This window comes from Mangifera indica, chromosome 10 (assembly GCF_011075055.1).
Source record: "Mangifera indica cultivar Alphonso chromosome 10, CATAS_Mindica_2.1, whole genome shotgun sequence".
Taxonomy (NCBI): domain Eukaryota; kingdom Viridiplantae; phylum Streptophyta; class Magnoliopsida; order Sapindales; family Anacardiaceae; genus Mangifera; species Mangifera indica.
In genome coordinates this window covers 8,859,267-8,931,355 of record NC_058146.1, presented here as the reverse complement: position 1 = coordinate 8,931,355, position 72,089 = coordinate 8,859,267, and the positions used below count along the sequence as shown (strand labels likewise).

Genomic DNA, 72,089 nt, shown 5'->3' with positions numbered 1-72,089 from the left:
AGCAGAGTTGTAGGTATAAACAAACTATGAATAATCTGCCAAGTGAAGGAATCACTTACATTTATTCGTTCATCATTTGGATTGATATCCACAGGTTTGACAAAAGGAAAAACACATTAGGGTAATAAAATTTGAAAAAAATAAAATAGCTATTGGAAGCAATAAACAACATAAGCAAGTTGCCCAACTCAGGAGTTTAAGCACAATGACAGGCATATTAATTCGTAGAGCAGCACCATAGTATATGACAATGAGGTCTACAGTGCATTATCACCTGGAAATGACCAAGACAGAAAAAATAGAGTCCATTAATCTATGTCTACAACATCTGCGAGTGTAAGCAATGTACTTCCAAAAAGGCGAACCCGAAAAAGCATTCCAAATACCATGTTCACTATTAAAGGCTCTTGCCTCTTAGAGAGCACTTTATCACAAATGGGACATGCTGCGTCACAAATGAGTTTGAGTGATCAATAAAGACATGTCTAATACACTTAAAAGTTATTAGTCTGGGTAGACAGTTTAGTATAGGCCTTCAATTATTGGACCTTTGATGGGAGGGTCCAGATGATTTCTTATAAATATGCTAGGTCACTACTCCAAAACTTGATTTTGATACGTTTACCCATTCAAAGCCGTCATACAAAGGTTTCTGGAATGGAAGACCTATCATAACATATTTTCAAGTTTCAGGTGGTTTCTAAAGATCTTTGGTTTCAGAGATATGACTCAAACAGGTTTTTCTATATCCATAATTATTAATTTTATGTTCAATTTAATATAGGAATTTAGTATTCTCTATTCTATGCATGTTTATATTAAATTATATTCTCAATTAAAGTTTTAACATGTGGTATCAGAGTCAATCAACATAGATATAGAATTTGGATTTATGAGAATTGAAATTAGAGTTGTTTTTTTAAATTCAGTCTAGGGTTTATTATGACCATTATTATTTTGTTTAATTATTATCTTGATTAAAATATACTCGTTGTCGACGTAATAGTGCACGTCGGTGGCCGTACTACCACATTTTTTGTTGACATGAGTTGTGGCAACCACGACAAACTTTCTCATGATTGGAATGCTGTCGATGATCTCTTTTCACGTCGAATTGCCCAGTTTTTTTTTTTTTTTTGCATTTTGGTTACTGTCGTGTAGTCATGGCCAAATTTCATTGTCAGCGTCTTTCTTGATGCCTAAATCTTGACAGAAAATAGGTTTATAACAATTGGGGATCAATTCGATGGCCGATCATGGCAGAATCAGGCGGTAAAACCATGAAAATCGGTGTTAGGGTTTTTGCATATCGCAAGTCAGAATCAGGTTTTCCTAACCTGATTACCTGACCTGTAGGGTCAAACACCCATTTGACCAGTTTTGGTCAAATCAACCCGAATAGCTATTGGGCCAACCCGGATCGACCAAATTCGGGTACCTTACGCGTGCAATCACTCGCCATAAAGGTGTGCTAAGCGTGTGAACGTGTGCTTGGATGCATGACGGTGCATCTAAGCATGTGAAAGCAAGTGACAACAGGTTCAAGCGCGAGAAAATACGTGACGACATGTTTGAGTGAGTGCATTATTCTAGCGACGTGTGAAACATTTTCCCTATTGCATGGTGGCGTGTGTAACATTATTTGTTGTTGTGTAGGTGTGTTTTACTCTATTAGGGCTTGAAATTGTTAAAATTCAAATATTCTAGGTAAAAATTTTTAATTATTGTTCACAAAATTAGATGCAACAAAGTTAGAAAGAGATTGTCAAAGATCATACGGATTAGGTCTCATGAAATCTTAAAATTAGAGTAACATAATTTTGTATCAGGGAATAATTTGTGAGTAATTAAAATATTGATCACCAAAGTGACACATTTTGAGGCTTACAAAATGTTCCCATTAAGAATGATACATTCAGTAATTTTAATACATATAATTTCCTGCCCAAAGCTAGTTATTATATGTATAAAATATAAAGGAAACATAAGGTTAATTATAGAAATCAATCGATCTCATAAATTGAAGGATGAACTATGGTCTAAAAAATATATCTGCCTAAAGGTGATATTATTTTCGAACATCATATGTTCAAAAAGTCCTTATAAAGTTGTTATCTTATCTAGAAGAGGATAAACTGTGATATAGAAAATATATTTGTCCAAAAGTGATATTATTTTTTAACATCATATGTTCTAAAGGTCCTTATAAAGTTTTTTATATATATAACCTTGTGTTTGGGACCCTTATTGCATATTATTTTCTCTATCCATAGGTGAGTTGATGATGATGCCCCGAGGAATCCCTATAAAGTATAGCTTATCGAGTTTCACTGTGTATTTTAAAACTACTTTAATTAATTGTTGCTCATGATTTTAATTTGTTGCATTATCTTCTTTTAGTCTCCATTTCTGTGAACAATAGCAATCCTACTGTTAAGGTCCTAACTGGAAGCAAGATATTGAGTTTGCTATGGGTATGGGTGATTAGGATATGACACTTGTTCAAGATAAGTCAACTGATACTACTGATAAGAGTACCATTGAAGAGAAAGATTTGTTTGCTAAGTGGGAGAGGTCGAATCGTTTATGCATAATGGCAATGAAAAAGAATATAGTTGAACATCTTCTCAGTGGGCTACCAGTTGATGGGACTGCTAAGGAATTCTTCACTATTGTAGGGAAACTTTTTCAGATCTCTAACAATGTTAAAGCTTCATCTCTTGTTATTAAGTTGATTAGTATGAGATACATAGAATCTAGAGGTGTTAGGGACTATATATTGAAGCTTATTCACATCTAGGATAAACTCAAGAATTATAAGATTTTCTTTCTTGATGAGTTTGTTGTTCATCATGCCCTAGCTACCCTACCTCAAACCTTTTCCCAACTCAAGACAGCGTATAACACCACAGAAGGAACCTGAAGCTTGGATAGTCTAATTACTAAATGTGTTGTTGAGGAGTGTAAAATATATAGGGAAAAGAGTGATGTGGTTCTTTTTGTCTCTCATTCTAAAAATGATCATAGAAAGAAAAAGTATAAGTAAGGCAAGTTTAATCCTACTGCTCCTAAAAATGATTGGAATAAAAGGCATGGTTAAGGTTAGAAAAATTCAAATGCAACAGAGGAGAAAGATTCGGGTAAGTGTTTTTTTGGCAAGAAGAAAGGTTATATGAAGAAGAATTGCATGAAATATAAGTCTTAGTTAGAAAAGAGAGATAACCCACTAAGTCTTGTGTGTTTTAAATATAATTTTGTTGATGTATTCCCAAATTCTTGGTGGCTTGTGGAGCAACTTACAGGGGTTCAAAAGCAAAAGGAGACCAAGTGAGGTTAAAAGGACACTTAGAGTTGGAAACCATGCAGAAGTTGAAGTTGAAGTTGAATATATAGGAGTTGTTAGCCTTGGGTTGAAAAGTGGTTTTAAGTTAGTTTTTAAATAATACATTCTATGTACCTTCATCTAAAAGGAATTTGATTTCAGTTTCGACTTTAGATAAGTGTGAATTTTGTTTTAAGTTCGAAAAATCTTTAGTTACATTATCTGTAAATTCTAAAGTTATTAGTGAATGTGTTATGGATAATGGATTATATTGTGTGTGTCTAGCTTCAACCAATACTCCTACTTCCATGAATGTTGAAAATAATATGGGAAAAAGATCTTTGATTGATGAAAAATCCTTTTTATTGTGGCATAAAAGGTTTGGGCATACCTCTAAAGAAAGATTGAAAGATTGATAAGAGATAATATTCTTCCTTCATTAAATTCTAAGAATCTAAAGGCTTGTGTTGATTGCATTAGGGAAAAATTAGCCAAGACTAAAAAGAAATGGGCAACTCGTAGTTCAGATTTATTGGAAGTGATTCACATTGATATTAGTGAACCCTACTCAACTACAATTTGTGGTTATCAATGTTATCACTTTTATTGATGACTTCTCTCGTTATGGTTTTCTTTATTTGATTAAAGAAAAATTTGATGCCTTGGAGAAATTTAAGGTCTTTAAAATTGAAGTGAAAAAATAATTGGAGAAAGTCATTAAGGTAGTAAAATCTGATCAAGGGGTTGAGTACTATGAAAGATATAGAGATTTGGGTCAACATATGGGTCCATTTGTCAAGTACTTACAAGAATATGGTATAGTTACTCAATACACCATGTTTGGGAGTCCTTATCAAAATGGTGTGACTGAAAGGTGTAACTATACACTTATGGATATGGTAAAGAGCATGATAAGTGGGACTAACTTGTCTAAATATCTTTAGAGAGAGTCAATCAAAATAGCCTTATACATTTTGAATAAAGTTCCCAGTAAATCAGTTACTAAAACACCTTTTGAGTTATGGGTTGGTAGAAAACCCAACTTTAACCACTTTCGAGTTTGGGGTTGCTCTGTTGAAGTTAGGATTTATAATCCTAATGAGAAAAAGCTTGAGTCTTACTCCATCAGGTGTTATTTTGTTGGATACCCATCTCATTCTAAGGGATACAAGTTCTACTGTCCTTCTCATGGCACAACGATAATTGAGTCTCAAACTGCTAAGTTTTTGAACTTGATGTTCATGATGCTTCAGTATCCATTGAGATTCCTATTATTGTTAATTCCCTTGTCAATGATCATGGAGAAGTTATCACATTCCCTTTGCCTCCTCCCTCTAGGATAAATGATTCTGTGTGAAGACAAACAACTAAAGCGTAAGAAACCTCTACACGACAAACTGAAATTCCTGAAAATATAACTCAAGATTTTACAGTTAAAATACCCCTTAAAAGATCAACAGGATAAAAGAGGGTTGTCATTTCAGATATATATGTTTATTTGACTAAAAATGATTATAATATTGGAGATATGATTGATCCGGTTTTATTTTTTGAAACAATTAAAAGCTCAAGTACAAATATGTGGATGAAAGCTATGAAAGATAAGATGCAGTCCATGAAAGAAAATAAGGTTTGAGATCTTGTGGAGCTACCTGAAGGTTTCAAGCCTATTAGTTGTAAATAGATCTTCAAACTAAAAGAGATCTTAAGGGAAAGATAGACAGATTTAAAGCAAGATTGATTGCAAAAAGGTTTACTCAGAGAAAAGGGATTGACTTCAATGAGACATTTTCACCTGTATCCTCAAAAGATTCATTCAGAATTATAATGGCTTTAGTAGCACATTTTGATTTGGAGCTTCATTAGATGGATGTAAAAACAATCTTTCTTAATGGCAATCTTGATGAAAAGGTGTATATAAGACAACCAGATGGTTTTGTGGTTGATGGGTAACAATATATGGTATGTAAACTTAAAAAGTCTATCTATGGTTTAAAACATGCCTCTCGACAATGGTACCTTAGGTTTGATTAGGTTGTAACCTCATATGGCTTCACTGAAAATAAATTTGATCAGTATATGTATATGAAGATCAATAGGAGCAGGTTTATTTTCTTGGTATTCTATGTTGATGACATTTTGCCTACAAGTAGTGATCGCAGTATGTTTTTTAAGAGTAAGTAGTTTTTGTCTAGAGCCTTTGACATAAAGATCTTATAGAAGCTTATTTTGTTCTTGGCATTAAAATCCATTGAGATAGAAATCGTGGTTTGCTCAGCTTATCTCAAAAGGCATATATTGAGCGTGTTCTTAAAAGATTTCAGATGCAAGATTATAGAGTTGGCGATGTACCTGTTATAAAAAGAGATAGGTTTAGTAATAAGCAATGTCCTCAAAATGACATTGAAATGGCATTTATGAAAGATAAACCATATGTGAGTATGATTGGGAGCTTGATATATGCCCAAGTGTGCACGAGACTTGACATCGCCTTTGCTATGAATGTTCTTGGTTGATATGTTGTTGATCTTGGTTTTGATCATTAGGTAGCAGCAAAGAAATTATGAGATATTTGTAGAGGACTAAAGATTTCATGCTTGTGTACAAAAGAATGAAACTCTTGAGGTGGTGGGATATTTTGATTCAAACTTTAGTGGATGTCCTGATGACTTTAAATCCACTTCAGAGTACATCTTTATGCTTACAGATGTGGTCATATCTTGGAAAAGTGTCAAGTAGAGATTAGTAGCATTTTCAATCATGTATGTAGAGTTTATTGCTTGCTATGGGGTATCTACCCATGCCATATGGTTGAAGAATTATATTTCTGAGCTTCGAGTGGTTGACTCCATTTCTAGACTGCTTATGATCTACTGTGATAATTATGTAGTTGTGTTCTTTTGCAATAATAATAAAGTCAGTAACAAGTCAAAGCATATAGAGTTAAAATATCTTACAATCAATGACCTCGTAAAGAAATGAGACATCATGATTGAGCATATTAGTACAGATGCAATGTTCTCTGATCCTCTAACCAAAGGACTTAGACCCATTGTTTTTAAAAGTCATATGATGAATATGGGTGTGTTAGAATTTTTTTATTCTTAGGTTAGGTGATTTATTAGGTGTCTTAAAGTAATTTTTGGTTGTTTTCTGCTTGATTTTATGACATTATTCTATTAGGTGATTTATTATAATTATGAGTTTTGCAAAACTTATCATATGAATGCTTGGTTATATATTTATCTATGTATGGAAATATGTCCATGTATAAGGTTAAGGTATAACATGTGTTTCAAGATAAAGTTTCCTTTGAGAATGACAGTTGTATGATTATGTTTCATTAGTCTCGAGCAAAATTGAAACATACATGCGTTATTGGAAGCAAAAAGATTTCTTTTATTTCTTTTGAAACATAAAGGTTATAGAGAAATCATAAACAGGACTGACAGAGATATAACATTGATTATGATCACCTTTTTGGGTGCTATTCTGCCACACTCCCAGACTTGATCTGTGTTGATTTAGTTATTAGTAATTGTAATCGAGGATGATCTTGTATCGATATAGTACATAAGTAATGTTTTGGTTCGTTATTGATGATCATAACAACTAGATTGTTTATTAGAGTGTAATTTATCTTTAGACTATTTTGTTTTATAAAATAATGGTCACTTAAAGTTAAAATTGTTAATTACCCGGGAGTCAAAATTGTTTTCTTTTCTTAAAAAAAATAAAATAAAATAATTAATGTCGTCTAAATGGAAAAATGTTTGAAATTTCCTGATATGGGCTAAGATTAATTATAATTTTGGTTTTATAAAACCGAGTAATTAGATAGTCCAATGTTAATTTACAAATAGGCTAAAGTGATCAATAAAGATATGCGCAATACACTTAAAAGTTATTGGTCTGGGTAGACGGTTTAGTGTGAACTTTCAGTTATTAGACCTTTAATAAGAAGGTTCAAATGATTTCTTATAAATAGGCTATGACCCAACTCCAAAATCTGATTTTAATACGTTTACCCATTTAAAACCCTCATAGGGAGATTGTTGAAATGAATGACTTGTCATAACATATTTTCAAGTTTCAGGTGGTTTCTGAAGATGTTTGGTTTTAGAGATATGACTCAAATAAATTTTTCTATATCTATAATTATTAATTTTATGTTCAATTTAATATAAAAAATCAATATTTTATATTCTATGAATGTTTATATTAAATTATATTCCCAATTAAAGTTTTAACGGCAACAACAGTATAAAATGCATCAGGATACACTACAGGTGTCCGCAAGTAGTGGAAATGGCTCGCCCTTCTAGTTCTCGCCAGCACGCATTGCATCTCATAACACCCTCTCGTATTAGCCGTTAGTTTCAAATAAAGCACAGGCAATAAAAAATATTACATTAAATAAATAATATTGGTAATAAAGACAAGGTGTTTTTTCTTTTTTCATCATCGTAACCTTTTTATAAGTTGATAACTGTTCAAATACCCAAATAATAAAAATTTTCTCTCCCTTTTCAATGTCAATTACTTATATTTATAATTCTAATATTTTAAACTATAAATTCTAATATTATCTAAATCAAATTAAATACTTATCTTAAATAAATCCAATATTTAGTTTAATCAAATTAAATATCCTATAATTAAATCAAAAATACTATTCTAATTTGAATATATATAATTAATTAATTTATTATTATTATTATTATTAATAATTTAATCTTAACATTGTCTTTCTGTTTGAAAACCACCATTTCCTCAACGTAAGGATCATTTTGTAAATGCTTTTTTTTTAACATTTCTGTCTAGCCAATTTGAAAAAACTAATTAAATTTTGTCATTGATTAGAAATATCAACATCAACTCTGATTATCATTATCAAAAACATTGTTTTGATATCGTTCGTCTTAAGTACAGTTACATATGTTTCAAATCCCAACCTTAGAGTTTTTCTCTTGCTAAATCCAATATCATCCATTACAAGAACTCCTAGTCAATCCTTGATTTCGTTGTCAATCACAAGTTTTTTATTTTTATGACTTCTTCTTCAGATAAGGACGATGATGGTTGAATAGATTTTTTTTATGACTTGCTCACGTTCCTCCTAGACCGTGACAATAGTGGTTGAGCTTCAATTTCATTGTCTTCCTCAATTTCCTTCTTCTTGTTTTTTATCAAATACAATTACGATGTCATCATAATCCATTTCATCCTATTCCACTAGAGGAACCACCCACGAGTCACATTCACAGTTGTGATTAGATTTTTTATTCTTTCACAACGAAAACAAATTTCATTTGCCCACATTGTTCATATCTCCAATTGCATCAATTATTATTATTATTATTTATTTGATCTTAACAAGGACTAATAAAATCAATGTAACTATCCACTTCATGCTATACAAAGAAACATGCAAATTTACCCACTTCAATTATTAATAAAATGTAATCAAATATATTTAAAAGACGAGTTCAACGGATTTTTCCAATTAATCGTCTTTAAATAATTATGTAACAAATAGTCCTTTACAATGTTTGTCCCAACTATATCACTTAGTTCACCGTATAAGAGGAAGACATCGAACAAAACACCCTGTTAAGATATTATATTTACTTGACCTACTTAGCTTAAAACTGAAAATTACTCCGATGCCACAGTTTTCTTCAGTTTTCTCCTGCAATTCAAAACTCAACCTAATATATTTCACCTTTGTTGAAGCTACCATAGTGACATACGAAACCTGTAATTTATCCTAAAAGCAAAGATCTAACTTTAAAAATTAACTTAAAACAACTATTCACCTCTTATGTATCCTAAAATTTTCTCGGCAACTGAACACAATATAAATCAGTCAAACTAGAACTTAACCAATCACTAAGTCTGACTTTCACTAAAATTATCAAGAACAAGTTTACTTTCTCTAAACACTTTAGTTTTAATAACAGAATCTACTAAAACAAAGTAAAAGAACAAAATAAAACTCACCTCAAATCCAAATCCAAGTGTTTGACGAAGGAAAATCAACTCGAGATCTCAACGACGACGAAGGTGTGAAGAAAAACGACGTGGCTTTAGAAGGAAAAATTGAATGCTTCGGGAGATTCTATAGCCTATGGAGAAAGCACTTGAATTTTTGTTTAAATTTTTTAAAATTATATATATATATATATTATTATAGATAAATAAAAAGAGAGTCACGTGGTCAGGAGATTACAACAAGGCAACTAAGCAAGTGATACTCACGTAATTGATTTTAAGATTTCGTCCTCTAAAGTGGTAATATAGGACGAAATTAAATTCGTTTTTAAAAAATTAATCCAATAATTTTTGGGATAAAATAAAGATTTTATTTACTAAAATGATCATTTCGAGACAAAAACGAAATATTTTCTAAAATTATTATTTTGGGACAATACTAAAAAATGTCCTTAAAAATAAATTTTAATTTATTGAGAACAAAATTAATATTTCATCTCTAAAGGGATCATTCTGGGATTAAATTAAAATAGTCCATAAAAATAAATTTTATGTTTTTTGTGATCAAATTAAGATTTTGTTCCTAAAATTAACATTCCAAGATGAAATTAAAATTGCCCCTAAAAATAAATCTTATGTTTTTTTTTTGGGACAAAATCCCAAAAATTATCATTCTAGGACTACAATAAAATCGTCTCTAAAAATGACATTCTAAGACAAAATTAAAATAGTCTGTAAAAATAAATCATTTGTTTTTTAGGACAAAATTAAAATTTTGTCATTAAAAGTAACATTCTAGGATAAAATTAAAATCATCTCTAAAAATAAAACCTACATTTTTGGAGACAAAATTAAAATTTCATCTCCTAAAATTATCATTCTACAACAAAAATAAAATCATCCATAAGGGTAATATTCTAGAACAAAATTAAAATCATCCTTAAAAATAAATCCTATGTTTTTTGGGACAAAATTAAAATTTCATCCCTTTAAAATTAACATTTTGGTGATAAAAATAAAATCGTTCTTAAAAGTGACATTCTAAAACGAAATTCAAATCATCCCAAAAAATAAATCTTACATTCATTATGGGACAAAAATAAAATTGCCCCCATAAAAATAAATCCTACATTTTTTGGGACAAAATTAAGATTTCATCCTCTGAAATTATCGTTCTAGGACAGAAACAAAATTGGCCCCATAAAAATAAATCCCACATTTTTTGGAACAAAATTAAGATTTCGGCCTCTAAAATTATCATTCTGTGACAACAATTAAATTATCCGTAACATTATCATTTTTGAGATGACACTGAAAATGTCCTTAAAAAAAATGCTTAACTTATTGGGTGCGAAAGTAAGATTTTGACTCTAAAAGTAACATTCAGAGATGAAATTAAAATTCTCTCTAAAAATAAATTCTATATTTTTGGGGACAAAAATAAAATTTTATCCCCTAAAATAATCATTTTGGGACAAAAATAAAATTGTCCATAAAAGTGACATTCTAGTATAAAATTCCACTCATCTCTAAAAATAAATTTTACGTTTTTTGAGACAAAATTAAGATTTCATCTTATAAAATTATCATTATAGGACAACAACTAAATTATCCCAAAAATTATCATTTTGGGATGACATTGAAAGTGTCTTTAAAAATAAATCTTAACTTACCAAGGACAAAATTTTGGCCCCTAAAATAATCATTTAAGGACAAAATTATAATTTCACCTCTAAAAGTAATATTTTAGGACGAAATTAAAATCGTTCCTAAATTTAATATTTGTTTTAGTGTACTTCAACATACATCTATCAATACTACTCATCTGAATAACAATCCAACAAACTTATGTAACTCAACTTCATTACACAATATCATACTTAAGTTATTCAACTATTTCCTCATATCATTCAATGAATCACTTAGTCACTATAACAAAATCATCAAAGGGTCTTCATGGTATGAACATATACACATACAACAAGATCACAAATGCTCATTAAATTTGTATTGGAATCAACACAACTTTTGGTCATCTCATTAACACATCATACCAACCATCAATACTCAAACATTAACAACTTGACAGAGGGTAAAATCTCTTCATCCAACATGAAATCATCACTTAAACAGAATAAGAATAGCCCTATTTAGCTCAAATATGTAGAAATCAAAGCACACAAGCAAACCCTCTTCTCTCTAGATTTCTTTTCTATCCTTGTATCGGAAACGCCACCAAAAGCTACCACCACAAAGTTAGAATAACAAGCTCTCGCTCGCTCTCTTTTTCTAGAAAATTCATGCGTTTAGGGATAAATCCTAAAAATCCCTAAATCATAGCAAATGTGTCTTTTAAAAACTAAAACAACATTAAACACATATGGGCGTGTACCTAGAGCACAAAGCTATGTGCCACTAAATTTGAAAATTAGGTAGAATCATTTTATCTGAGTGATGTGGCAATGACAAATAGGCATGACCTCACTATACATGGTTGTGTGTAACAAAAAACTCATACTTTAACTTTCAAATCACAATAAATCATTCATAAAATCAATTAAACTCATGCGTAAAGACTATTTTGCCCTCAAGATGCACCTGTGGTTGTTATAGGTAGAATTTAGGCCATGTCATATGAATACTTTGGATGTTGTTGTCTTGTTTGGGAGATCGAAAAAATGTAGAAAATGTAAATTCGTAACTTTTGAAAAAGACTCTACAGGCCCATGTATAGTGAATACATGACCGTGTACTTTTAGGAAAAAATAGATCTTGTGTAGGAGGAACATACAAGCATGTTAATTTGGGAACATACACCTATGTGGTATGGGCACATGGTTATGTATCTTGTCGCATATTACATGCTCATGTGTGTTAAATTCATGCCCTTGTATGATAAGCATTACACCCCTAAGTACAATTGGGGAAAATTATGGCGAAACAAATAATAAGGCCTTAACAAAGTCAATAGAAAACGAGTATTAGATAAATGTGTTGGACTATATGGAGGACAACATAAAGGGTAATTTGTATGCACTTGATTATGTGGATGACGACACGAACCTTAACCGAAGTAGTTTTTAATCAAAAATTAGAAATGATGTATTATATTATTTGAGCCATTGAGTCATGTGTAGTGTGGTCGTTAAAGCATTAGGGCAACTCTATGTGACTTTGATATCTTTTGATGATTATACACCAATGTTGGGTGCCTTAACATCTAAGATATTTTTGCATGTATTGACGTTGAGTGTCTTAGTATCTAGGATGCTTGTACAATTTTGGGGGAGGTCTAGGATCTCACTCCCCTTGTCGTATGGTACCTATGGCCCGAAACCCGATCAACATGTGTATTGGGTATACTTTATGAATGAACTTTTGGATACCTCACACTTTCACCAGGTGTTCGAGATGCCAACCTACATCATTTGGTAATAGTTATCCAAAATGACACCACTATTGGGGATTAGGTGCTAAGCACCAAGATGATTCGAATGAGTATTTAGGATGCTGAAAAATCATCTATGTGACCATAAAGAGATTAAAAAAGGACACATGATGTTACAAATAATTGTATTGTTTAAGTATATTTATTAGGTGTTGTGAGGTAACCTACTTACTGAGTATGTTTCACTCACATGTTCCTTTTATGATTATACAAATAGGATTGTAGAGCAATGAAGTGGCAACTAGGGAGCCAACAAGCAAGGGTGGAGGGAAGGGGGTCAAAGGGGGTTAGTTGAGCCCTCTTAAATTTGAAAAAAAAATCCTTAACTATATATATGTGTGTGTGTGTGTGTGTGTGTGTGTGTGTGTGTGTGTGTATACACATATGCAATTATGCCATTAATTATGTATACATATATTTATAATCTTGCCATCATATAAACAGTTAATTACAATCTTGCCATTAACTAAAATAAATTCTTAAGTATCCATGTATATACTTATCATATATATATATATACACACACACACATGCATGCATTTACAATTTAAAACCAGATAACCTACGTTTGCTTCTCTTTTTGTCTCAACTCATTCATTTTTTCACAAGATTATCAACAATCTTCCTCTTTATTTCATATTGTTATTTGGATATTCTTTTAGGTATCAATTTCATTCTCTCTTTTTATTTTGATTATATGATTGAATTGAATTAAAGTTTAGGTTATAATGGATTGTTGAAGTTTTATTTGAATTTAATTTTTGGACTATTTATAAAGTTTACTTAACTATTTGATTTATTTTTGAAGCAATTATTTCAAAAAAGACTTGTCTGTTATGAGTTATTTCTTAGTTGTTTGGATACAATTAGTTTTTCTTAAGATAAAATTAGCATTAGTTTTACTAGTTGCCATTGTTAGTGTAGAGAGAGCATTTTCAATAATAAAATTTGTAAAGAATCATTTACGAAATAGAATGAGTGATCAATGATTGAATGATAGTTTAGTTGTGTATACAAAGAAATATGTATTTGATAATATTGATAATGAAGTCATTATATAATACTTTCAGAAAATAAAATTAGATTGAGCACAATTGTAAATATATTAGTTAATGAATATTTTATCAGTACAAATATTTGTGCTTATTTTAATTTTATAAATATATATATATATATGTGTGTGTGTGTGTGTGTGTGTGTGTGTGTGTGTGTGTGTGTGTGTTATTACAACATTGATCCTTCTAAGTTTTATGTCTAGATCTGCCACTGCCAATAGGTCAACTTAAGGCAGCGTATGAGGGCATGGGCATTTCGATCATTTTATTTATTGGACTATTATTATTTGTTTTTTAGACTCTTGTATTTTGTTTTATGAAATAATAAATACACTTTTGAGGATTGTGAAATATTATTTATAATACATGTACTTGTTGTAAAACCTATGTGAGAAATTGCAAGTAAAGACGTCTTTTTTGACGCATATTCTAGATAGGGATATATATATATATATCTAAAGAGGGGTGTTAGTTATGCGCCATGTACAACTGCACATAGACAATGTACGAGCGCATATCACCGTATCCAATTTCATACAATTCATGATTTATCTAGATTTTTAGGGCAAATGAGGATTGTTATATTATCCTTATCCAAATAACATGTATGCCTATGTGTGGACTATACACATCCATACATAAGAAAAAAAAAATTGTATTCATGTTATTCTTATCCTATTCAATAAACCAAATCCTTAACAATTTCAAGCATATTCAAACAATTTAGGATTATTACACTTTGGCCCCTAGGCATAAAATGTTGCACTTTAAGCCCAAAGACCTTTCAAGACTCAAATTTCTCCATCCAAGTTAGCAACTTGATTTAGCTTAGGTAATCTTATGATTCTAGAATTCAATTAACTCCTTTCATATCTGACCCATAGGCTCTCTGTTAGGTCAATAATGATTAGGTTTGTATCAAGCTTTCAACTTGGTATCCATTTGGATATAGAACAAGACTAGTCTCTAGCAAGACAACATGGCCACCTGACTAATAAAGTGTCAGTGATTGCCTTCTTAACATGTTAGTGATATTGTTACTCATTCATTTTGATCCTTTCATCATACAATATCTTTTGAGGTTAAGGTATAAATTAAGTATCTTCCTTAGGAACTTTCGACACACATGGAATGACTTCTGCCAATCATCAAATGATATTAGACTAAACAAAAGCTCAATCCCACTATGGCCACAAATTTAAGTGGTCATTGACATCCGTTAATGGGCCTACATCAGATATTAGCTTCCATACTTGAAAGTAATAAATCCTTTGTTGATCGACCATATCCTTTTGTACATATCTTGTTATGGCCAATCATCACCTTTCTTACAACCGTCTTTATGGACTATGTTACGCTAATGTCTAACTATACCAATCCTTGCACAAGATGATTTGATGACCTAAATCTAAGAATTACATGTACCTTCATTCACTAAGAGAATATGCTCTATAAATACTAGAGCTACCATCCATATGAAATTCTCTTATCAGGTATGTTTGGCACCCATATGTTGCACTAAGCCTTCAATGAACAACTTTTACACGTGAGATTTGTTACCATCTTTTGATAAAATCGTTCAATACTATGGTAATTTTATTACTATTACTCATGTCTTTAGTCATGGTGATATTAGAACTATAAATATTTTAAGAACGACCACCTAATGTGAATATAGGGTTATCATGTACTAAACCCCTCATCATAGTTCTATCATTCTAAGCACATTACTCTAATTGAACAAATAATGTACGTAGGATAAACAAAGTCATATTTTATTAATTAAGAATAATGATTACAAAATAACACTAAAGTTCATCAGTGATGATGGACTTTAAGGTACTACCCTAACAACTAGCTCCAATACAATGACATAGATAATGTGCCAATCTTTAGTCGAGCTCAAGGTAAAATTTATTTGGGTCGAATGAATCCGTTCTAGCTCAAATCCAGTCCATCCCTAAAATTCAATCTTCACACTTTATTAAGATAATGAAAATGTATGCGTTCAATTTTATATCATTCATATGCAATTAAATCATGTTCTTCGTTACATGTTTATTAATAAATCCTCAATCAATTGTCCATATGCACCAAATGAACATCCGCCCTCTATCACTGCTAATTTGCTCTTTTCACTCTTCTCCTTCACCTTCTTCCACACATCATTATCACTATCCATCACACATTTTATAGCCCTTTCTTTCTCATCCCTTAACACAACTTCTCTAGTGTTTGCATAATCCAATTTCAACTCCACGGCCAGTCCCAAATCTTTCATCATATGGAATGCATTAATCTGTTGCTCAGCATACATTGGCCATGTCACAATTGGAACACCAAACCACAAGCTCTCCAAGATTGAATTCCAACCGCAATGTGACACAAACCCTCCAACTGATTTATGAGCCAAAACCGCCTTTTGCGGCACCCATCCGCATATCATTCCCCTCTCCTTCGTTCTCTCCAAAAACCCGTTTGGCAACACCTCCTGGAGATCACGACTACTGTAATCACTAGGCTCACCAAATTTATCCTTTGGTGGTGGCTTTCGTAAAGACCACAAGAATCTTATCTCACTTTTTTCCAAACCACATGCGATTTCCTTCACTTGTTCTTCACCAAAACTCCCCATGCTTCCGAAGCACAAAAACACAATCGATGAATCAGGTTGATCATCAAGCCACTTCATTATCTCATTACCCTTTTGAGCCTCATACCAAAATAACAAATTACTCTCGCCCTTGAGATCAATCAACGGCCCAACTACATAAAGCGGTGGCGCATGATCAAAATCATTCATCAAACTCTTAATCGCATGAGATTCCAGCTGCTCAAATGTGTTAACAATAATACCTTTAGTCTGCATAAATATTCTTCCAAGGTTCACCATTACAGCATTGAATCCGCCGTTTTTATAATCGAACGTTGATAAAGGCAAAACTCTCCTCGGTAATGGATTGACAAAAGTATGGAACACAAATTCATCATCAGATTCATCAAATTCTTTGCCGATCCTATCATTTCTACCCGGAAGGCTTAAAATAAGGCCAAGATGAGCTGCACTACAAGTGAAGAACAAATAAGAAGGAACACCAAGTTCATTTCCCGTATCGATCATTGATGTACAAAACAAATCAACAACCCGGCAAGTGGAGCTGCGTTTGAATTTGAAAGAACATTCTTCACAATGTCTTCTTTAACAGAATCTTTATGAGCATCTACAAAATCTTTTACAAACTGTTCGACAAATTTGTGAACCTCGGGTTGAAAAGAAGAGAGGCCTTGAGGAGGAGGAAGATTGATGAAGCTTATAGGAGTATTGGATTCTGCAAGTGATTCGGTGTATGCAACGGAAAGAGAGCCGCCAAACGGAGAATCCATGAGAAGCACAGTGACGGAGAAACGATCATCACGAAGTAACAGGCGCTTTGCGAACTCCATAAGGGGAGGAAGGTGGCCTATTCCTGGTGCAGGGATGAAAACAAGCTGAGCTTTCTTCATTGTTGTTGTTGGTGGTGGTGCTGGTGTGATAAGAAGAAGAAGTATTTTACTTCAAAATTATATGACAAAATTCATGTTATACATGAACATGGAAATACAATCAATATATATAGAGTTTCTTTGTTTTTAAGAATTTTTTATATCACAATATACAGTGTTATACGAAAGAGTAAAGTTATTCGCATAAATAATAGACACAAATATTATTATTTGCATAAATAATGAATACAAATTTATACAAAAATAATGATATATTACTATATAATTGGGTGTTGATTTATTTTTAATTTAAATTAATCAATCAAATAATTAGATGTTAATGTATTTACTGTTTATATACATAATTTTATTTTATTTTTGTATACAATGAAATAATGTTATCTATAATAGGAAAAAAATCCAATATTTTGGGTAATATATTCAACAACATTTACAAAAAAAAAAAATCGTAGAAATTCTTAAGTACTTTAAATACTAGAAGCCCAAAATTTATTTGACATGTATCTCTAGGAAATTATTATTCAAAATTTAAATACAATTATAATCATAAATCCACTGTTATGTTCGTCGATGTTCCTGAGGATCATGATATTGTTCAATATAACTTACAGATGCATTTAGATTATCATGTGCATTAAAATTTTGTTTAAGGGAAACATAGAAAACTTTCCCCGAACTAAAGAAATTTTATGTGTTGGCATGATATTGACAGCTCTGGTATTGATGATAGGTTCTTAACTTTTGAAAAGACATTTCTGACCTTCCACCGAAAATTGATAATCTAATATTATCCTAAGCTATTCAAGCTTTCTCAAACTATCATTATTTCACAGAAGAATTTAACAATCCAATTAAAATGACGGAATTTACCAAGTTCTCACACCATGGAAGCCCTCTACAAAGCCACCTTAACAAAACATTTCGTCGTCCACCAATAAATCTAATAAGAGATCTCCTTCTTTTAGAAGTGCTCCACAAACAAAAAGTTCTAATTTTCCACTGCAATAAATTTACCAACTATTGAAATAGATTGTATTATAATTTTATTGGATAGTTTTACATGTGACATATAACCCTACCCCACCCAAAATCGTTTTTCAAATGATTATAAGTTACCTAGCAAGAAAGAATAATTTCAAAAAATATATGATATCATATCAAGAAATTGTGTGGGTGGGAAGCTCCCTCGTAGGGGAAAGAAGGAAGTGGGAAAGACTCAAAAACAAATTATTGATATGAAGAATGGAAAGTTAAATTATAAGAGAGAATTTAAAAAAAAAAAACAGAATAAAAGTAGTTGTAATAAGTTTTCCTATATGACAATTTCATAATAATCTTCATACTCTTAATGATTATTATTAACCCAAAGAATAACAATTGCGTGAAGAAAACTAATTGTTGATACATATTATGATGTGAGTTGAATCCGACTCAACAACTGATTAAAAATCTCAAGTTAATACAATTAATGTAGTAAAATGTAAGAAGATGCATGATGGGCTCAGATGATGAAACATTAGTTAACAAGAAGATTATTCATAATGAACTTTCAACATTAGTTTACTCTTAAAGAAATTGGAACAAATTCATTATACATCATGCATGAAAGATCAAAGAGATTAAAGACTACTCTTCTTCAACGGTATTGATCTTTGATATATTATCATTCAAGCCTCCAAATTGTGCAAATGTAGATCCACCCTCCGTTGCAGTTGTTATTGATAGTGGTTAATGATCAAGTGAAGGTTTAAATTAGGGTAAGTGGGCAGTTTGAGTTAAGATAGGTGTTGTCGAGATTTTTTGTAATAATTTATATATACAATTTCAAACCCTGAGTAAGATAAACTATAATAATGACGATTAAAATTAGTTATATATATTTTTTATCCACTATAATTAGAATAATTAATAGTGTGAATGGACTCAATACAAAGAACCTTAAGAGAATAATCAGCTTACAATACAAGAAGCTATGTGTGCTTTTACTCTCTTGATCCCTCCAATCTTTGTGGCGGTCCTTTATATTCATAAGATAGAGATGCACTGTTCCATGCGTATAATTATTCTGATCATTCCTAATTCAAATATGGATTTTTATTCCTATTCTTGGTATATTATTAATGGGATACTTATACATGATTTTGTTCCTATTAGGGATAATTTCATTTCGTAGTAGACACAACATAAAATAGGAAAGGAATCTTGTAGACACTGGGAAGATACTCTAACATGTGGAGTTCTTCCTGTTGTCTCCAATTAATACGGTTTTCACACGCATCCTGACTAATTAGTGAAAAGGTGAAGTGTCTGATAGTTATTCATATAACTTGTCATTCAAATACTGCTAGTATTGGGTTTTGAGAGTTTAGTTTAAAAAAAAAGTTTTTACTATGTAGAAATTGACCCTATTTCTATAGTGTGGCAGAACTTCAAAAATTTTTCACTTTTCTACGAAAGTGACATATTGATGGATGACCAAGACAGTTGCCAAAGCATGAAGAGGAACCAAGAAAATAACAGTGCGTGGCCAAGACCATTTAACCAGCGTTGAGCATGCATATGGATTCATTCAAAGTCCAAACACACGCATGGATGTCCCAACCCAATTCCAAACAGTTGATGAGCATATGGTGGCATAATCTAAAAATAAATAATAAATCATTTCTTTGTTAGGATTATAGTTTGTTCTATTTTGAAAGCATATCAGATAGAATCTTCTACTATTCCAACCAAATCTAACTTAAATTGTTATTTTCCTAAAGTATTTAAACATATTCCAAGTGAAAATTAGTTTTCTCTTTTAATTAGGTTGTTTACCAGCCTATGTAGGGCATTTACACTTTGTATTAAAAGATATAAAATTTTTTATATCTCTTTGAAGAAATTGATATAAAGATTTGCTTCTAACTTGTTTACTATCATTCATCTCTTGTTGAATAAGAGCAACAACCTAATGTCTATGTGAATGATATTAAGACCCCATTCAATGTTTGTTCTATGTCAGATGGTATTAGAGTCAAGTCTTAAGATGGTTAGGCAAAGAGAAAACCAAGTGGTGTGCTCGCACGGAGCAACTCATGGAAGCATTAACACAATGCATAGAAATTATGGTTGAATTGATGAGACGGTCACAAGTTGAAACACCAAAACCTTAAGCATAAGGGGAAACTCATACTCCATAATAGTTAACCCTTTATGCTCACTAGGGTAGCAAATTATATTTGACTTTTGTATTCGTAATTTTATATTAATTATTAATTAAAGATTTATTATTATTCAATTTATATGTCTATCAAGTATATGATCGCATAAATAATATGCTCTTAAAATAGTATAATTGTGACGAGTAGATTAGATGACTGATCATGAGAACTTTGTGCACATATTAAGTAATTATTCTAAAAACGTCTATAATCTTGATATTACTATGAACAAGGACATTTGTAATGGTAATGAGATTATCATAGTGTTGAATGACTCCATTGAAAGGTGATGACAATTCTCACTGTTAATGTTATTTGTAGACAACATAGTATAACACATGGATACACCTTATAGACGTGTTTACTAGACTAACCAAACCAGTGGATATCTGTATGGATGTTACTATACCACACAACTGTGCAGACATCCTCTTTAATTCGAGCATGCTTCTACTTCATCGTTTTCCTTTTATCTGGAAAAGATAACATACACACGTGTGTTATCTATGCATAGTTGTATGTGTCAAACCTAATTTTCATCCTTTACTTATTTTCTGCAATTCTCTAGCAAAACTTTGGCAACTAATTGATCAAACCTATCTAGATTATGTCTCTAAACACCCCAAATGCTTTGTCTTTAACTAAAAACATGTAATATAAGCTTAAACTAGCAAATCTTTATTATGGTCATCAAAGTTTCACCAATTCTCTCTTTTTAATACATATAATCAATTGTAAAAAATTCTTCTACATATTTTAATCATAATCTCAACATATAATCAATCTTAAAATCATCAAGCATTACTCACAAATAATCTATTGAAATTTCAAAGCATAGATATAAAGTTTTATGGATGAAAACCCTAAAATTTCATAGCCAAGAAACCACATTACTTACTTGACTTGCAAAGCTTACAAGTTCTTGGCATTGTTATAGGGATTCTAGTGACCGTGGGCTCCTCTCCGACGACCGTGATCCTCCTTTCTCTATTTTCCTTCTTTTCTCCCTGGCTTAGGAGGCTACTAGGATAAATTATTGCAAAATGATCAAACCTTACATTTAAATACAAACCCTACCTAGACATGACACACGATTGTGTGTTTTAATGCACATAGGAGTGTGTCTTAACGCATATAGGCGTATGCCCCTTTTTATTTAACAACTTTCACACACTGGCGTGAAATTTTTGCCCTTCAAAGGCATGAATGAGTGTCACCCTTGCGATGCATGAACATTCCTACTATAATTTCACTTAAATGATACTCCAAAAATAAATTTCAATATAGAAAAAAAACTAAAATGCCCTTGGGCTTTCCTATGGCTGCTACACCTCACCTTTGAATTCTAATTAACTTCTTTGTGCATGTGACCCATAAGCTCTCCATTAAGCCAATAGTGTCTGAATTCAGGTGAATCTGAACATAGATGAAGATTGCCCTATAGCAAGGTATCATGGCCACGCAATCAATAGAGTGCTAGTAGACATCTCTTTATAACATCACAATTATATGCAATTTAATCTTTTCGTCAACTATATATCTCTCGAGGTTGTGACATAGAAGTGTTTCTATCTCAGTAGCTTCTCGATATGAACTAATATACCTCAAAGTGTACAACGTGCAACAAAACATGCACCCATGTATTGCAATAAACTATCAACAAACATTTTTGACACATGAGAACTATTACCATCTTTCAGTGAAATCACTTAATAGTATGACAATTCATCACCCTTACAAGTGTCTTTGTTCATAGTAATGTGAGGATTACAAACGTTTCTAGAATGGCCACTAATGCGTGCATAAGGGTCTCGCGATCAATCCTCTAATCCACTCATCATAGTTATACTATTCTAAGGGTATATTATTCATGAGATCATATAATTACTCGACATATGAATTGAATAATAATAAATCTGTTTATTAATCATTAATATAAAATCAAAATTATAAATGTCAAATACGATTCACTTTAGGGTACCTACTTTAACAATCTCCTACTTGCATTATATTCAATTGGTTATATATCTAATGTTGTATCCGATTACATATGTATAATGCTTTTGTTGTGATAGAAGCTTTGTCAATGGGTTAGCCAAATTGTCATCTCTATCAATCTTTGCTATGTGTATGTTACCACATTGAATAATCTATCTAATCAGGTAGTATCATTTAAGTATGTGTTTGGACTTTTAATGAGACCGCGATTTCTTTTCTTGAGTAATGGCTCCATTATTGTTGTAATAATGGGTTCGACAATGATTGGAACTACTCCAAGTTATATCACGAACTTCTTGATCCATACAACTTCCTTTGTCACTTGTGAAAGGACAATGTACTTGGACTTTATTGTATAATTAGCCACAATACTTTGCTTGGAGTATTTCTAGCTTACTATTCCATTATTCAGACAAAAGACAAATTCCAACTAGGATTTAAAATCATCTTAATTGGTTTGGAAATTGATATCAGTGTAGCCTCTAACAACCTATGTGTTCTATCTAATCAGTATCTTGTTTATGTACATGTTTTGAATTAGAACCAACAGCCTATATGTTCTAACTCGGTAGATTTTCATTCCAAAAATGTAGGTTGTTTCTCCAAAGTCCTCAATGGAGAAACACTTGGATAATCAAGCCTTTGCTAATTGGAAGTTCTACTTTCGATACATAAATACATGGACTTATGTGTAGACAATATGATTAGTTGATACATGCAGTTCATGTAACTAGCTGTTACATGAGGATTAGTTGCCTTTTCAATGTTGCTTTTATAAATTTGATTAAGGAGGTGGTTGACTAGGTGACAATGTGTTTATGATGGAAGCCTAATAACAAAAGTTTATACGTGTAAGCCACAAGTGCAATTGAAGGAAGGAAACAGGAGAGCAATTTAGGAAAATCAGTAGGGGGCAGCTTGGGAAATTCAGAAGATATGGAAGCTACCAATTTGGAGAGTCTTGAAGTGATATTTGACAATAGCATATAAAGGAAAACGGAGAAGAAAATAGGCAACAGAATATTCCACAGCAACATATAATGGAAAATAGAGAAGAAAATAGGCAACAAAATATTAGTTGACTTAGAAAATATTGTCTTTAGATTTAAAATATTATTATTAATATGTTTCCTAAGTTAGTATTATCTCTTGGTGGTTATTTAAAAGGTCTTGTTGAAGGGGCTTGAGGACACATGGATTTTATGTTGAGTTAATAACATCAATATTGAATTATTATTTTATAGTTTCTTTCCTTAAAACTGGTTGCATTACTCCAATTAATTCCTAATTTTCTTTGCCGTTGTTGACCCGTTTGTGTTTAAGTGGATTCTGCGTGATTGTTTAGAGTGGGGAGAGCTTAGCCTAGGACCATTCTAAAGGAGTTGTCGTGTGTGCTAGAACCAACAGATTGGAGGCTTGCTTGCCACCATTACAGATTCGTAACATACGCGCAGGCCCACAAGTGCAATTGAAGGAAGGAAGCAGGAAAGCAATTTAGGAAAATCAGAAGGGGGCAGCTTGGGAAATTCAGAAGATATGGAAGCTACCAATTTGGAGAGTTCTGAAGTGATATTTGGTAGCAGAATATAAAGGAAAACAGAGAAGAAAATAGGCAGTAGAATATTTCGTAGCAGCATATAATGGAAAACAGAGAAGAAAATAGACAACAGAATATTAGTTAATTTAGAAAATATTGTCTTTAGATTTAAAATATTATTATTAATATGTTTCCTAAGTAAGTTAGTATTATCTCTTGGTGGTTATTTAAAAGGCCTTGTTAGAAGAGCTTGAGGACACATGGATTTTATGTTGAGTTAATAACATCAGTATTGAATTATTATTTTATAGTTTCTTTCATTAAAACTGGTTGCATTACTCCAATTAATTAATTTTCTTTGCCGCCGTCGACTTGTTTGTATTGAGTGGATTCTGCGTGATTGGTAGGAGTGGGAAGAGCTTAGCCTGCGACCATTCTGAAAGAGTTGCTGTGCGTGCTGAAACCAACAGATTGGAGGCTTGCTTGCCACCATTGCAGGTCCGTAACAGTTTATAAAATATATTTTTCGACTGTTTAGTCTTGTAAACATTCTGTGAAGTCACAAACATGAGAATAGAAATCAATTCAGCATAAATTGATTAAAAACCTCAAATTAAGTAAAATACCAAAAGACCATTGTCAACTTAGAAAATGAATCAAGTTCATACACCGTTAAGGATTAACTAGGATTCAATAAAAATCTAATTTATGACTTTGTTTCTTAATATATCCTCAATCATGCGTCCAAATGCAGCAAATGAAGATCCACCCTCAATCACTGCTAATCTACTCTTTTCACTCTTCTCTCTTACCTTCTTCCTCACCACACTATCAGTTTCCATGACACATTTTATAGCTCTTGCTATCTCATCTGCAGCCAAAACTTCCCCATTCATGACCTTATAACCCAATCTCAACTCCACAGCCAGTCCTAAATCTTTTACCATTTGGAATGCATTAACCTGTTGCTCCGCATACATTGGCCATGTCACAATTGGAACACCAAACCACAAGCTCTCCAAGATTGAATTCCATCCACAATGTGACACAAAGGCCCCTATTGATCTATGAGACAACACCTCCTTTTGCGGTGCCCATCCACACACAAAACCAATCCCCTCTGTTCTCTCAAGGAACCCAATTGGCAAAATTTCCTGCGGATGATCACTATTGTAATCTCTAGGCCTTTCAAGCTGATCCCTTGGTGGTGGCTTCCTCATAGACCACAAGAACCTCACCTCACTTTGCTCCAATCCAAACGCAATTTCTTTTATTTGCTCTTCTCCAAAGCTCCCCTGGCTCCCAAAGCACAAGAAAACTACTGATGAATCAGGTTGATCATCAAGCCATTTCATGATTCCATCTCTTTCTTTCACATCAAAAAGTAACTTTTCACTTTGAGTCTTGAGATCGATCAGCGGCCCAACTGTGTAAACAGGTGGGGCACCATCAAAATTATTCATCAAAGACTTAACCGCATGAGATTCCAACTCCTCGTAAGTGTTGACAATAATCCCTTTGGTCTCCTTGATTCTTCTTCCATGGTTCATAAATGTAGTGTAGCCACCACGCTTGTTCAACAAAACTTCAGGCAGACCACTGCTTGGAACTGGATTAGCATAACTAGGGATCACCAAATCACCATCAAACTCCTCAATTTCTCTTCCAACTTCATCATGTCGAGTTGGAAGGTACAGCAAGAGACCAATGGCAGCTGCACTAGAAGGGGAGAACAAATAAGAAGGAACACCAAGTTCATTTCCCACATCAATCATAGATGTACAAAGGAAATCAACCACCAATCCAGCAAGTAAGCCTGAGTTAGATCTGGAAAGTGCGTGCTTCATAATAGCTTCTTTAACACAAGTTTTATGACAATCTATATACTCATTCATAAACTTTTCGAAGGATTTATGAACCTCTTGTGAAGGAGAGAAGTCTAGAGGAGGAAGAAGGTTGATGAACCTAATTGACGTACTAGATTCTCCAAGTAATTTCGTATAAGCAGGTGTAGGAGAAGTGCCAAAAGGAGAATCCATAAGAAGTACAGTCACTAAGAAACGATCATCTCGATCTAACAATAACTTTGCAAACTCAACATGGGGAACCAGATGGCCTGCGCCTGGTCCAGGGATGAAGACAAGGTCAACTTTCTTCATTTTGGTGGTGGCGGCGGTTGTGATGAGAGAAGGAGAAGAATAATAATTTTCCTTTGCCTGTCTTTTTTATTTTAAAATTATTGTATAATTACTCATATAAGTTGATTATGTCATTTTTTAAGGAATAAAATATATTTTCCGCTCCTTCACGATTATTGTTTTGGACTCATCTTACTATTTATTAAGTAGAGATTTGGTTGTTCAGAAAAGATTTTGAATCAACATAAGAATGTGACTGGACATGTCCAAGGGGCGACCGGCCAGCCAGCCAATGGCCCAACCAATCCCCTCGAAAAAGCACAACTCATGGGGTGTACGATCTGCAATATTGCAGTCCAAGTCAAGCCCACGAACAATGTAGGCTATTAGGGATGGCAATGGGGAGGGGCGTGGAGGGGATATCAATCCCCGTCCCCGTCCCGTCCCCGTTGCGGGGATAAAAAATAATCCCCGTCCCCTCCCCGTGAAGGAAAATCCCCTCCCCATCCCCTCCCCATCCCCTCCCCGTCCCCACGGGGAAAAATCCTCTCCCCATCTCCGCCCCTTCCCCGCGGGGAAAAATCCCTTCCCTATACCCATAAATATAAATTTTAATTCTTTTATATATTTCAATAAATAAAATAAATCATATTTTCCTAAAATATCACTTGCTACAAGAGCTACAAAATATTCTTTGTTATTTTAGTTCAAATATAAAGTTTTCATAAAATCTAAGAATATGCAATAATCAATCTCTTCATTAGTAGCTTTTCATGTATGTGATTTAGGGTAATTTTATAATAACATTAAATTTAACATTTTTCATTCACTTCAATTGATTTTATCAAGTTTATAATTTATTATTTTTTGTGTGTAAAATCTGGTGGATTGACTAACTAAGTTTTGAAGTTGAAATAAAATTAATTTGGTGCATTTGCATTTTATGATAATGAGATTTTGGAGTTTTTTTTAATATATTAGATTAATAGTTTAGAAATTAATAAAAGCTAATAATTGATAATTCAAAAATTAGTAAAATTAAAGTTATAGTTTTAATAAATCATAATGTATTCTAAAACTTAATAGTTTAGAAATTATTATATTAATATATTAGGTTTGGGGGGGTGGGGTGGGGTGGGGCTGGGCGGGGAGGGGAGGGGAGGGGCGGGGCGGGGCGGGGCGGGGACACATGTATCCCCGTCCCCGATTACGGGGATTTTTTTCGTTCCCATCCCCACCCCTTTCCCCGTTTTTATCGGGGAATCCCCTCCCCGTTAGGGTCGGAGAGGGTCGGGGCCCCTAAAATCGGGTCCAAATTGCCATCTCTATAGACTATGTCGTAAAAAATTTAAAAATAATTAAAATTTTTTAAATATATATAATTTTATGGGATGGTCCATTATTAAGACACGATCTAGGTGATCTTAGGAAATGCATTGAGGCTTCTCATGTCACTGGCTACACCAAATATGGCTAGACACAACCTGTAATTATGTCTTTAAAAAAATAATTTTATTGTAATATCTACTTTAATTATTAAAAGATTATTGAAATAATTTACAATTTTAATACTATTACAATTTTACTCTTACTTATCAAATATTTAGGACAAAAAGGCTCTTCGTTTTAATTAAAATTATAAATAACCCTAAACCTCTCTTCTAATTATTTTACTCTTATTAAAACATTATAAAGACAAAAATAGTTTCATTCTAAATTAAACTTATCTGTTCACCTCTAACACCACCACCGACTAGTGGTGGCCACAAAAATCTTTCATGAAAAATATCGAAATCTTTAACAAAAGAGATTGAAATTATATAAATGGTTATGGTCAAATTATTCAAATAAAAGACGTTAAGATAAGAGATGAGACTGATCTCGATGACCTTGTCAAATCTAGAAAATGGTTTGATGAAGACGAAAAGCAATTGATTATGTTTAGGTTTCGAAGATCGTTCAAACAATATGAGAAGCAATCAATTTCAAAATGAAAAGTTAAATTTTTAGGACAAAAATACTCTTATTTTAAATAATAATAACGAGTAATATAGAAAACAAATTAAATAAAATATATTAGCAATACGATGATAACTTTAAAAGAAATAATTTTTTAATTTCATAATTTGATTACATGAAAATCATCCTAATATATTATTAATTTGGATAATATTTTAAAAAATATATATAGGGCAAATATTTGTACGTAAGACATATTAGTTTTTATTAACATTTAATTTTTAATACTAATTTATAACTATTAATATTTTAAGGGTATTTAACTGAAATAATATTTCTGTATTTTTTTATTATTATCAACTAAATATAATAATTACTTATGTATAATCTATTTTTATAATAATATTTTATTTTTTGTTACAAATTATTATAGTTGAAGTCAGCTAAAGTGTTTGTCAACTTACCTTCTTTAAAAATTCACGAAACGGAGAGCCACAATCCACACTTTGACAGGTTATACCAGGCTACTAGGTTATACAAGTCGTGCCACAAGACTTAGGGTACTACACATGGTTTGGCCTAACATAACTAACAAAAAGTAAAATCATAAAATTCTTAAAAAGTAATTTAAAAAATGTGACGTGCAAATACAATAAATCATATCAAATTCGGCCCCATAAGATCTTAGTTGTGTCTATTTTGCACTCAATCACTAATATGTTAAGTGATGTTTCTAGATTCAAACTATAGGCCCAAGAAGTAATTGGTAAATTCGCAACAATTCTTGCATTGGTCATCATCCATCATGCATTTCTGTGCACACACACCAACATGAATTCATGTATTTTTTGAGCTTAGCTACTACTTAAAACATTGGCAAGCGTTGAGAAGAGAAAACATTTATAGGTAAACAAGCTCTATTTCACCCCAATATGAGTATGTGACAAAAATCCACTATTAATTTACATAATTTCCATCTTTGTTATCTCTAGGAACTCACGGTAATACTTCCTGGCAATCGCTTGTGTACTCACCAACATTGCAAATATGCCCTTTGGTGATGGCTTCCTTAATGATCATAAGAACTTCACCTAACTTTGCTCTGATTCGATTGCCATTTTTTTAGTTGCTTTTCATCAAAGCTTCTTGGGCCTCTAAAGCATAAGAAAACAAACTAATGAATCAGTTTGAACATCAAGCCATTTCATGATATCATCTCTTTCTGATTAATAATCGAACCAACTGTGTGAACAGGAGAGGTAAATTATCATCTTCAAATCATTCAACAAACACTAAACCTCATGAGCCTCCAACTCTGTATAAATGTTCATAATAATCCCTTTGGTCTCTTTAAATATATCTTCTTCATGCTTTACAAATGGCTCATAACTACAATACTTGATAAAGAAAAACAAAAGTAAAATTCTATTTCATACCATAACAAGGAATTATGTAATCAGAATCAAAGTCTTGGAACTCTCTTCCAACTTTATCTCCTCGACTTGGAAAGATCAACAAATGAGATCAAGATGTTGAAATATCAATTAGGTCTATAAGTGTGGAGATCAAAACTCATATTACACAAAACTAATCGGCTTGTGTTTAGATCCAATCTATCACACTTATATACCACTTATATTGTTTTTATTATATGTGAGACTCTTTTTAAGTCTCTGACACCTTCTCTTAAGTAGAACCACCAGAGGCTATTAGGCTAGATGTTAAAATATATATTAGGCTTATAAGTATAGAGATCGAAACTCATACATAAAATCAATTGGTTTGTATTAAGGTCTAATTTACCACACTTATATACTACTCACTTATATTATTTTTATTAGATGTGGAACTCTTTTTTAAGTCTCCAACAGCTACTCTCAAGTAACCACCATAGGTTGTTAGACCATCAAGTTAGACTATTAGGCCTACCTATTTTGGTTTGGGCTCTGATACCATATTGAAATATATGGTGAACCTATAAGTATGAAGATCGAAATCTATATTACACAAAACCAATTAGTTTGTGTTAAGGATCAATCTACCACACTTATGTACTATTTACTTATATTATTTTTATTAGATATAAGACTCATTTTTAGTCTCTAACACAAGAAAAGCTACATTGAAAGTGAAAAAGAAAAAAGAATGAAACCCAAGTCCCCAAGTTCTTTTCCCACATCTACCATCAATGAACAAAACGCTTCTTTAACATAAGGTTTGTAACTCTCTCTATGATGAGGCACAAGTTTGAAAGAATATTGTTGATAATAGTTTCTTTAACAATAAGTTTTGTGACTCTTTATGTTCAGTCACAAGCTTTTGTCAAGAAACTTTAGATTTTTCAATTAAAGAAGGTCTATGTGAGGAAGATTAATCAACCTTATTCGAGAATCAAAAGTTGAAAGTGATCAAAAGAGCTATCAATTGTTCTTATGATGATAGGTATTGTGATTGAGAACCAGATGGCTGATTCTACATTAGCTTAGCTTTCTTCATTTCACTTCTGGTTTTTGTGGTAATAACTCCATGCTTATATTACACCTAGACTTGGATGAATGAGAGAGTTTTGTAATAGCAGTTCATTGAAAAAACTTTAAATACAAATTGTGTCACGTCAACAAATTATTGAATTTACCATGTCTTTATATATGAAATAATTTGATTAAAGGCCAAAGGACTATTTCCCATCCAAGTTTTAACTTAATCTCGAAGGCATACATTTGACAAATGAATAACCTAAACACTTACTCATCTCAAAATTTTTGTTAAAATTACTATTAAATATAAGGGCAAAATCTTTATTTAATAATAATATTAAAAAATATATAATTTTATCCCATTTTACCTTTCAAGTTTTGAAAATTAACATTTTATTTTTAAACCTCAACTTTGAAAAGTGACTCCCCCCTTCCCTTCACCCTAACCCCTAAGGTTTTTCTTCACCCCTCCCTTCAGCCATTGCTAGTGGTCAGAGTCCCCAAAATTTGTTAGACAATGCTCATTGTCCTTCATTAGATGACAAAGCATAATTCAAAATGGACGACCCTCATCATCTAGTCTAGATAATGTTTGTTATCCTTAGAAGATAGTTATTGTCCAAAGGTCATCCTCTGGATGATAACAAATCTTTCATCCACCATAGAGTCGTCATTTACCGATAAAAATTGTTAGATTTTAGGTTTGGTATCTTAAAGAGGAAAAATGAATTTTTTAAAATTTACTTCAAGGGTGAAATTATTAGTTTTTCAAACTAAAGAGGAAAATGAGACATAATTTTAATTATTTTAATATCATTAATAAAATAACAATTTTACCCCTTAACTCCAATGGAAAATTCATGAGTTTCTTAACAGATTAAAACTAAGGTGAGTATTTAGGTTTTTCATCTGCTACAAGTATAAATCTATCATTTTACCTAAACTTAGGTGGGAAATAGTCCTTTGGCCTTGATTAAATAACTATTTCTCACCCATGGTTTGGTAAAATGACAAATTCTCTCCATTTAAGTTTTGAAAGTCTAAATTTTCTCATGTCATCTATTCTATTCATGAATTCTGCTTAATTTTCTTATAAATGACTATTTTAGTTTTTTAAAAATTATAAATATATTCTTACCAAATCAGACACTCATCACATAGACAATTAAAAATATCAAAATTTTAACTAACTTAAAATTTTATCACTTAGATCTCTTAAAAGAATTTCAATCACCAATGAAGTCATTGGTTATGGGTACGAGAAAAGTAGTTATTCATAGAAATAGAAAAGGGAGACTAGGCACAATCATCGACAACAATAAAACTTAGTAATTGAGACACAACAACAAAAAGAAGATGTAACACGATCATCAGCAACAACAATAGAGACATTGGCATTGTTAGATGTCATATCTAACTTTTAGGAAATTGATTGAGGCGGGATTAAGAAGAGATGACTAGTAATGAGAAGGGACAAAAAGGACCAAAAGGGATGAAGATAAACAGGAAAAAAGAGAATACAAAAACATTGAGGGGGAAAAAGAAAAATAGAAAAAATAAGAGAGAAAGGAGAAAATAAAAAGTTCCATACAAAATGATATCGTTGCCCTTCCATGTAATGAAATTCATTAACATAAGTGCATGATACATGGGAACTTGGAGTTTTACAACTTAAAAATGAGAATTTCAAACCTCATGTGGGAATTAGTTATTTGAACATTATATTTCCTTGTTAGGTGATCATGCAACATATGTGAGTTTTTGTATTGTAAATTCATTCGATACTTGTATAACAATAGTTAAGAGAGATGTGAGGAAACAAAGTAAAGTTTAACTCACATCACGTGAATTTTGATTGAATTAGTACCTAAGATTGGTAGAAGATTTTTCTCATATGAGTTTGTTATCATAATACTTTCCTAATGTTTTATCATTTATCCAAACTCCTAAGTTTTATGATTGTTGATCGACAGATACAAATGGTCTTTTTACCTAAAGATCCATTTTTTTGTGCGCTAGAGTGGGGATAGAGTTAAAAAGGTCTATAGAAGATGAAATTAGGATAGCTAGTATGTCTAATTATGTGAAAGATGACATAGACCTTGACCCAAATGAATTCAAGTCAAATATAAAGAAAGTTAAGGATAGTGATATACATTGAGATAGTCACAAGTTGTGTACAAAAGTTGTATTATATTGAAAACAATAGGGTTCTATGAGAGATAGATACCCATGAGATGCATTATGTACTTAATGGTAAGGCATAATAGCCATTTCTTACTGTTTAAGTATGTGTGGTAAAGGATTGTGGCATCAATTAGTTTCCTTATGTGGTTAGTAAGATGCATCATATACACACTCATGGAAAAGGTCATCCTAAGATGATATAAAAAGTTGGTAGTCCTATAGTTATGCATACATTGTAAAGGAGAGAATGTAATCAATTTTTCCATATGACCAGGGTATCACAATTAGTTAGCCTAAAGTCTTGTTGGTATTGTGCGCAAGGCACATTGATAGTATCTTATTACCTCTGAAGTCGTAACCTAATAATCAAAACTTAGATTTGATAAGTAAGAATTAAAAACCTTAAATGTAAAAATTATATATTAGTCTTATACATGCTTGTGCATTCGTCAAACTTTCAATAATGCCACCTAAGGGATATATCACATGAATTTCATTTCAAACTCTTTTTTTACCCAATGCTTGATGTCAAACTTATCTCCTTTGTACAATAGGCACATCACTTGCCCTACAATCCTATATGTTAAGCCTTTTAAGCATACATTTCATGTATTTATTTTGAGGTAAGTTAAAAGTCCACAAGTACTATCTCAGTGGATCTCAATACCAAGAACAAATGATGTATTTTTAACATCCCTCACATCAAGAGTCTTTGATAAAATTAACTTGATCTCATGAAACAAGTTGATGGCATTACTACCAACATATAGGACAATACCATAAAGGACAAATATGCTCTAACTAATTTTCATATTCTTATATTGGTCCACTTTGTTCCTTATGAAGTTATGTGAAATTGAATCACAACTATCAAAAAGTCTATTTCAACCAAGAAGTGTATTTCAACCATAGATAGACTTCCCACGATTACATACAAAAAGTTTGATTCCTTATGCTTTTGATAAACTTAACTGTATCATATAGCTCTAATACAAATGAACTACCAATGTCATCATGTTGTTTCATGAGATCTCATGCTTTATTATCAATCATATACTTTATTGTTTCTCATGACTTTAAGATACCTTTCATATTGATAATTCATGAGGGCTTCAAAATGATAGTTGAATTCAAAATTACAACCAACTACATAGTCTTCCTTACTATGATGCATATAACAATATTTAGTGATAGCAAATCATCCTTTTATAATAGACTTTCTCATCACAGTTTCCATAGCTACATCAATTGTATTTGATTCATCTACTACGAGATTAACCATCAATTTTTTAATGGGAACATCTTCTAAAGTGTCTTAGATTTCATGGGACTTCATAAATCTTATTTACTCTCACTGTTATTTTAGCCATGACACCATCAGACCTTCGCATAGTGGAAGAATTAGATGGATTTACTTCAACTTCTTTTAAAAATGGAAGATTATTTCTTCAGCACCTTGATTAGGGCACTTTATGTCATATCATTTTGAATTCTCTAGATGACTAAAAACTTAGCATCTAACTATCTTAGATCTAGTCTCTTTCTTAAATATGTCTTTACTTATGCAAGGTATCCCCTAAATCAACTAAAACTTCAATACTTAAAATAAATCTTTGGCATAGATTTACAAGAAATTTAATAGAAAACATACGATGTCGTATTGACTACTTTACCCTATAGATACTCAATCACATATGCTTATTGGGTTTTCAGGTATCGATTACCGGTAACACAACAAAATTTAAAAAATTTTCAATTCAAACAATCCTAAAAACCCTAACCAAGATACCCGTTTTAGACATATGTTCATGAAATGCAAAACACTCATAAGGTATTTTAGAATTTAAACATGCATTGATGACTCTTTCAAATCTTCACGTGACTTGAGATTGAACGCTATCTAACCCTCGAAAGGCAGTATTTTGGTATCCATGCAAAGCACAAACATAAGAGAGACAATCCAAGTGAAGACATTGCTAGAGCTCTTTGACTAGAATTTTGTGTTCATGGGAGAAGAAAAGAAAAATAGAAAAACTATAGCTAGGGTTTTTTACCTTTTAATTATATGTTTTTTTGTTTATTTTAATGCATGCTTTATATATGTGTAAGTGTCCAAGTATGGTAAGAATTTCACCTAAGCTCGACACCTTTAACACACGTGCACAAGTGACATCACAAATGTGTCAATTGACATGTCTTTAAGTTTTGCATAACTGAACCATGCTTTCTATTTTCCATGGTGTCAGTCAACACCATGTACACCAAGTGCACCTTGGTCAAAGTATTGTTAGTTGGGTTCTTCAACTCGAATAGGCAAACCCGATTTTTCAATGATTTCTCTCTCTCCCAATACAATAGGATTATCACCAAATAATCCTTGTCATTGGGTTCAAATCAGCCCCCATATATGTGTGACCCATAATCTTTCTATCAAACCAATAGTGTTTAGATTTAGACTAAATTCAAATATAGATCAAGATCTCTAGCAAAACATCATTACCACCTGGACAGTAAAATATCAGTAGACATCTCTTAAGCTTTCACAACATTATAGTTACATATAATTTAACTATTTTGTCAATCAATACCTCTCGAGGCTGAGACATTTAAATATGTCTATCTCAGTAGTTATTCGATATGAACTGATATACATCCATGATTAATATGAATTAGATTACAATCTCATCCCAATATGGTTATATATTCAAGGTTTCATAGATGTCATTTAGGTCTAGTGAGCTGAGCCAAAGTTGATCTGGCACAACCCATTGCCAGCCTCTAAATATGACTTATAAAAGCATCAGAAAAAGTAAAAGTACTTGGACTAATTCACATTTTGATTTCAAATAGGCAAGGTAAATTGCTTATTTAAAAAAATTTCTTTTGTTGGTTTTTTTTTTAATTGAATATTGTTATTGAATAGGGAAGGTAAATCTCTTGTTTTATTTTTTTCTTTTTTAATGAGTTTTCTAATTTTTTTTCAATTGATATCTTTATTTCGTTCTTATTTAATGTTTTTATTTTGTTGTTTGTAATTATTGTTAATGTTATTATATTTTATATCATTTATTGTTCCTTGTGTCATAATTTCTAATTAAATATTAGGTAGAGGTGAGCAAATTACCTGTTTGGAACTATGATTGTCGATTACAGGACCATTGGTTCCCACTCTTATTTGAAACTAGAATAATGTGCTAGGAATAAATAGGACCGAGTAAATTATCCGTACATAAATGGAATATCAGGTAACTTGTGGCTGATTAAGGTTTCTATCTAAAATTAAAAAATATAAGGCAGGTTTCAAGTAGCCAAATAGGGAAATCAAAAGTTTATAGGTTTGGTTTGGTTTAGGTTTTTCACTATAGAGAGAACTAGAATTGAAACTAACCCAAATATTTAAGTAAGGGTTGTAGATTAGATAACCAAAGCAGTAATGATTTTTTTTTTCTTTTTGCAACATTACTAACATAAACCAACGTCATTTTGTAAAACTAATTACTTGATTACAATTTTCTTGGTTTGTACAAAAAATTTCAGGGGAAAAATTAGAAAATAGGTTCCACGTGGGAATCCAAAGCTACCTAAAACTAATAATCTTCGTTCTAGGTGGGAATCGATCTTAGTCGATCTTGGTTCTGACCCCTAATTCTAAGAACTGGTTTTATCCACTTTCATTTTTGGTTTCTTAATTTTATATAAGGTACTTGAAGGCTCACCTCTAGATTTCAAGTAGTAAAATAGGCAAACTAGCAGGTTCCGAGTCTCAACCTAGTTCACCATTGTATTTCATTACCAGAAATAACCAAAATCATTGAAAACTTCAAATAAGTGTATTGGATCGGGTATCCAACCCAGTACCTTTTTTATAATTTTACACGCATAAGACTATGTCATGTTGTGAAATTATTATTATTTTTTTTTATACAAAGAATTAATGAAAATTTTAAATTAAAATAAAATGGTTTTGGATAGGAAATGAAAGCTTCCCAAACTGAAAATATGAGTTCCAAGTGGGAACCAACCTTTGTCGGTCCTGGTTCACTTTCTAATTAATTGTTTGCAGGATACTTGGAGTTGGAGGCTTTCCACTAGATTCCGAGTAGGGAAAGCAGTATGTTTCGGGTTTGTTTGGTTCCCAGTTGTTCTTGGAACCAAAATCAACTTGGAATGATCCAAATTTTCAAAATGAGATTATTGGATCGGTTTCTTGATCCAATACTATCTTCTTTTTTCACAATATTACAATCATAAACAATATCGTTTTGTAAAATTGATTACTTAATTAATTTTTTTATACAAAGAATTAAAGGAAAAAATATTAAAAATAGGTTTCCAATATAAATCAAAGCCTGATCAAAATCATCCTACTTGAAACTGACTTTAGTTGATTCCAATTCTGATTTATAATTTTAAGAGCCAACTAATTATATTTTCGGATCCTTGATTTTTCATAGGGTATTTGGGCTTCTCACCCTTAATATTGGGAAAATATATAGCATTTATCTTATGGAAAGTGTGAGTATTACTTTCAACTTAAATAGCAACTATGTACTTTAGTGAGACAAATATTAATAAGCTTCCATACAGCTTAGGTTAACTAAATTAATTTACTAATTGATCTTATAATTGATTAGTAAATTATATTAATGTGAAAGATAAATTAATTAAATTGTAATGAACAAAATTATATTTTACATATTTAAGATAAACAAATAAATTATACAGTTATGTATAGGATCAATAAATTGTTTTTCTAAGGTTTTAGTACCTTTAGGCAGTAAAATCAGTGTTTAAACATTTTTACAAAAGTAAACAAATATCACCATAATACTCCACTCAGATCTCCCTCATAGGATATCAATTTACAATATATAAAATATTCATTCGGTATTTTAGGATTTATACCAACATTCGCAGCTCCTTTGTTTTTCACAGTCGCCAAAAAGGTGTTGAAGTTGCTTTTATACCAAAAATAGGGCTGCATCCAGGTATTTACATGAAGCATGAACCACGAGGACAAAACAGTGTAGAAATGTCAACTAGAGTGTGATGCATGGAGTTGAGTGTTTGGTATATGAGTGTGACTATATATGTGAACAATATGTTGTCGTTGGTGCCCTAGAGTCAATTCTGCTAGCGATACCATTGATTTTAATAAAGGCCATATTCATAATTTACTATGGTTTACTTTGTCTATGAAGGCATATGATTGTGCCTAGACAAATGTTCTTAGAATGATGAAACTGTGATAAAAGGATCAAATAGATGATCGTGAGAATCCTATGTACACATTAGGTGTCCTTTTAGAAACATCCATAATTTTGACATTACTCTGACTAGAAGCATAAGTAATAGAGATGAAATTATTATAGTATTGAGTAACCCTACTGAAAGGTGACGACAATTCTCACATGTCAAAAATGTTAGTTAACAATTTGTCATAGCACATGGGTGCATGTTGTGTATGTGTTCATCTGACTTTCCCGACAAGAGAGTTTCCATATGGATGCTTGCTTTAATGTTTATGAAATAAATCCGACTTAAGATTACCAAATTGTCTTATACAAAGATCGGTATAGTTTGATATTATCCAACATTTTGTTGTAATTGGTGTAATCATAAAGGTGATGATTAACCATATTAAGATCTATGTAGATGTTATGGTGGATCAATAAAAATTCATCACTCCCCGACATAGAAGAATATATCTCAAATAAGAATACTAAAAGATATAGATGACTATTTAAATCTATAGCCATAATAGGATTGGGTAGAAACACAGTTCAAGTCATTTGGTAGTTGAAGTGTATCAATTCATATTAAGGTGGTACTAAGATAGACATAAATCTATGTCTTAACATTAAGAGATATTAATTGACGAAGGGATTGTATTATGCGTAATTGTGAAGTTGACAAAGCTTTAAAATAGTTCACTAGCACTCTATCAACTGGGTGGTCATGATGCTTTTGTTAAAGGTCAATATTTCTCTATGTTTAGATTCAATCTGAGTCTAGACACTATCGATTTAATGAAAAGCTTATGGATCACACACAAGTTGATTCAAACTATGAGACATAAGGTTATTTGGTGATGATCCTAGTGTGTTTGGATTAGGTGAAATCAAGAGTGAATTAGGCTTGTCTAATAAGATTGAATCAACCCAGTTTGACTTTTTGCTTGACCATGAACACTCATTCATGGCAAGTCAAATAAAAATAAAGTTTTATCTGAATTTATGCTTGAGGATAAAGATAAAAATCCTAGATTTATAGATAAGGATCAAGGATGAATGGTCATACATGTCCCATGAATGACTGATCATGGTGTTTTCTATAAATAAGAATGTGATTTGTGATTTTTAGAGCCACTTTTGCAAACCCTAAAGCATAAACGCCTATTTCTTTGTATAGACAACACACTCACAAAGCCCTAACAACACCTCTAATGAATGGTTTTAACCTCTTCTAGTCTATGTTTCATGTGGATAACAAGGTATTACCTCATTATGGATTATAAAACGTTTACATAGCCATGTAAATACTGAAAGAGCATTCAAACATAGATATAAAGTATTGTGTTTGCCATGTTTCATGAATTCACCTTCCCAAAAGCATGATCCATAGGTCTTTTAGGTTCTTGTCTAGTTTTAAATTGTATATTCCATTACTTAGTTAGTCTCTGATAACCTGAAAAACCTTTCATAATAAAATTGAAAAAGGTGGAATTATGAAAAATCATGCCTATATAAAGACACCATGTACAATCATACATCATAGATGTATAGGCATATATCTCATTTATCCTTATCTTGTACAATCTATGATTTATCTAGATTATCAAGTATAGATAAAGATAACGAATTATCTTTATTCATCTATCATGCATGGGCATACTTTAGCAAGTATTACCGTACATGAGGCATGTACAATCTTACATGGTCAAGGAAAATCAAAATCGATTTTATTATTATCCAATTGTATAAACTCAGTTCATAACAATTTCAAGCACACTCAAAGACTCCAAGATTATTACATTTTTGTCTCTAGGTGTTATAAAAGCATTTAAAGTCTAAAGACATTTTATGAGACTCAAAATCCTCTATCCAAGTTTCAAACTAGATTTGGCTTATATAATCATATGTTTCCATAGCTTAATCAACTTCTTTTGTATGTGACCTATAGGCTCCTTACTAGGTAGGTAGTGAGCAGATTCATCTCGAGCTCTCAACCTAATACCCGTCTAAACAAAAACCAAAATTGACCTCTTGCAAGGCACCATAGTTACCCGATTAATAGAGTATCAATGTTTGACTTTTTAATCTGTCAATGTTACAGTTATACATACAATTCAATTCAATTGTCATACAATATCTCTTCTAAGATTGAGGTAAAAATTAAGTGTCTCCTTTAAGAACCCTCAATACATATGGATTGGATTCTATCAATGATCGTATGATATCAAATCGAGTATTAACTCAACCTAATTATAGTCACAAATTTAATTGGTTGTTGTCATATATTAATATGTCTATCTGAGATATTAGCTCTCATGCTTGTAAGTGATGAATCCTTTGTTAGTCCATCATACTCTTTGTACATATCTGAATACAGTCAATAAATACCTTTTAGTATTCCATAAATCGAACTATGTTAGGTTAGTATCAAACCATACACTTAGTAAGTAAATCTAACCTATCCTACAATCACTTCTAACCTATATTCATTTTCCATTCAATTATAGGCTTGATCAGATCTAAACCAAAGTATGAAAATCTCAATACCCACTCTAGTGACCAATATCTAAGGTTCTCTAATTCTGGTTGTCTTATCTCTTTGTCAATCGATAAATTTGCGATCATAACATATCAATTTTATAAACCCGAATCATCAAACTTTTTATGTCTTAGTAAATCCTAAGCAAATCGATAGGCATGTACTAAATCCTAAGTTAAGAATTCATACTGAAAAAGGTTTACGTGGCAACTAGGCTACCTATTTTAATTAATTTCCCATAAAAATATTATAATAATGTTAATGTGGATGCAAATTTTTTTTTTATTTATTAAATTTTAAAATAAAAGTACATTCATATTTGGTTAAAAATTCAAGTAATCCTAAACACCCGTTAAGCTTATTTTACTCATATTCAAACATCATAAAGACAAAAAAAGGTTTTTATCCTAAATCAAAATTACCTTTCACCACTAATACCATTACTCACCACCATTGACCACTAAAATTTTTCATAAAAAATGTCAAAATCTCAATAAAAAATGTCAGAAACATAAAATGTCAAAATATTCTAATAAAAGATGGCAAGATGAGAAATAAGATTGATCTAATTGATTTCATCAAATCTAAAAGATTATTAGATTGAGGAGAAAAAACTATTTTGTTTAGATTTGGAAGATGGTTCGGACAAGGTGAGAAGCAGTTGATTCCAAATGGGAAGTTAAAATTTCAGCATTTAAACACTTCCATTTTTAATTAAAATAACTAGTAAAATGGAAAAAAATTTAGAAAAAAAATATCGGCAATTTGCTAATAAATTAAAAAATTTTATTTAATTGCTTAATTTCATAATTTGATTAATGAAAAAAAATTAATATATTATTAACATTAATAATGTTCTAGAAAATGCTTAACAAATACTTTTACATAAGACTAATACTACCCTCACCAATGAGCACTATAATGATTTCAAGCCTTACGCAGACATGTAGTCTCATCAATTTTCTCTCTCTATATAAGGATACTAATTGACGAATTCTACCTTATCTACAAGTGTGCTTAGGTCATAAGTATTCCCTCAGGCCAACCCAAAATTTTAAAATCTATGTCCTATAGGGATTGACTTATCTCAATTCTCCTAGGATTTTCTAACTTCTATCTATACCCAATCATTCAAAACTCTCTCAGACTAGTCTAGTCCACTTTATCCTTACCTGGGTTTCTCAATTGCTTTTATGTGCCCAAATTGGATCTCTATCTCCTAGGGTACTCTCGACACCTTAATAAAATCACTTAAAATCCACTAGTGTATGTTATGCATAACCAAGTCAAGGGCATGCACAGTTTTGTCCATGTATGACTTTATGTTAGGTTATGTAAGGTATACTCCATCGAAATGCATGTACACTCACAATTAAGATTTTAGAGGCATACATGTTATATTCTTCTATGTACGAGCATGACTCTTTCAAGTGTACACTCGTGCATCCCACGGTTATTATACCTCTCCTTTTTTCTTGGAAACCCTAAGCTACTATCGTAATTTCTAGTCATGAATGCTTGTATGTACCTAAAGATATAATCATGCATGGCATCGATTGGTTATTTTTAGACAATGAATGATCATATATTCTTGTCATACATTCGCTCGCCAATGATTTGATTTCTTGAGAAGTGATACAACGACATACATCCCATTAAATTATACCATTCACACATCAATGTATTGTTGTGACTAAATCTATCACAGTCATATGTAGATGATGTCCTAAAATTTGATTTCAAGCCATTCTTAACTAGGTTTCTCTATGTAATCGAATTCTAACTAGTCCAATCATATGCAAATCATTCAACAATCAAGGTTTAGTCTTTGTACATGTCATTACATTGGTTCCTTTGATTTTCTTTAGTTGATCAATTATTTGCTTGAAAATTTTAGTTATCCCTATTGTCTCTATTCCCCAAGCTTATCAACATAATCATAGCATCAAGAAAAATAGTGAATGCATTCAAGATTCAATTTAAGAAATCAGATAGATCACTCTCACTTGGTTCCCACGCAAGCAGAGTTTGGAATTAGTTCTTCCCTTTTTCTTGGTTACCAAAAAGCTTCACTTTCGCTAAGACTCCTTACTTTGGTGGTCAAACAACTAGCCTCTCTCATAGATTATCTCTCTCTCTTTGTTTCAATTTAATAGGGGGTGACAATTAGGGTTTCATGAATTTGATTCCAAATTTATCTCTCCTCCAAAAATCCTCCTTTCTCCAAGATTTAGCACTTATAAGGTAGACTCCTCTATATAACACGATGTATAGCATACATCCCCTTAGATTACTCATGTAGCATTCCACATGGTCACATGGCAACTGATGTAGGCATACATTTACCATGCATGGTTGCACCTCATGCCAAAATCCAAAATTCAATTTCAATTCCAACCCTATTCGATTTGAATCTGAGAGCAAGTCCAAAGAAAGACAAAAATACCCTTAAATCATACTTGATGGTATTACATACCATGGACTTACGAGTTGACAACATGGCTAGTTGATATATGCAGTTCATATAGCTAGCAATTGTATCAGGATTAACTGTGTCTTCAATGTTGTTTCTATAACTTTGATTTAGTATGTGATTGACTGTATAACAATGTGTTTATAAAGTATATTTTTTCTAACGTTTACTCACGTAAACATTCCGTCAAGTCACCAACATGAAAATTCAAATCAATTCAGCATAAAATGATTAAAAAACTCAAATTAAGTCAAATGCAAAAAGACCATTATCAACTTAGAAAATTAAACAAGTCCATACATCATCAAGGATTAACTAAAATTAATTAAAATCTAACTTATGACTTTGTTTCTTAATATATCCTCAATGAAGCGTCCAAACGCAGCAAATGAAGATCCACCCTCCGTCACTGCTAATTGACTCTTTTCACTCTCCTCTTTTACCTTCTTCCTCACCACATTATCACTTTCCATAACACATTTTATAGCTCTAGCGATCTCATCTGCAGCCACAACTTCCCCATTCATGATCTTATAATCCAATCTCAACTCCACAGCCAGTCCTAAATCTTTTACCATTTGGAATGCATTAACCTGTTGCTCAGCATACATTGGCCATGTCACAATTGGAACACCAAACCACAAGCTCTCCAAGATTGAATTCCACCCACAATGTGACACAAATCCCCCTATTGAACTATGAGCCAACACCTCCTTTTGTGGTGCCCATCCACACACAAAACCAATCCCCTTTGTTCTCTCAAGGAACCCAATAGGAAAAATTTCCTGCAGATGATCGCTACTGTAATCTCTAGGCCGTTCAGGCTTATCCTTTGGCGGTGGCTTCCTTAAAGACCACAAGAACCTCACCCCACTTTGCTCCAATGCAACCGCAACTTCTTTTATTTGCTCTTCTCTAAAGCTCCCCTGGCTTCCAAAGCACAAGAAAACTACTGATGAATCAGGTTGATCATCAAGCCATTTCATGATCCCATCTCTTTCTGTCACATCTAAAACTAACTTGTCACTCTGACTCTTCAGATCAATCAGCGGCCCAACCGTGTAGACTGGTGGGGCACCATCAAAATCATTCATCAAAGACTTAACCGCATGAGATTCCAACTCCTCATACGTGTTGACAATAATCCCTTTGGTCTCCTTGATTCTTCTTCCATGGTTCAAACATGTAGTGTAGCCACCATGTTTGTTCAACACAGATTCAGGCAGACCACTGCTTGGAACAGTATTAGCATAACTAGGGATCACTAAATCACCATCAAACTCTTCAATTGCTCTTCCAACTTCATCATGTCGAGTTGGAAGATACAGCAAGAGACCAAGAGAAGCTGCACTACAAGGGGTGAACAAATAAGAAGGAACACCAAGTTCATTTCCCACATCAATCATTGATGTACAAAAGAAATCAACTACTAATCCGGCGAGTGATCCTGAGTTAGAACTAGAAAGCACATGCTTCATGACAGCTTCTTTAGCACAAGCTTTATGACAATCTATATACTCAATCATAAACTTTTCAAAGGATTTATGAACCTCTTGTGAAGGAGAGAAGTCTAGAGGGGGAGGAAGGTTGATGAACCTGATTGAAGTACATGATTCTACACGTACTTGGGTATATGCAGGTGTAGGAGAGATGCCAAAAGGAGAATCCATAAGAAGAAAAGTCGCTGAGAAACGATCATCTCGATCTAACAATAAGTTTGCGAACTCAATTAGGGCAACTAGGTGGCCTGGGCTGGGTAGAGGAAAGAAGACTAGATCAACTTTCTTCATTTGGTGGGTGGCGGTGGTTGCGATGAGAGAAGATGAAGAAGGATTTTTTTCCTTGCCCGTCTTTTCGATTTTACAATTATTGTATAATTACTTTGCGCTCACCTTACAACAAACTATTAAGCAGTGTTTTGATTCATCATAAAAGATTCTCAAACAATGTAAGCAATAATTACATCATCAATTCCGCATTAAATATAAAAATAAGGAAATTAATTAAAATAGATAGTCAGTTTATTGTATAAATATTTTTTTGTACGAATTCTTAGTTTTTACCTTTTAAGCAAATCATATTTTTCATTCCAAAAATATCTTTTTTCTAATTTCTCAACTTTTATAGTAGTTTTCACAGTATTAATCTCTTATATTTCAGACAATACGTATTAAATTTAATTTTTCTGTAATGAATAATATCTACAGATAAAAAACAGATTAATTTTTATATAATAATTTATTCTTATATACATTTATACAATTATAAAATGATGGATATACCAAACATTTTCTCAAAATGGTACTTTTTTCTAAGTAGGTGCGAAAATGTGAGAAATGGTGTGTGAAAGAGTGCAGGTGCGTAGAAGGGTGTGGCAATGCTCAAAAGGTGCATGAAAGGGTGCGAGTGTGTGCAAGGTGCAGCACGTTTGAAAGGGTGTGTGAAAGAGTACGGGTACGTAGAAGGGTGCGACAATTTGGAAAGAGTGTGTGAAGGGGTGCAGGTGCATGAAAGGGTATGGATGCATGGAATATAAAAATTATATATTATATTAATAAAATATAAATATATTATTAATATAATATATATAATATATATATTTGCATTTCCCGCACCCCTTTATATAAATATAAAGGGATGTGTAGAGGGGTGTGGGAAATTCCACGTACCCGCACCTGTTCCTAGACCCCTTCACGCACCCTTTCCAAATTACCGCATCTTTTCACGCACCCGCACCTATTCCTGCACCTCTTCACGCACCCTGTCCAAATTTTCCACACCTTTCCACACACCCGCACCCCTTCTTGCACCCTTTAACACATCCTTCCAAATTGCAGAACCCCTTCTCGTACCCCTTCACGCACCATTTCCAAATTGTCGCACCCTTTCACGTACCCACACCCCTTCACGCACTTGCACCCGTTCCCGTACCCCTTACTACACCCTTCTCAAATTGTTGCACCCTTTCACACACTTGCAATCCTTCTTACACCTTTTCCAAATTTCTACACCCTTTCACGCATCATTTCGCACATTTTCACACCTACGTGGAAAAAACACATTATTTTGAGAAAACACCCGGTATATCTATCATTTTGTAATTGTATAAATGTATATAAGAATCAATTATTATATATAAAAGTAATTTGTTTTTTATTTATAGATATTGTTCATTACAGAAAAATTAAGTTTAATGCATATCGTCTGAAATATAAGAGATTAATACTATGAAAACTATTGTAAAAGCTGAGAAATTAGAAGAAATATATTTTTAAAAAGAAAAATATGATTTACTTAAAAAGGTAAAAACTAGAAATTCATACTAAAAAAAGTTTACGTGGCAAACAGACTAACTATTTTACTTAATTTCTCATAAAAATATTATAATAATTTTAATGTGGATATAAATTTATTTTTATTTATTAAATTTTAAAATAAAAATATTTTCACATTTGACTAAAAATTCAAGTAACCCTAAACACCCGTTCGGATTATTTTACTCTTATTCAAACATCATAAAGACAAAAAAAGGTTTTTATCCTAAATCAAAATTACCTTTCACCACTGACACCATTACTCACCACCATTGACCACTAAAATTTTTCATAAAAAATGTCAAAATCTCAGTAAAAAATATCAAAAACATAAAATGTCAAAATATTCTAGTAAAAGATGACAAGATGAGAAATCATATTGATCTAATTGATTTCATCAACTCTAAAAGATTATTAGATTGAGGAGAAAAAGCAATTAATTTTGTTTAGATCTAAAAGATGGTTCGGACAAGATGAGAAGCAGTTGATTCCAAATGAAAAGTTAAAATTTCAGCATTTAAATACTTCCATTTTTAATTAAAATAACTAGTAAAATGGAAAAAAAATATCGGCAATTTGCTAATAAATTTAAAAAAATTATTTAATTACTTAATTTCATAATTTGATTACATGAAAAAAAAAATTAATATATTATTAACATTAACAATGTTCTGAAAAATACTTAACAAATACTTTTACATAAGACAACATAGTTTAACCAAACGTAATATTACTTCATAACCATTAATTTTAAACTTATTTAAGTAAACTAATATCTATGAATTTTTTTATTATTATAAATTAAATATAATAATTATTTATATATATCAAATTTATCAAAAATAATAATAATAATAATTTATAACTAATAATATTTTAAATAATATATCTTTATAATAATATTTTTATTTTTAATTATAAATTATTACAGACCTAAATCAACTAAAGTGTTTGCCAACTAGCAAAATACTTTGTTAGAAGGTAATATTGTCTACTTACTTTAGGACTAGACATGTTCAAAGGGTTGGATCAATTCGTGACTTAGTCCAACCCACTTTAAAAGGGCACAATCCATAAGGGATATGAATTGTGTTTCTACCGTTCGTGTTAACAATTTTAGAGTTTAGCTTGTAGATCTACTTGGTATGGCCTGAAAAAAAATAAAATAATCAAAATTTAACTTAAACTAAAAGTTGTGTATATAAATGTATATATAATATGACAGATTAATCTGTTGAAGGTTTATAAAGGCACAGCCTCACTGGTCTCGACCTATGTCTCAAGTCTTTTCATGTTGCTAACCAACACAGTATAAAATACCCATCATTTGATTAATCTTGGTACAATGCAATCCGTAAGTATAATAGACAATATCAAATTTGACCCAGCACAGCCCTACATGGCCACAGCTATTTAGCACTCAAAGACTAATAAGTTGAGTGACAATGCTAGCTCACAACTCTAAAGCCAAGAAGTCAATGGTAAAATCGCAACAATGCTCACTTGCCCACCTCTTGGTCATCAGTCACGCATTTATATGCGCAAACACCAACATGAACTCAAGTGTAGTTTGAGCTTTGAGTTTAGCAATTTCACAGGTCATTTGAGGCATGTAGATTGTGCGAATCATGCTGGGATTTTTTTAATTCAGTTACTATAAAATATTTTATATATATATATATATGAAAAATTGACTTGTGAAAGGTTCACAGCGATACGGTACAACCTGTAGACACAATGAACCATAACGAACTAAGCCTACCACTGCTTCTTGTTGTGGCTTCTAAAAACATTGGAAGCAAGTTAAGAAGAGAACGCTTTCATATGTTTCCGAAGATTTCCTTTCATATGTTCATGATATGTTTACTAATACATTCATAATCAATTGTCCGAATGCAGCAAATGAAGATCCACCATCCACGATGCATCACTGCTAATCATACACTGGCCATGTCAAAATCGGAACACCAAATAAGCACTCTAAGATTGAATTACCCCAATGTGAGTATGTGACATAAAACCTTCAACTGATTTATGACCCAACACCGCCTTTTGTGGCGCCCATCCGCACACCATTCCCATCTTTGCTCTCTCTGGGAACCCTCGGCAGTACTTCCTGGCGATTGCTTGTGTACTCACAAGGCATTGCAAATCCACCCTTTGGTGGTGGCTTCCTTAACGACCACAAGAACTTTCACCTCACTTTACTCCTATTCAATTGCCATTTCTTTCAGTTGCTCTTCATCAAAGCTCCCCGGGCCTCTAAAGCACAAGAAAACAACTGATGAATCAGTTTGATTATCGAGCTATTTCATGATATCATCTCTTTCTGATTCATAATCGGCCCAACTATGTGAACGGGACAGGTAATTTATCATCTTCAAAATCATCCAACAAACACGAAACCTCACGAGCCTCCAGCTCTGCATAAATGTTCACAATAATCTCTTTGGTCTCCTTGAATATTCTTCGCTGCTTCAAAGATGACTCATAACCACCATGCTTGTTAAACAAAAACAAAAGCAAAACTCTACTTGGTGCTGGATTAACATAGCCAGTAATTATTTAATCAGAATCAAAGTCCTCGAACTTTCTTCCAACTTCATCATCTCGACTTGGAAGGAACAACAAGAGCACAAGAAAAGTGCATCAGAAGCGAAAAACAAATAAGAAGGAACCCCAAGTTCTTTTCCCACATCCACTACCATTGATGAACAAAAGCTTCTTTAACATAATTGTAACTCTCTCTGTGATGAATCACAAGTTTAAAAGAATGTTCTTGATAATAGTTTCTTTAACATGGTTTCGTAACTCTGTTCAAACACAGGAAACTTTGGATCCTTCCAATTAATGTGCGGAAGATTAATGAACCTTATTCGAGTATCAAAAGCTATAAATGATCAGAAGAGCCATCGTTGTTCTCATGATGACAAGATCTGTGATTGAGAATCAGATGGTTGATTCTAACACTTGCTTAACTTTCTTCCTTTCACTTCTGGTTTTTGTGGTATATACTCCTTTGTCATATTTTCCCTGCCCTTGTGTATGAGAGAGTTTTGTAACAATACTATGTTGAAAAATTTTTGAATACGAAATCGTATCATGTCAACAAATTACTGAATTTCCAGTGTCCATATATTACATCAAATATTTTTGGTTAATGACTACTTTCCACTCACTGTTTGATGAAATAACAAATTCTTATCATTTAAGTTTCAAAAGTCAAAACCTTCATTTGTTACTTCTATTCATGACTGCATTTAGTTTTGATTTATTAAAATTATAAATATATCCTTATCAATTCAAAAACTCATCACTAATTAGACTCCTAAAAATATCAAAATCTTAACTTAAAATTTTATCCTTAGATCCTTAGAACTAAATTTCAATTGCCAACAAAGTTATCGGTTATGGGTAGGAGGGAAGTTATTGTCGACATAGATGGAGAAGATGTAACACCCACAACTCTGACACGTTTTTCTTGCAAAGAAGACGGTGGTTGAGGTAGGAAAAAGAAGGGAAGTGAGAGTTCATTCGAGTTTCCAGGCAACAAATTTCAGAGGTAGGTAGGTCTTGCTCTACTTAGGTTTTTGCTTGATTTTGATGGTGGATTGAGGAACCCTTTCTCTACCAATTATTAAGTATTTGTTATTAATATGATTCTTCATGATTTGTGTGATTGATTTTGCAATACAGATTAATCCCCATATGTTGTTAGATTTCATGTGTTGATGATTAGGGCTTTAATGTGATGTTAAAAGAAAATGGTTGAGATTATACGTTGGGATGCTATGGTCTAAATCTTCTGTCAGTGTGATTCAATTTGTTATCCTTGAGTAATTGCTATTGTTGATGAAAAGGTTGTTGTTATGCTTTGATTTAGAAGTGTTGGTATGTGATTTTGTGATGTTGGAACACATTAATAGAATTTCGTGATGTTAGTTGATGATTTTATTATGTCAAATTGGAATCTAAATTGGGTGATAAATGAGTAGAGACTAGATACGGTACAAAATAGGTTTGTGATTTTGCTTCTAGGTTTGACACATGCTCGTATATGTGAAACCTAGATTCCAGATTAAGTTTTCAAGCATTCTAATGAATGTTAGACGTCATTAACTGATGAACAGTCAACAAGGGCATGTTATATGTACGACCAAGTGTAGGGTTAAAAGGCTAGAATGTTCCTAAAAAGTGCATAGGTTAAAGTAAAGTTAAGTGAGGAAAGTGTAAGTATGTAAGTAGGCACACGTTTATCCTTAGAGGGACACATGCCCGTGTGTATTTAGAGATGAACGAACACATGAAGGGTGTTTCATGGTGAATGAAGGTTATGCATGGTATACATAAGTGGAATGCTCATGTTAGAAAGTAACAAACCCATCCCTGTAGCACAAAAGTGACACACCCTTGAGAGGATAATCATGTCCCATACAAGAAAAAGTACATACTCGTGTAAAAGGGAAAAGTAAAGAAAGAAAAAAGAACTAGACTAGAAGGTTATGGGTCATCATGAGAGACAGTATAAAGATTCCATGTATGTGGTAATACCCAATATGTGCAAGAGATGAGATTATATTACAGTACAAGTTATAATTTGGGTGAAAGCTAAGATGAGCCCGAGGTGATATAAGGCTTGAGATGTATGCATGCTAAACATTATAGGGTTGTTACAAGGGGCTACCATGAGTACATACTTCCTATACCACCTATAGTAGGGCATATCCACAATAGGACACTATACTTGCAATAGGGTACTAGATCATAATAGAGCCTAATTATGATGATGTTCTACAGTTCAATAGTGGTAGAGGTGAGTAGACTGTACAATGAGTGCTCACATGATCAGGGTGTCAAATATTTGTATTTGATCTAGTTCGATTAACCTAATATACAACTATGGAACATAGCTTTCAAATGATAGTATTTTTACATAAAGACGATTTGATCACATGAATTAGAGATTCGATGAGTGATTTATTGGTGAGCAAGCGAGACATAGTTTGACCTGAGAGTTGTGATATGTAGCCTATGAGTTACAAATATGAGATATAGAACCCATTAGCATCCTAATGGGAGTTTAGTGATAGACTCTAGATGATAGAGTAGTATAAGTCGAGCCAAGGGAATTTTGGAAAATATGTAAAAGTTAGTGATAAAGCCTCCTATTTATTGAGTGTTTTATCACTTACCCTCCTACTTTCATGTGTGTAGCTACAAATGACTATGATGGCTGCGAGACAAGTGTTGGTCAGTAATAGGGGCATTTCTGTCAATTTTAATCTATGGTTATATTATATACACATTTGCATTTAATTTACTTGAGATGTAAAAGCTAGACTTTATGTTTATGTTTCGATTGGGTTTTCTTGTAATTATGGACATCCTTTGTCACAATTCCACATTTTGATAATGTAAGGGTAATCTATTAATTTTAATATTATGATGAAATTATAAGTTTTGAATGATTAAGTTTTTAAGTATATGCATGCTTAGTTGATCAAAATAGTATTATTTTTCTTTAAAAGGCAGTACTTCTGGAGAGGGTTTTAATAGAAGATATAGTTATAACAAAATAAAAGAGGCAAGACATAATTATCTTCAATAACAAACTCAAACAGTTGAGACACGATAAGAAAATGGAGAATAAACACAATCATCAATAACAGGAAGAGAGACATTGATATTCTTAGATGTCATATCTTAACGTTAGAAAATCAATCAAAGTGGTATTAAGAAGAGATGATTGGCGACAAGGGATAATGGTGACAAGAAGGGATGAAGAAAAAAGGAAAAACAAAAAATTGAAATGTAGTTAAAATAAAATTTCTCATATATAATAAATACTAAGAGAGAAGTTAAATAATTAATTTGAATTATCCAATGTTTATCATTAATTCTTTATTATTCTTAGTTAATGAAAATATTTGTATTGACTAAATTTGGACAAGAATCCTAAAAATGATAGATCTATTTAGAGGATACTTTGGCATGCATGCTCCTTTAATAATCACCAACCATATTAATTACAAATGACTAAGGCTATTTACACTCACTTTTGTATTTAGTTAATTTGTTATTTTATAATTGAAGATTACTTTATTTTAATTTAATATTAATTAATTATATGATAACATATAAAATAAACATATCATAATATATGACATATGCAATCATATTAATTATAAAAATAGGAGAAAATTATATTTTTCCATCCAATGTTTAGCCTTAAAACAATTTTGCACCCCTAGTTGGCATATATAACACTTTTCTATTCAAAATTAAATTCTGTTGATAAAACAATAATAGTAGAAAGTACTATTACATTTTATCCCTAATAATTTATTTTTTTAATTATATTATAATACTCATAAATTGACAAAAATTAAAAATGATATTTTAAATATTCAAATTATATAAAAAAATCTCTTACTTTCATTTCCTTCCCACTCTCATCCCTTCTTTCTCTCTTCTTATAAATAAGGGCATCTCTATTATATAATCATATATTAAAAGGTAAACTAAATTATTAAAAAACATTGAGGCCCTTCTTGAAATTTTCAAGGGTTATTCAAAATTTGATAAAAGTTTAGGGGTCTTTTGAAAATATCTAGAATATCAATCTATCCCTTATAATTTCAAATAGAATACAATAAATTATGTGTAAATATTATATCTTAATTATATAGTAGTTTAAAATGTACTGAGGTTTAAAAAGATTTCAAAGATTGATTTATGAGTTTTTAAACCTTTTTAAAGATTAAATTATTACATTTAAAATGATTTCATACAATATAAAACTATTGTCTTTTTTAATTTTTAATAATTAAGATAATAAAATTACTATTTTGCTTTTAAAATATATAGTTTGATTTCAAATTAAAAGAGTTATTTATATTCATTATATTTAAAAAGTTTTTAACCTAAATCTCGAGTGAAACAAGTGTTATTTACTCTAAAAACAATATAACCAAAAATAGAAAAAAAACAAATCATACAAGACAAGCATATCGAGCTATGATACCACTGATATGACATTTTTCGATATTTTAGACTTTTTACCTTAATATGCAAGTTCGAACTATCAACTTATCATGTTATCTGCTATACCAAGGCACCAACCAAAGATCATAACCGATTCAAATGCACCTAAATGTACATGCATTTTATTTGCATGCTTCCTTATTAATATGTCATCGTAGAGCTTTCTCATGCCGAATTCATAAGTAGCTACCAAACAATATGATCTAGATTAGAAAAGAAAAAAAAGTGATGATGTTTGCAACAAACTTTCAGCAAAAATTGATTTTGTTTTATTATCGAATAACTCTTACTTTTAATGACCAGTCTTATAATCATTATACTAAATAAGTTAAAAGTTTAATCATAATATATCAAAATTAATTTTTGAATCTATGTCCTCACTTTGGTCATTCCAGATATCTCTTGGGTAAAAATATATTGGTAATACATATTGATATTGCGCACACAATGAGACAGAAGAGCTAACATTACATAGATTACGCAGTTAACTTGCCTTCTTGACAAGTCCTTATAATGCCAAAATTCAAATTTCTCATATGTTTTATTATAAAACATTAACTTTTCATTTTTATGGTGAAAAAATGATAAATTAAAAACATAAAAACATAAAAATAATTTTATTATAATATTAAAATAACAAAAATATCCATTTATAATTTATTTCACAAATTTATGGACAACAATATCATCATCTTCTACCACTGTCAACAACACCACCGCCGTCAAAGGACTGCTCCGACCCTACTTTCCAACCCTCGCTAGTCTCCGTTACTTGCACCTTCTCCACTCATGTAACTACCATTTCTAAAACTCTATTCCCTTCCCGAAACAACACTAAAACACCACATTTGCTTAATCTTATCGTTAGGCAATCTCAATGTGTAGCTCTCGGCGTTCACTACAAAAGAATGTCCCATTGAGTGAGACTGGAGAAACTGAGTTAGAAATTTTGGACCGAAAGTTCATTTTTGTACTTTAAAAATGGCAACTTGTTCCCTCATATTGTACGCATATGTCTCTTTGAGCTGTTAGCTTGTTACACAATATAGACTTGTATGTCGGTGTCTCTGTCAGTTGAGAAAACAGCGGGACTAGTGGACCATGTCAGCAAGTCGACCTTGAAACCAGACACATGGCATGAGATGCACCAACTGCAACAGATAACACCTTGAATGGTCCCAATCCATCATCCTCCATTAGAAACTTGACTTCAATAGGACACACTTGTACCTCTGGCAACCCAGCAACTCCTAATTGAGAATCTCTGGCATTTCCCCACATGTACAACTTCCCTTTATCTGAACATATAACAACTCCCCAAACATAATGGCCATCATTATGAGTTGTATTTATTTCACTTGCATATAAAATATATTTTGATCTAAATGATCTCCGTATATTTGGGTTTAATATTTGCTTCTTGTTAAATTTTAGTATCTTTCAACTGAGTTTGAATACTACAAGATTGCCAAAAACCTCATTTCCAAGTTATTATGAGATAGATAATTTTCAAGGATTGTAGGATTGAAGGGCGTAAGGACAGTTTGAAATATCAAAGACTGTTTAACTTTTCTTACCAGTTACGGCTGCTGAAGATGAGCCCCCACAAGCAATGTAGACTATATGTTCATCAGCTAAAGCCTCAATCACCAAGGGTACTTCTTGATTTTCCGTTGAAGAATGACCCAATTGACCACATCCACCATAGCCCCAAGAAAGAACTTTGCCTTCATCTGAAATTATACATCAAGAATGAATACGGATATTGGTATATTGCCTAGAATGGTAAGACCAAGATGACAAGTGAGGAATGGATTTAATAAGGTTGCCACACCAGTTGTGAAGTTTAGCAATTATTTTACCAGTTAATGCAAGAGAGTGATAGCCACCACTTGCTATCTGAATGATACAAACATCTTCAAGGCTAGGAACGGGCTTGGGTCTCCAACCACCAACTTTATCCCCTCTTCCAAGCTCATAGTTAGAATTTGCTGGCAGAACACATAATAATGTGTAAAAATGATGTCATGTTGATATCACATAAACAGAAAAATGAAAGCTCAGTAGAGCTTTCAACTTTGATAAAGTTAGTTGATGACCAATCTATTAATGCAAAATAGCAAGTCTGACATTTTAAGAACAGATATCTTTACCTCCCCAATTCCAGATTTGCCCTTCCTCTGTCAGAACTGTTGTAAAAAAGCCACCACAAGAAACAGCAGCCACAGGTACAGGTAATGCTTTGACCTCAGAAGGGATGCTAAAACCTCCTCCCTCATTAGGGCCTCGACCAGGACCCAGGCCCAATCTTCCATCACCTTCATCTCGACCCCAAGTGTAAAGTTTCCCTATATTCAACAGTAATAGATAGAATAAGATATTTAATATTCCTGTATCTTTATTCATTCTGTTACAAATATGAAGACAATCTAAATCCTCTTCTCATAAAAAACTGCTAGAAACTCATATATGTGAGAATACATAAACCTACTGACATTCAAAACACAATCAAACAATTACTTCTCTACATTCACACAAAAATATTCCAATCAATTTGCTCTGCAGTACTTAATTGATATGTTTTACACTATCAGTTTAAGAGGGCTGTTTATGAAGGTCGCAAATGAATTCCATATAATTTTTTCCATGGTTAAGCAGCCTAAATCTAAAAGCCAAACCAAACACTATATACATAAAAAGGAATGTCCATATAAATATAAATAAAGAAAGGGTAAGTTAAGAAAAAGAAACCTGATTCTGTTATTGCAGCTGTATGTGCCCCACTAGTTGCAATATGCTGCATTTTCCCATTCCAAGAACCTTCCACCAATCTAGGAAACAACTCTCTGTGATAGACAGAATGTCCAAGTGCACCAAAGCCACCATAACCCCTGCAAACTTCATTTTTAGTGATAGAGCCAATATATTTCAAACTGAAAAAAAAAAAATTCCAGTTAAAACAGCAATGTGATAAAAGTGTGAACAACACAAACTTCCTCTTCTTCCCAACATTTTTCCAATCAAGCACAAGAGCATCATAAATTAGCATGCCAACTGGTGATACTGACTTAGATTCTAAATCCTGAATGACAATACTACCTCGCTTCAACTATCTACATTTTACTAAATAATAAAGGGAAAATGCCCTATTGATCTAAAGTGATTCCATATATTGATAAAGGTCTTTTTCTTTCTGTTTCATTAGTCCTTTGGTTACAATTCACTAAGAGTGCAATGTCATGTTAACTAGCTTACACGATACGCTCTGTTAAAATGTTAGATTACCATAACCAACAATATTTTTAGTTAGAGCATTACAACCCCCAGCCCTACAAGGTTCATCACTCTAAAGATAAAGGTCAATATTTCGCATGGACTCTAAACAGAACAACATCTTGTTGCAGATCATTAATAAAAGTGATTACTTTTGTGAGTCTTTTGCTAAATTATTTCAAAAAGAGCACTTTTTAACCTTTGATTACTCAACCATACATAAACTTCTTACAACTCAAAAAACTTGCTAATTCACAGCTAAACAACCAGAAACTCTACTGATGTTTAAATCTTTCACAGCAAACAAACACTCATTCAATAGAAAAATAATGAAAGTAGAGTCTCTAATTACTCACTGACCAAGTGAAAATTTTCCCAAGTGATGTCAAAGCAACAGAGTGAACTCCCCCAAGAGCAACACACTGAACAAGATCATCACCCAAATAAGGGTTCAAACTTGGCACAAACAAAGAATTTTCATGCCCAAAACCAAGCCTCCCACCATCTCCTTTCCCCCAAATCCACAACTTTCCATCCACAACCAACCCACTGTGAAACAACCCACATGAAATATTTAAACTTGAACTGAAACCCACTTCAGAATCTTTCAGAACAAGTCTTCCGGGAGTTTGGGAGATGGTAAAGTGTTGGGAAAGAATGAGATTTGCAACTGGGGCGGGGTAGAGTCTCATTTCTTCAATGCCACCGCCCAGTTGGCCAGAGGCGCCTCTGCCCCATGAGAAGAGTTGGAGAGTGAAGGCATCGCTTTGGTTGTCATTTGTATGTGTGTAGAGGAGTGGGATTTTAGTGGATGATGCGGAACTGGAGAAATGGCGAGTGAGGCGTCGGCCGAGAAGCATTGATGTTGCAGAAGGGGTTGTACTTGTAAAAATAAAAAACCTATTTAAACCCACGAAGAATATATTACTTTCTTTGCCGGGAAACAGCATATTCATCCATTATATTTTACAAAAAATATGTTGGCCCAGTCTTTTCGGAATGTGGCACTGTAACCCCATTCAGTTTCTCACCATGGAGGTTATAGGGACGAGCGTGAGGTCCCGTGGTCGAGTCTTAGATGCTGACAGGCCATAATGTTATTTCGCTATAATTAAATAAAGCAGAAACAATAAAAAGAAGAAAAGCCGCGGAAAAACATAATGATTGATTGTTTCTTGGATAATATTTTTGGTAATTTTTGACAGGTATGGTTGTTTTTTTAATTTTAAAATTATTTAATTAGATATTATTATTATAATTTATATTATTTATTTATATATAATATTATTTTTTTATTATATGATAATATAATATTAACCATTGCGAGTTATATAATTCAAATATGTAAAAGGTGAAAGCTTCTAATATCAACTTAAACAAAGAAATTTGGTATTAAAAGAGAGTATAGTGTTACACGCAAGGTGGCTTCCCACCATAATAACACATTGGTATGGATAAGTCTCCATACATGACTTTGAGTGTAAATTGTCATGGGCTAATTTTTATGGGCACGACACTGGCACCGCGATGCTACAATCAAGTGCACAACAGTACAAATGCAGGTTCAACAAGCATCAATATGAATACAGACCCAATTTACAAAAAATGGGTAGTAGCCTTGCAGCAACCAAATGGGGGCACCCAACCCAATTATCCAACGCCCAAGAGTGGGTCCAAACTAAGGAAACAGAAAGTCCACAGTTCTAGCCCATTAGTCCAAAGTCCTAACAAATGGAAGACAGTCGAAGAGTCATCTCAGCCCACTTACAGGACAACATCATTAGCATGCAAACACAGGCAACAAGGGTGTAGCCAGGGGACACCATTGAGTAGGGATGACAGCACTGTGCAGAAAAGTAAAGTCATGCAATTGTGGTGCAAGGAAAGCAAGCCATGCATGGGCTATGCAGAAAATTAAAGTCATGGAGGGTGCATGCGACAGTGAAGCAAGAAAAGACAACCATGCAGGGGTATATTGGTTATGGTGCAAAAAAAGAAGACCATGAATAGGTTGCATGGCACTTAGATAATTAAAATGTAATTATTGTATATTTGAAATTTGAATTAATTTGTAAGCCTATAAAAAGGGGTAATCATTGTACAAAATTTTCTTTAAACAAGTGTTCAAGTAATACAACTAATATTTCCCAGCATGTCACTTTGCCTTATATTTTTATGTGGATTATTTGTGTGTGTTCTTGAATTGCTTCCACTATTCCATTATTAAACTTGCTTTCACCAAGTGTCGCACGGGTTGACTTAGTTTAGGGTAGCGTATTCAGGTTAATGCTAACTTAGCCATTAAATGTTGCAAGGGTCGATGATGAGACTACTCGGCCTGTGACAAGTGGTATCAAAGTGAGGAGTATTCACCAAAGCCAACCAAAATCACCGGAGTGCATCCATTTTCAGGTGAAAGTGGTATCAAAGCTATATTCATCGGAAGCGAAGTTCATTTCTTCATCTGTATAAGGTGTTTTCAGAGCCTACGTTTATAGGAATAAGGTCATATCTTTTCTAGTTTCAGGTTTATTCACAATAGATTCGAGGGAGCTTGTTCGTGCTCTGCCAGATTTTTCAAGAGGAAGACTATGTGCATTTTTGTGTTGTTCCAAGAGGGAGTAGCACTTTTCAACAATATTTCTATCTTTTGTAACAGTGGTTAGTAGTGGGGTTTAACCATTCCAATAGCAGGGATGTTAGGCATTAGTGTTCAAGCCACGCATAATAGTTGGGAGCAAGACCAGGAGGCTGCAAAAGATGAAAAACAACAATGAGGCAAGTATAAGGAAGCAATGTTTAACATGAATGTGAGGCTCGCATAGATGGAGCTTGCATTTGGTAACCGGTTGGATTAATTTAGGTAGTTAGCCAAACACACTGAGAGGTTTAAAGACAGCATGGAAAAGCTGTGAGAAGAGACCCAAGGTGCTTTGAACATTGCCATTGAGTCATGTCACAGCCAAGGTATTGAAATTCGTGACTCTTTGTTTGTTGAAAACACCACTCTTCAACAAGAAGTTGTTGCATTATGGGAAGAATTTCCAAGGATGAATGTTGAGCTCGAGGATGTCAAGAGTGACTTAATGTTATGTAATATGACAGTAATATAGGGCCAGCTGCTGCCACAGCTTCATAATCCAAACCTACTAAAACTAACATGTCATGACCAAAGACGTACAAGGGTATGCATTATGCCAAGGAAATTGATAATTTTCTATGGTATGTTGAACAATATTTTCATGTTATAGGTATTAAAGGCAATACCAATATGGTTAATCATGTCAGCTTGTATTTGGAGGACATCACTATGGTTTGATAGTGCAGACAAGATGTAGAAATTAAACGAGGCAGTAGCAACATTCAAACATTAGGTCAGTAATGCGAAGTATAAGGCCAAAAGCAAGTTACAACGCCTCACTCAACAAGACAACATTTAGGAGTATATAAATGAGTTTTCTAAACTGTTGCTTGAGATTACTAATTTTTCAATACAAGAGGCATTATTTGCTTTCATGGATGGGTTGTAACCATGATAAAACAGAAGGTGCAGCGAAAGGGACCGTAAAGCCTCAATATGGCAATTATAGTAACCAAATCACTTGTTGAATATAGGAAGCCCAAAAGAAGCAGTGAACTCAAGGATGATCATGGAAAAGGTAGGAGAGACCACACCCAAGATAATGACAATACTTAGGAAAACCTATGCTAACAAAAGCAATATGACCACGACTATCATAGGGAAAATGCGTAATAGTATGACAGGCATGAAGAAAGTCCAAACCGAAGGTAAAATCATTAGAACATATACGAGGGATAAAAGAGAGTGTTTATGAAATGTTTATTAAAGAGTTAGGTGAATAGTAGGAGCGACACAAGCAAGATGATCAAAGATAGACATCCGAAGTAAGAATGGGTTCTCTTTAGCTCATGGGTGTCATCAAAGGCTAATGGAAGGTCTAAAACTTATGAATAAAGGAAGTTTATTTGTTACAGCCAAAATAGATGAGCAGTAGGTTCGTGCATTGGTGGACACAAGTGTAACCCATAATTTTCTAGAGGTTAACATAGCTAACTGACTTGGGATAAAATATGAGGGTCAGGTAAGGTGGCTAAAAGCAATTAATTCTAAGTCGAAAGCCATATTTCAGATCACACATAGGGTGCAAGTCTACCTTAGACGGTGGTTAGACAAGCTAGATTTTTTTTGTGGAGGAGCTTGATGATTATCCAATAGTGTTTGGCATGGAGTTCATTAACAAACACTAGGTAGTCCCATTTCATTTATTGAGACAATGTTTATTGTGGGTATGGGAATACAACCATTGTGTCACTGTCAGGAGAGAGAGTGTTATAAGCCAGAACTATTTTTGCCATGATACTAAGTAGGGGCGAACTGCTAGTAGACTTAACAGTTACAGGACAATGTTATAAGGATAATCAGACAAACCACAAGACTTATTAGAAGTATAGGGGTGCATCCCTAATTCATAGGCACTGCAGGGATAATTAGGGCCAACAAAAGGGAAACACTACATGTTGCATAGGAAGTACATAGGCAAAAATAACTCAGAAGAGTAGTATAATGGTGTAAATCACTCAAGGGACAATGGGCCAAAATGGGTAGACCAGGATTGGAACCAAGATCACCCCATCATGATAAAGGCATCACAAAATAGGCAAGTGAGAATGTCATGGGCTAATTTTCATGGGCACGACATGGGGTTCTTGCAATGCTATAATCAGGTGCATAGCAACATAAACGTTGGTTCAATAGGCACCACTATGAATATAATTTTAGTTTATAGAAAATGGGTAATAACCTTGTAACAGCTAAAAATAGGTCAACCAACCCAATTATCTAGCACCCAAAAGTGAGTCCAAGCCAAAAAAGTAGCAAGTCTACAGTTTTAGCCCATTAGTCCAAAGTCCTAACAAGCAGAGGAAAGCCAAAAAGTCATCTCAACCCACTCGCAAGACAACATCATTAGCATGCAAACACAAGTTGCAAGGGTGTAATTAGAGGACACCATGCAATAGGGATGACAGTACTATACAGAAAAGTAAAGCCATGTAGGAGCGGTACAAAGAAACCAGGTCATGCATGGGTTGTGTAGAGAATTAAAGTCATGTAGTATACATGCAAAAATGAAACAGGAAAAGATAGCCATGCAGGGGTGTATGGGCTGTGGTGTAGAAAAAAAAGACCATGTATGGGTTGCATGACATTTAGATAACTAAAATGTAATTATTGTTTATTTTAAATTTGAATTAGTTTGTAAGCCTATAAAAAGGGACAACCATTATACAAATTTTCTTTAAGCAAGTGTTTAAGTAATAGAACTAATATTTCCCAACAGCATTCTGTCTTATATCTTTGTGTGGACAATTTTTGTGTGTTCTTAAATTGCTTCCACTATTCCATTATTGAACATGTTGACTTAGCGCAGGGATGTCGTTAAGTGTTGCATGAGTCGACAATAGGGTTGTTCAGCTTGTGAAAAAATACATTTAATACAATATCGAAAGAGTCAAAAAATTGAGCTCATAATACGATGGCTCAGCTTATAAATACCCTATTTCTCTTTTTATTTTGATCCTTCAAAAAAGGAATATATACATTTCTCAACTTCTTCTCAATTATCTTCTCTTAATTTATTCTGTCTCTCAACTCTTTTTCCTCAGATATTATATTATTATCATATTTATAATACGTTATCAACACTATTAGCTCAGGCATATTTTAATACCAGTTATTTTTTAATTATTGTGTTGTTAATTTGTATGTTACAAATATGGATATCCCAATTATGATATTATTTTGTTTACAAAATACAGACAGTGACCATTTCAATTGTTATTATTATTCTGTTCAATTTTTTTCATTATATTTATTTTTCCATTTGCGCAAAGCAAACTGTAATTATGTCAATTTTTATATTGTTTCATATATGTAAACCCAAATTATAATTGTATCTCATTTGCGATATGAAGTTTACAAAATCATCAATTTAAACCCAAAGTTTACAAAATCATGAATTTGGACTCAAAGTCTTGAATATCATTTCAATATGTATTTATATTATAAATATTGTATCCGATTTGTTGCAAAATAATAATATTATATATTAATATATTGAATCTTCATCATTCCTACAAAGGATTCAAGGGGATATATATGGATCCATTCATCCACCAAATGGGTCATTTTGTTATTTCATAGTCTTAATTGATATCTCTGTATGATGGTCCTATGTTTGTTTAGTGTCAACTTGAAATGTTGTATTGGCTAAACTATTAACTTCAAATTGTCAAATTAAAGGCAAATTTCATAAATTATTCGATCAAGTTAATATGACTATATAATGCTGGTGAATTTATATCCAAAATATTTGATGATTATTGCATGTCTATGGGGATTGATGTTGAATATTCAGTCCTGCATGTCCATACTCAGAATGAATTAGCAGAGTCTTTTATCAAATGACTTTAGGTAATTGCATATATTTTATTATTGCGAACTCAATTACCAATTTTTATATGGGGACATGTTATATTACATGTTGCAACATTAATTCATTTGTGACTTTCTTCTTATTATCAATATTTTCCTTTACAATTGGTTCTTGATCACCAACCCAGTATATCTCATATGAAAATATATGATTGTGCTGTATATGTCCTTATTGTTATTATTATTCTGTTCAACTTTTTTCATTATATTTATTTTTCCATTTGCGCAAAGCAAACTGTAATTATGTCAATTTTTATATTGTTTCATATATGTAAACCCAAATTATAATTGTATCTCATTTGCGATATGAAGTTTACAAAATCATCAATTTAAACCCAAAGTTTACAAAATCATGAATTTGGACTCAAAGTCTTGAATATCATTTCAATATGTATTTATATTATAAATATTGTATCCGATTTGTTGCAAAATAATAATATTATATATTAATATATTGAATCCTCATCATTCCTACAAAGGATTCAAGGGGATATATATGGATCCATTCATCCACCAAATGGGTCATTTTGTTATTTCATAGTCTTAATTGATATCTCTGTATGATGGTCCTATGTTTGTTTAGTGTCAACTTGAAATGTTGTATTGGCTAAACTATTAACTTCAAATTGTCAAATTAAAGGCAAATTTCATAAATTATTCGATCAAGTTAATATGACTATATAATGCTGGTGAATTTATATCCAAAATATTTGATGATTATTGCATGTCTATGGGGATTGATGTTGAATATTCAGTCCTGCATGTCCATACTCAGAATGAATTAGCAGAGTCTTTTATCAAATGACTTTAGGTAATTGCATATATTTTATTATTGCGAACTCAATTACCAATTTTTATATGGGGACATGTTATATTACATGTTGCAACATTAATTCATTTGTGACTTTCTTCTTATTATCAATATTTTCCTTTACAATTGGTTCTTGATCACCAACCCAGTATATCTCATATGAAAATATATGATTGTGCTGTATATGTCCTTATTGTATCTCCTCAATGCATAAAAATAAGACTTTAACATCATTTGAGAATTTATGTTAGATATAATGTACCATCCATTATTAGATATCTGGAACCATGAACATGTGATCTTTTTGCTGCACAATTTATAGATTGTCATTTTGATGAGACAACATTTCCACCTTTAGGGGAAAAGAAAATGTCTTATGAAGTTAGATATGAATTTGCTTGGTATGTACCTATCTGTCTCATCTAGATCATCGAACATCCCAAAGTGAAACTGAAGTGCAGAGGACAGTGTGTTTACAAATTATTATCAACCAAATGCTTGATGCATTTGTAGATATGATAAAAGTGATAAGATCAATCTACTATACGTTAAAAGAATGGTAGCCCTGTTAGATCGAAAGACACTATCTCTCAAAAAAGAAAGGCAAATAATCAAATATATATCAATAATGAGAATCCTAAAATGATTGAAAAATCCACATTCTCTAATATTCCTCTAAAAAAAGTTATGATCCTTGAAGAGACTCAAACCCTTAAAGTGGCACAAACCTCTTAAGTGATACAAACCCCTGAAAAATAGAAAAATGATAATACAAAAATATCTTTAAATTATACTTATTCACAAGAGATTTGGAACTATGAAATAGTTAACATTGATGATATATTCTCATTTGTAGTAACTACTAAAATTATGAATAATGATGATTTTAAACCACGTACTGTAGACAAGTGCAGACAGAGACATGACTGGCTTAAATAGGAAAAAGCAATTCAAGTAGAATTAGCTTCTCCAATATAACATCAAGTGTTTAAGCCTATAGTTGTAACACCTAGGGACATACAACCCGTTAGATTTAAATAAATATTTATGAGAAAAAAATAAGAAAAATAAGATTGCTAGATAAAAAGCAAGGCTTGTAGCCTAAGGCTTTTCCTAAAGGTCGGGTATAAACTTTGATGAAACATATGCACTTATAATAAATATAATCTTATTCAGATATTTAATTCGCTTAACAGTCTTTGAAGGATTGGATATGCATTTAATGGACATAGTTACCACTTATTTATATGAAAATTTGGATACTGAAATTTATATGAAACTGCTTGAAGGATTTAAATTGTGTAAAGCAAAAAGAGTCAATCCAAGAGACATGTACTCAATTAAATTATAAAAATCATTATACAAATTAAAATAATCTGGAAGAATATGGTATAATCACTTTAATGAATATTTGAAAAAATAGGGCTATATGAATGACCCTATACATCTATGTGTCTTTATCAAAAGGTCAAAATCGAAATTTGTCATTTTAATAGTTTATGTTAATAACATTGAAATAATTGGTATCCTAAATAGCTCTCAAAATTTGCTGAATATCTAAAAAAATTTAAGATGAAGGATTTAGAGAAAACCAAATGTTGTCTTGGCTTGCAAATCGAACACAATTCAAATGAAATATTTATCCATCAATTAGCGTATATTAAAAAATTATTAAAACACTTTAATATGGATAAGGCTCATTCGTTGAGTACCCAAATGGTCATTCGGTTTCTTGATCTAATGAAAGACTCATTTCGTCTTAAAGAATAAAATGAAAAGATACTCGATCTTGAAGTACCGTATCTTAATATTATTGATGTCTTATTATATTTAGTCCAATACACTAGACCAGATATATCCTTCACAGTGAATTTATTGGCCCGATTTAGCTCTACACCAACTTGTCACCACTTGGACATAATCAAGCCTATACTTTATTACCTATGTGGAACTAAAGATTTTTTACTATTCTATTATGTCAAATCCCCTAAAAATCTTAGTTTGGTTAGATATGTAAGTGGATGCTAGTTATCTTTCTGACCCTCATAAGACTCACTCACAAACGGGACATGTTTTTACTTATAATAACACAATGATATCATGACACTCAACCAAAAAAACTTTGGTTGTAACGTCTTCAAACCATTCAGTATTCTAGTTCTTTATGAAACCAACAGAGAATGTATATGATTATGGTCTGTCATCCATCATATCCAAAATACATGCAGTCTTCCTCCTACAATGAACACTTATTCCATATTATATGAAGACAATGCAACATATATTAGCGAAATTAGAAGTGGATACATTAAAGGAGATAGAACCAAACATATCTCACTAAAGTTCTTTTACATTCATGATCTCCAGCAAAGCCAAAAGACTGATATAAAAAAAATACAATCCAGTAAGAATCTTGTAGATTTGTTCACCAAGACATTATCGACATTAAAATTTGAAAAATTAGTGTGTAACATTGGTATGAGGCGTCTCAACAAGTAACAAAATTAATCTCACTACAAAGAGATGAAGCATTTATCAGGGGAAGTATTTATTAGGGGGAGCAAATTTTTTAAGTTTATCATATTTTGGACAAAATATAAACTATAGTCTTTTTTCTTTCACTAGAGTTTGTTCTACTGAGTTTTCCTAGTAAAGCTTTTAATGACATAATTTAAGCATATCTAACCCTACATTATAGGACATTAAATAATTACGTTTCTCTGTTTTAGTGTTTTTTCCATTGGGTTTTTCCTTAACAAAATTAATATAATTATTTGTAAATAGTAAAAATCCAAGGGGAACTGTTATATATAAGGTGGCTTCCCATTACAAGAACACATTGGTATGGATAAGTCTTCATATATGACTTTGAGTGTGAATACATTTAATGCAATATGGAAAGAGTAAAAAATTTGGGCTCATAAGCCAGTGGCTCAGCTTATAAATACCCCCATTTTCTCTATATTTTGTTTATTCAAAAAAGGAATATATATATATATATATATATATATATATATATATATATATATATATATATTTCTCAGCTTTCTCTTAATTTCTTTGCCTCTTAACTTTTCTTCTTCAGATATTATATTATTGTCATATTTATAACATATGACAATAATTTTTTTTATTTTAATACTATAAATAAACTTTAAAGAGAGCTTGAACAGATGTAAATTATTTTTTTATATATAACTCATTCGTGGATAAGCTATTTTATAACATAAACTCTTTTAGAAAGAGACTCCAATAATCATTATTATTTTATGCAATTGAGTTGAGCAAGAAGAGAGCATGGTGAGAGAAGTTTTAAGAGAGTATTTATAAGTAAAAGAGAAAAATGTTATGTGTACATATTTTTGTACACAATTTAAATGTATATATGATGTGATATAATGTGACTAAATATTATTTTATTTTTAATTCAAAATCATACTATCATATAATGATATATAATTTATATACATAAATTATGTATAAAAATGTGTACAAATAGTTTTACTATTTCTATAATTTATGTCTTGCTTGATACAACTTTTAGTCTCCAAAATCTCTCTAAATTTCGGCATGATTCAATATGTGCTTGTAGTTTATGGTTAAGTTTTTTGGAACTTTGCTAAGCTACTTTGGCAATTTTATTTGGAAGATAATTCTTCTTTAAAGAATTATATTTAATGGTACTATTTTAACCAAGTAAGAATTGATATTGTTATGAACCCATACAATTTCTACCATTATTCACACCCAAAATCACCTAAGATCAAAGAACACCATTGGGTGATTGATCCTATAATCAATACTCATTATTTTGTTTTTTTGTTGTACACTTTAGTTTATTGATATTATTTATTACAAATTATTATTTTCCTCTTTACAACCACTCCTTCAATGTATATAACATGATTTTAAAAATTTGATCGAATTGACTAGTCTAACTGATTGAACCATTAACTATTAGTCAAACCAATTTCGATTCATCTGAAAATTGTTTTTGCAATTAAATTGAATTAAACCATTAGAATCATCTAATTGGATCGGGTACAAAATTGGGTTTGACTTGATCAATATAAAAAATTAATTTTTTTTCAAAAATTCACTTTGAAAAATTAAACTCAATACCTTATTTATCATATTTAAATATATATATATATTGTCAAACTAATCTTATTTTAATATTAAATAAGTAAAATTATATATTTAATGATAAATTATACAAAAAAAATTTAAATATTACTTTTGAGAAATTAACTAGTTTGATAACTGGTTAGACTAAACCACTATCTCCATCGAGTTAATATCCAATCTAGTTTCAATTATTTTTGTATATAATGTATACAACATAATGTTTCAAGATAGGTGAAAGAATTATTATCATTACATTTTGTTTCATATCATGATATCCAAGTAGGCTTTGGACACATAAAAGTTCATTGCTACAAAATTCATAGTTTGTTTTTCAAAGAATGGCACAACATAGCTGTATTAAAAGAAGGATCAAACAGACATGAAAAGCTAAACCGTTACCAATTGAGTAATGTTAATAGGCTAGAAGATTTGCTTGTTTCTCACCATTTGAAAGGAACAAATTTCTCAACTTGGAGGAGGCTAACATGAATGCTTTAATCTCGAAGCACAAAAGTAGATTCATGGATAGAAGATTGTCAAGACCATCAGTAATGGATCCAAATGAAAAAGATTGGATCACTTGTAATTCCATAGTCATGTCATGGATCCTAAACTCACTTAATGAAGAGCTCTATGAAAGCCTTGTATCACAAGGAATTTGGAAGAAGCTAGAGAGTGTTTTTCTCAAGAAAGTGGACCCTACATTCAAGAACTAAAAAGAGGACTTTTAAATATTCAACAAGGAGACTTGTCAATCTCTTTGTACTATGGTAAAAAGAGAGCTTTATATGAACAACTTGTATGATTTGCTAAACAACATAAAGAAGGTTGTTCAAGTTACACCAATTCCTCATGGGGTTGAATGACACATACAATGTCGTTCGATCTAATTTATTATGCAAATATCACCTTCCCTTTCTCTCTAATACATATTTGCTTTTGACCATTGCAAAAATTTCAATGGGAAACATCAAGTGAGCCCACAACTTTCAAGGTTTGTACTAATAATTATAAAGGAAAAGAGCATAAGAGAAAGCTGAGATGTGAGAATTGTAAATAACTCAGTCATACCCAAGAAAATTGTTTTGAACTCATTGAGTATCCATCTGGTTAGTAGAGTAAAACAAAAGAAGGCAAGACAACAACTAATATAGCATTTTCTAATCACAAGAAGGGGTACAATAACCAATGTAGTTTAACCTAAAAAATCTCACTCAAAAATAATTTGATCGATTGATAGAATTTCTTAAAGAAGAAAAACAAGAGGCTATAATAGTGAATTTTGTTGGTAATGTATCTAATTTTTTTTTTTAAATATCAAGGTTGGATATCATTGGATCACATCATATCTGATTTTACATTACTCAAATCTATAACAAACCAATAAAACAATTATAGGTTACACTTAATGGTAAACAAGCTAACTTAAAAGCCATTGGAATGGAAAAATTAAATCATAATATTTGTCTTAAAGATGTCTTATTAATCTCTAATTTTAATTGCAATATGTTCTCAATTAGCAAGTTCACTAGTCACTAGAAACTTGAATTGCAAAATTATTTTTGGAACTAATAGATGTGTTTTGTGAGACTTAACCTTTAAAAAGACGATTGGAGTGGGTAAATCACTAGAAGAACTTTACTACCTCAATAAGGGACTTGAAATTATACTAAATTCAACAAGACTAAATTTAGATACTAAAGCCCTTCATATGAGGCTTGGGCATATTCCATTTCAAAGAATTGAGGAGCTTGATAATATTGATGTATCAAGTTAAAAAATGATACCTTCTGTTTTGTGTCATAAGACAAAGCAAACTAGATGTGTTTTTACTTTAAGTAATAAGAGATACAAAAATATTTTTGATTTAGTACACTTAGACACTTAGGAACCTTATGATACAAAAACACAAAATCATGAGTCATATTTTTTTTTACAATAGTTTATGATTGGTCACAAGAGACGTGGTTTTACTTGATGAAAACTAAAGAAAAAACACTAATGTTATTTCAACATTTTGTCAATATGGTGAGAGTCCAATCAACAAATATGTTAAAAGAGTCAAATCTAATAGTGTAATTGAACTTTTGTTAGTAGAATTTCAAAATTTTCTTCTCAAACATGGGATAGTTATCAAACTTCTTGTCCACACACACCTCAATGAAATACTGTTATGGAAAGAAAACACAAACATTTACTTCAAGTTGCAAAGGTATTTCTCTTTCAATCCAACCTGCTCTTAGGATATTAGGGAGATTGCATGCTTGTAACTACTCATATTGTCAACCTAAGTCCAGTAGTAAGATTACAAGTTAAGTCTCCATACGAATATTTGCATAAAGAAAGTCTAATCTTGATCATCTTCATATTGTCGGTTCTTATGTTATGTGTATGTTAAGCCCTAACTGCTAGGTTACATCTTAGGCAAAAATAGGTATACGATTTTGGAATTAGAAAACAGAAAAATATATGTAACAAGAGATGCCATATCTTATAAAAATAATTTTCCTTACATAGAAAAGGAAAAGGCGAAGCAAATAGAGCCACAAAGCATAAGGTACCTACCTAAAAATCCTTATAACTTATTCGAAGAAATAGGGCTTGAGGAGCTAGCTATGATACAAACATAAGCATGAAAAATATCAATGGAGATAATCAAGAAAACAATAATGAAAATATTTGTGAAAGACCATAGATTTAGATATGAGGGAAAATTTGTCAAACCAAACTATTGAGGCTACTAATCTTGGAAGACTTGAGAAAAGAAACTTCCAACGAGATTGGAAGATTATGTCCTAAATTACAACAATAGAATAAAGACCCATGATGGTGAACTTCTTACTAATTTAGCATATACAACTAATAATGATAATCGGAATTCTCAAGTTGAACCTTTTAGGTTTAAGGAAGCAAGGCAAGACACAAAGTGGTAGGATGCCATGACAAAGGAATTGAAAGCTTTCCAAGAAAATAAAACTTAGAGTATTGTACCATTCTATCACAGTAAAAAGGCTATAGGATCAAGATGGGTGTATAAGATAAAACATAACCTAGACGAAATAATTGAGTGATATAAAGCATGCCTCATCGCTAAAGGCTATAGCCAAGTACAGGTCTTGATTACAATGGAAACTTCATACCAGCAGCTAAGTTTGCAACACTCTAATGTCTCTTCATTATATTACTATAAAAGTGGGAACTTCACAAACTTGATGTAATTAAATGGAGACCTTGAAGAAGAAGTCTTTATAACAATCTTAAAAGGTTTCACACCAATAGAAAAAGGAATGGTTTATGAAATTCATAAGTTACTTCAAGGCTTAAAACAAGCCACATGCCAATGGTTTGGGAAAGTTTCTAACACCTTACTCACTTATTGGTTGAAGAAAAGCTTTGCTAATAATTCTTTATTTACCATGATTACTTATGACTATCAATTACTTGTTTTAGTCTATGTCGTTGATCTTGTAATTATAGGAAATAATTCTAAAGCTTATGCAGATTTCAAACTCTACCCCTAAAGGTGCTTTCATGTTAAAGATTTAGGTCATCTCTATTTCTTCCTTGGATTAGAAGTTAAATGCACTTACAAAGGAATATTCCTAAACCAATATAAGTATGCACAAGATATCCCATTATGATGATATGAGTCCTAATGCTTATATTTGTAAACTCAAGAACTTGCAGGCTACATAACTTATCTCTCAAGACTATTGGAGTCTTACTTGATCACTATCGAATCACTCCAAATTCTAATTGGTGTGACTGCATCATCTCTCAAATGAAAACACTATCTCAGATGTAATTATATACTAAGCTAATTGGACTGAATTGAGACAAGGATTTGGCACTTTATCCATATGAACATTGTTATGTAATTCATTCACTTACACTACTGTAGACAACAAAACTGAAATGGGGCTTTATTGTAAGCAAC

The 72,089-nt window shown here is 32.1% G+C and overlaps 4 protein-coding genes and 1 long non-coding RNA gene across 6 annotated transcripts; 1 reads left to right on the top strand and 4 right to left on the bottom strand.

Annotated features, from left to right (window-relative positions):
• Positions 1-15,869: 15,869 nt before the first annotated feature.
• Positions 15,870-17,323, bottom strand: LOC123226717 (anthocyanidin 3-O-glucosyltransferase 2-like). Its single transcript, XM_044651250.1, has 2 exons — positions 16,965-17,323; positions 15,870-16,884 (listed from the first exon to the last, which is right to left on the bottom strand). The coding sequence occupies exons 1-2, from the start codon at positions 17,321-17,323 to the stop codon at positions 15,870-15,872; spliced, it is 1,374 nt and encodes a 457-aa protein (XP_044507185.1).
• Positions 17,324-24,629: 7,306 nt separating this feature from the next.
• LOC123226978 (anthocyanidin 3-O-glucosyltransferase 2-like) lies at positions 24,630-26,300 on the bottom strand. The gene has a single exon (XM_044651574.1). It carries the CDS (start codon positions 26,218-26,220, stop codon positions 24,763-24,765), a length of 1,458 nt encoding a protein of 485 aa, XP_044507509.1. The 5' UTR covers positions 26,221-26,300; the 3' UTR covers positions 24,630-24,762.
• Positions 26,301-43,313: 17,013 nt separating this feature from the next.
• LOC123227121 (anthocyanidin 3-O-glucosyltransferase 2-like) lies at positions 43,314-44,949 on the bottom strand. The gene has a single exon (XM_044651803.1). The coding sequence runs from the start codon at positions 44,856-44,858 to the stop codon at positions 43,401-43,403; it is 1,458 nt and encodes a 485-aa protein (XP_044507738.1). The 5' UTR covers positions 44,859-44,949; the 3' UTR covers positions 43,314-43,400.
• Positions 44,950-49,653: 4,704 nt separating this feature from the next.
• On the top strand, positions 49,654-51,825 carry LOC123226666. Its single transcript, XR_006504380.1, has 2 exons — positions 49,654-49,944; positions 51,597-51,825. It is a non-coding gene; the product is annotated as an uncharacterized LOC123226666 (long non-coding RNA).
• A 2,194-nt stretch (positions 51,826-54,019) lies between these two features.
• On the bottom strand, positions 54,020-57,619 carry LOC123227195 (RCC1 domain-containing protein RUG3, mitochondrial). 2 transcript variants are annotated; one of them, XM_044651893.1, is made up of 6 exons: positions 57,060-57,619; positions 56,178-56,359; positions 55,580-55,774; positions 55,289-55,417; positions 55,004-55,159; positions 54,020-54,724 (listed from the first exon to the last, which is right to left on the bottom strand). In XM_044651893.1, exons 1-6 carry the CDS (start codon positions 57,557-57,559, stop codon positions 54,531-54,533), a joined length of 1,356 nt encoding a protein of 451 aa, XP_044507828.1. In that variant the 5' UTR covers positions 57,560-57,619; the 3' UTR covers positions 54,020-54,530. The 2 variants fall into 2 exon arrangements, with proteins under 2 accessions (XP_044507828.1, XP_044507829.1); XM_044651894.1 differs by having other exon boundaries at positions 56,178-56,317; positions 57,060-57,617.
• Between the last annotated feature and the right edge of the window lie 14,470 nt (positions 57,620-72,089).

Coding starts and splice junctions, on each gene's coding strand:
- LOC123226717 (XM_044651250.1), bottom strand. CDS start 17,323: ATGAAGAAAGCTCAGCTTGTTTTCATCCCTGCACCAGGAATAGGCCAC. Junction 16,885..16,964: donor AACGCAGCTCCACTTGCCGG/GTTGTTGATTTG, acceptor CTTCACTTGTAG/TGCAGCTCATCTTGGCCTTA.
- LOC123226978 (XM_044651574.1), bottom strand. CDS start 26,220: ATGAAGAAAGTTGACCTTGTCTTCATCCCTGGACCAGGCGCAGGCCAT.
- LOC123227121 (XM_044651803.1), bottom strand. CDS start 44,858: ATGAAGAAAGTTGATCTAGTCTTCTTTCCTCTACCCAGCCCAGGCCAC.
- LOC123227195 (XM_044651893.1), bottom strand. CDS start 57,559: ATGCTTCTCGGCCGACGCCTCACTCGCCATTTCTCCAGTTCCGCATCA. Junction 56,360..57,059: donor CTTGGGAAAATTTTCACTTG/GTCAGTGAGTAA, acceptor TTTTTTTTTCAG/TTTGAAATATATTGGCTCTA. Junction 55,418..55,579: donor GCAAATCTGGAATTGGGGAG/GTAAAGATATCT, acceptor GTGTTCTGCCAG/CAAATTCTAACTATGAGCTT.